Source organism: Anomaloglossus baeobatrachus, chromosome 3 (assembly GCF_048569485.1).
Source record: "Anomaloglossus baeobatrachus isolate aAnoBae1 chromosome 3, aAnoBae1.hap1, whole genome shotgun sequence".
Classification (NCBI taxonomy): Eukaryota; Metazoa; Chordata; class Amphibia; order Anura; family Aromobatidae; genus Anomaloglossus; species Anomaloglossus baeobatrachus.
This window is the reverse complement of record NC_134355.1, coordinates 571,041,669-571,113,757: the sequence shown is the minus strand read 5'-3', so window position 1 is coordinate 571,113,757 and position 72,089 is coordinate 571,041,669. Positions and strand designations below refer to the sequence as shown.

Genomic DNA, 72,089 nt, shown 5'->3' with positions numbered 1-72,089 from the left:
GCGCTCTGCAACAGAGCATAAAGCAGAGCCAATATACCAGATGTGGCACTGTAGAGGGGTATCAGAGTAGGAAGGAACCCCCCGCTTATGGCTGCCACACCTGGGGCTTCCCTCTACTCTTATACCCCTCTGCAGTGCCACATCTGGTATATTGGCTCTGCTTCATCCTCTGTTGCACAGTGCTGCACAGAGCATTTACATTTGTCTTGCTGATGGTTTCCTTTTTAGTACAGAGATATTACACTCAGGGATGACACAGCACAGGCCAGTTTCTGTAGTGTTACAGGCAGACATTTGTACATTATAATACTTACCTGCTCCTGTGAGAAATGTTAGTGGCTTCTGCCTCCACTTCCTGTGGGTCCTGCTGGCTGTGCTGTTCAGTTCCTGTTCTCTGCTTTTCCTTTCTGGTCCTTCTGCTCTCCATTCTTCTTGTTTGCTTAGCTCTCTCTTTCCTCTGCTTCTTCTGCTCTGTTGTCTCCTTTTCAGGTCTCTGCTTATTTTGCTCTGTTGTCTCCTTGTCAGGTCTTTGCTTATTCTGCTCTGTTGTCTCCTTGTCAATCTTTGCTTATTCTGCTCTGTTGTCTCCTTGTCAGATCTGTGCTCCTTCTCCTGCTCTGTTTTCTCCTTTCCATATTTTCAATCTGCCGCGGCTGTGCTGAATAAGCTCCACCCCTCTCCCGATTGGCTGTTCTCCCCCTGCCTGGCCACTCCCCCTTCTACAGCAGAGATCGCGCTGGGCAATGTGGGTGAGTCTGCACCTCTGTGTTGGCGCCTGCAGCTATTCACACAGTGCGGGCCCCCCCTTAATCAGCTGCTTTGGTGAGGGCCCTGGGCAGCCCGCCCGTGCTGGAAATAATGGAAAGTAAAATTGCACACTCCGTGGGCAGCCGCTCCGGGCCCCTTTAGGTCACGGGCCCCGTAGCAGCCGCGTGGTCTGCCTCTATTGACGGTACACCACTGGTCGGATCAATTACTTTTTGGGTCATGTTCTTACCTTGCAAGCCCACCACCAGGCACAACTTGATAATATTTCATTGTCAGACCATGTCCCTCTGTTAGTGACCCTTAATTTCTCTACCACTCCCCCTAAAAAATACCCATTGGAGACTCTGCTAAGTTCTAACTAAAATTTCCTCTGGGGAATCCAAATCACTGTGCAACTACTTTACAAAAAAACTCTCGTCCCCCTCACTGCCCATTTGGTGGAAAGCTCACAAGGCAGTTCTTAGGGGTGAATGCATTATGATCTCCTCTAGATTGAAAAAAAGACTCCCAACAGATTTACTTTCAGTGTGAAACAAAGCTAAGATCTGCTGAGGCATGCCTTTGGAAGGGCCACCGCCAGGGCAATACAACCAAGAATGGTGTATGAGGCCCGTTGAAGAGGGGGGCCCTCCTTTTTCCTTGGCCCCAGTCACAACTGTAGCAGAGGGGCCCAGTGGTGTTGCTTTGGCTACAACACATCGCTAAGTTGCAGGCGACGTGCTTCACGGACATCGCATGCAAAGTGCCATGTGTGCTGGAGGCAGGAGGGTCAGTGGAGCAGAGCAGGGAGGTGCACAACAGAGTGATCAGGTCATCACTCTGTGACCAAATCACACTGCTGCTGGCAACACAGAGCATTGAGGTGGCAAGGACGCGGTAGCCAGCTGGGAAAGCCGGTAAGCGCTCGGTGAGCTGAAGATTAGCAGGGGTGGTGGGACTGACCCAGGGGCAGGCTGGGCAAGGGGGCAAATGCACCCTGGGCCACTCTTCAACAGCTGTTGAGGGCCCCCCTGTAACTTGCTACATTAGCGGCCGCTGGGCATTGCTGTACCTTTAAAGCAGCCTAGACGGATCACACAGCACTCTGTGCATGGGCACGGCTGCTCAACACACATCACGCAGATTACCTGGGATTCACAGCCATCTATTCTTGCAGTTCAGGACTTATGCGGGTCCTGAATGCTGGCTCCGCCTACTTCTGGTCTTGCTGTGCTGTTCTCAGTCACTATGAGACAATCCCTAAACTCCTCTTATGCATTACACATTGTAACGCCCATCTAATGAAAATTCACAGCCACTTCAAGCATAAATTGCTGAATTGATACCAACGTCCTTCAAAGTATAACACACAAGTGCAACACACAGAACAGTACAACATTACTTCAGGGCCAGCACACAGTGTAAGGCTATGTGCGCACGTTGCGTAAATACATGCAGTTACGCTGCGCTTTGTAGCGCAGCGTAACTGCATGCGTCCTGCGTCCCCTGCACAGTCTATGGAGATTGTGCAGGGGCCATGCGCATGTGGCATTTTAGAGCGCAGCGCTTCGGCTTCTGCCGCAGCGCTTCGGCTTCTGCCGAAGCGCTGCGTTCTAAGAAGTGACATAAGAAGTCACTTCTTCCGTGCGCTTTGCCGGCAGCCCCTGCTCTGTCTATGGCAGGAGCTGCAGGCAGAGCGCATGGAATCGGCTTTTTTTTTTTTTTTCACTACGGTCATTTCTGCAGCGATTTTAAAGCGCACATGTGCTCTTCAGATTGCTGCAGAAATTTCTGCAGTGACTGTATGCAACGTGCGCACATAGCCTAACACCCCTCATCCTCATACAGGGTACAGCAAGGTGGGTGGTGTAGAGGGTCTATTATGGAGAGGGGCGGTGTAGGGGGTGTATTATCAATTTTCTGGCCATGATTGTGTGTCTGTCTGTGTGTGTGTGTGTGTGTGTGTGTGTGTGTGTGTGTGCTCATGAATATATATATGTCTGTGTGTACGTATATAGTGTGTGTGTGTGTGTGTGTGTGTGTGTGTGTGTGTGTATACATATATATATATATATATATATATATATATATAAATATTTTTTTTAATTTTTTTATCCAAGAGTGGCAGTGAGATTGTGGAAGATTTGGGGGGCAGATCTGGCGTGGAGCCTGGGCAGAGTCTCAAAGGGGCCCCAAAATATTGCCAGTATGTGGCCCTGAAATTCCTAGTGGCAGCCCTGGTCTTTGGACACAACCCACTAAAGGACGCCTGAAGGAATTGATTGATCTTAGAGTCCAACTGAAAGACATTTCACACCGAAAGGTGGAGAAACTTCTTTGACATTCTTGTCAGATATACACTACAATTCAAAACTTTAGCGTCACCCAGACAATTTTGTCTTTTCCATGAAAAATCATACTTTTATTTATCTAATGTGTTGCATAATAAATAGAAAATATAGTCCAGACATTGACTAGGTTAGAAATAATGATTTTTTACTTGAAATAATAATTTTCTTCTTCAAACTTTGCTTTCGCCACAGAATGGTCCTTTAGGGCAATTGCAGCTTTTCAGACCTTTGGCATTCTAGCTGTCAATTTGCGGAGGTAATCTTAAGAACTTTCATCCCATGCTTCCAGAAGCACCTCCCACAAGTTAGATTGGCTTGATGGGCACTTTTTGCTTACCATACGGTCAAGCTGCTCCCACAACACCTCAATAGGTTAAGATCTGGTGACTGGGCTGGCCACTCCATTACAGATAGAATACCAGCTGCCTGCTTCTTCCCCAAATAGTTCATGCATAATTTGGAGGTGTGCTTTGGCTCCAATTAAGTGCTGTCCACAGGGTATGGCATGGCATTGCAAAATGGAGTGATAGCCTTCCTTATTCAAAATCCCTTTTACCTTGTACAAATCTCCCACTTTACTAGCACCAAAGCAGCCCCAGACTATCACATTACCTCCACCATGCTTGACAGATGGCGTCAGGCACTCTTCCAGCATCTTTTCAGTTGTTCTGCGTCTCACAAATGTTCTTCTGTGTGTTCCAAACACCTCAAACTTCGATTTGTTTGTCCATAGCACTTTTTTCCAATCTTCCTCTGTCCAATGTCTGTGTTCTTTTGCCCATATTAATCTTTTCCTTTTATTAGCCAGTCTCAGATATGGATTTTTCTTTGCCACTCTGCCCTGAAGGCCAGCATCCCGGAGTAACCTCTTCACTGTAGACGTTGACAGTCACTGGTGTTTTGCGGGTACTATTTAATGAAGCTGCCAGTTCAGGACCTGTGAGGCGTCGATTTATCAACCTAGAGACTCTAATGTACTTGTCTTGTTGCTCAGTTGTCCAGCGGGGACTCCCACTTCTCTTTCTACTCTTGTTAGAGCCTGTTTGTGCTTTCCTCTGAAGGGAGTAGTACACCCCATTGTAAGAAATCTTCAGTTTCTTGGCAATTTCTCGCATGGAATATCCTTCATTTCTAAGTACAAGAATAGACTGTTGAGTTTCACATGAAAGTTCTCTTTTTCTGGCCATTTTGAGAGTTTAATGGAACCAACAAATGTAATGCTCCAGATTCTCAATTAGCTCAAAGGAGGGTCAGTTTTATAGCTTCTCTAATCAGCAAAACTGTTTTCAGCTGTGCTAATGTACCGCCCTGTGCTCGGCTGCAGCCGAGCCGCTCAGATCCGGGCTCGTGTGTCGGTGGCTCGGGCACCTCCGGACCGGGGGTCACGTCGCTCTGTAAAGGGGGCTGGCGTGTCGAGTGGGGTTTTTGGATTAGGTTTAAAGTTTGTGACGCCACCCACGAGTTGTGGTGAATGTAGCAACACCGCTGCCAGTTACTGGACACCCTGGGGGAGATGTTGGGGGCAACTTGTGATGTTAGCCCCTCCATGGGCAGGGGATGGTGGCCCCGGGACCCGGTTGATGTGGTGCAGTGTCGGTGCGCGGCCCACGGGCCCAGCAGTACCCACTCGGACAAACACACGTTAGTCTCTGGTAAACCAAACGGTGGATAGTCAGTGCCCGCAGCCGGTCGCTTCGGTCCCCAAACTGTTGGTGGTGTCCGTCTTCTCCTCCACCTTTTTGTCTGTTTTGGCCAGCCGTGCTTTAGCGACGGGAGTCCTGCTCCCGGCGTGTACGTCGGGAGAGCCCTTTGACTGCAGGCGCTGGCCCGTTGGATCTCTTGGCCTTTGGCGATTGGCCGTTATCCGGAATCGGTGGGCTGTTGCCTTCTTTCGGGACTTTGGGTGGGAAACGACCTAAAGTCCAGACCTCAATCAGTTAATTAACAGGGTCCGGTAGATTCGGGACCGCGTTTCAGGGTCTGAGTACCCCCACTTGTGATCCGGTTTCCAGTCGGTTCCCCGGTTCGGTACCGGCGGGCCACTACCCTGTCCCGGCTACCTACGGTTCCACCAGGACTGTCTTCCCGGCTCCTGTAGACGGCCACCACCATCTGCCTCCTGGTCACGGTGCCCGGGCGCCTACCCAGGGCACAGACAGCTTTTACTTCTCACTCCACTTCACTACTACTCCACTCCTCCTCCAAAACTAATCTGCTCCACTTCACTCCTCAAACTTATCTGAACTTGAACTTCCTGCCTCTGGGCATGTGAACTCCTGGGGGGGGCGTGGCCAACCACCAGGCTCTGCCCCCATGGTGTGGACATCAAACCCAGAGGGAGGTAACCAGGGTTTATTAGGTTGGCTGCTGACACCTTATTTGGGGATGGGTGTAGTGCTTGGGGCTATCTGTGACTACCTGGCTAGTCCAGAGCGTCACACTCATATACATGCACAAGGGTTTTCAAGGGATTTCTAAACATCTATTAGTCTTCTAACACAGTTAGCAAACACAATGTACCATTAGAACACTGGAGTGGTAGTTGTTGGAAATGGGCCTATTTATACCTATGTAGATATTGCATTAAAAACCAGATGTTTGAAGCTAGAATAGTCATTTACCACACTAACAATGTATAGAGTGTATTTCTGTTTAATTTAATTTAATGTTAGCTTCATTGAAAAAAATGTCCTTTTTCTTTCAAAAATAAGGAAATATATAATTGACCCTAAACTTTTGAACTTAGTGTACTATGAGTATGGTAATAAGGTACAAACGATGCTGGCTAGAAAACTCAGATCAAGCTACAGTATCCTCTCCATATGACATTAAAAATGTGTCTGGTACCCCTCACTATGATCCCATTAAAATAGCCCAAATGTTTCACAATTACTACTCGTCCCTGTACTCCCTTCCACCCAAGCTCCCGCCCTCCCTGTCAGAACAGGTTTTAGTTTTGGACAATTACCTGATCTCTTGCCACCTTATGAAATTATCTCAAGAGGCCTTAGACAACTTAAATCGGAAAGTTTTACCTGATGAGGTTGATCTGATCATTAAAACTTGCCAGATCATAAAACGCCTGGTCCAGATGGGATTTCTTACCTGTATTATAAAACATTCGGAGAAGAAGAACTATCGCCATATATGGTGTGGTTGTTCAACCTCTTTATGGATAGAGAGAATATCCCAAATTCATTTCTCCATTCATATAATACTGTAATCCCCAAACCAGATAAGAATCCCATGGACTGTGCGAGTTATCACCCCATAAGTCTACTTAATTCTTATTTCAATATATTTACTAAACTCTTGTCGAAGTGCTTAAACAATTGGCTCCCTCACTTGGTCCATAAAGACCATGTGGGCTTCGTCCGCTTCCGGCAGGCGGGGGACAATACCTGCCGCCTCTTGAATTTGGTAGATGTAGTTGATTGGGAGGGCGTAGAGGTGGTTCTCTTGGGGTTGGATACGGAGAAGGCTTTCAACAGGCTGGACTGGTGCTTGATGTTCTCGACGTTCGGCCACTTCGGTCTTTCAGGACCCTTCCTCTCAGCCATGAGAGGTCTGTATTCCCACCCTTGGGCAGTGATACATTTACCTCGCGCTCACTCGGTCTTTACCTATAGGGAATGAAACAAAATAGGGCTGTCCACTAGCAGCACAAATCCAATTCAACCCAAATATAATGGGAGTTAATCTTACTGCTAAATCATTTAACGTAGGTTGTTTGCGAATTATGTTTTGCTATCCTTGACTAATAATCTCTCTACCTAAACTGCATTTAACCCTTGACCACGATGCTAAACTCTCTGGTTATAAATGTAACTCGAGTAGAACAGAGGCGTTACCTATTAATATACAAGAGTCCAAATTGCAAGCCCTTAAACAGACTTTAAAGTAGACATGGTGCACCTCCTCCCTATGTTATTTGGAGATTAATATTACCCCTAAATATAAGAGAATTTTTCAAGCAAATTTTCCCCTTTTAATACGTGAAATAGAAACCCAACTGAAAAAGTGGTTTTCCCTGCAGATCTCGTTCCTGGGTAGAATTACCACCATTAAAATGTCTGTCCTTCGCTGGTTTTTGTATCTATTTGAAATAATCCCAGTAAGGGTCCCGATGACTGTGTTAAAAAAGGTTCAATCATAACTTATGCATTTTATCTCACATTTGGGGTGGTATCGTATCCCAATTCAGTAACGTGTACTCCCCAATCTTGGGGCTGCCTGGCGTGTTCTAACCTCATCCTTGACTACTATGCTTCTGGCCTATAATAAGTGGATGAAGATCAAGAAAGTATTGTTGTCCCCTCACCATCCGCATTCTTTGGTGTTGGGTCATCCATCTGACACTCCTTCTAAATGTATGTTGGGGCTGATAGCATTTATGAGGGACCTTTGATGGCACTATAGACTCAAGTTTCAGCTGGCAAAACACTCCTCCCTTTTGACTTCCTTCCTATTTACCCCATATCTTACAGATGGCATGAGTTCAGAGGTCAATGGGTGAGAGCGGGTAATTTCTGTTTCCGGGATATTGTAGACCCTATCACATTAAAACTAAAATTGTTTGCGGATTTATGTGCTCATTAAACTATCATTTCACCTATATTTCGCTTATCAACAGATAGCTCACTACTTTTTGATTGCTACAACGGAGCCGGGTCATCCTCGTCTTTCAGAGTTTGATGCCCTTTGTTCCAGTCGGGCATCCAACAGGGGCTTGACCGCCGATATTTATTCCCTTCTTCATAGCTACAACTTAGCAGTCCCAGTTAAACACTCTTATATGCAGAGGTGGGAGGAGTAGATTGGTAGAGTCCTGCCACCAGTGGTCTGGTCGGTCATTTTTCACGGGCATTAATAATAAATAATAATAATAATCTTTATTTCTATAGCGCCAACATATTCCGCAGCGCTTTACAATTCAGGAGGAACATATACATATCATATACATAAACATATACAAACAAGTAACAATTATAGAGGATACAATATTTAAAAGGAAAAATGGCAACCCTGCTCGTGAGAGCTTACAATCTACATTTCAGTCCTCTGTTAATACCTTTGACAAGGAAAACCAAATTAAGATTCTGATGACGTGATACCATACTCCTGAACTTCTTCATAAAATTAACGATAATTTGCCGAATGTCTGCAGGAGATGTGGGGGAGGGGGGTCTCATTATACCATATATTTTGGACATGCCCTGGGATCTCTGGCTTCTGGAGGGAGGTTGAGACCTTAATTAGTAGAATCTTGGATAAAACAATTCCTAGGGACCCTGCCGTTTACCTGTTGAATGTATTTTCGCTGTCCCTTGGCAGATTTGCCAAGCTGCTACTGCACCTAATGACAGCGGCTAAATGTCTGATCTCGGTGTATTGGAGGAGGGTGGCCCCTCCCTCTGTGATGGATCTATATGCTTGTTTAAAGGACATTAGAGTAATGGAACATCTGACTGCAATGATACATAATTCGGTGGATAACTTCATTTTGACTTGAACCCCATGGGATATTCTTATGGACACATATCAGTTGTAATAGGTTAGTCTCCCCTCTTCCACCTTGAAAAATGAGACAGATCTTGGATACTAGACTTGAACATTTGAGATCTGTGGGGGGATTCTTCTCCTATCAACATGGGCCTAATTTGATCTTCTTGTGAATTGTTCATGCTTCAATGAGATACATTTCTTGATGTGCTTACCTCTGTATGCCTGAGATAAGTTTCTTTTGTCATTGGTTATATGTTTAAAAAAAAACTTCACCAAATAAAAAGTTGAATTTTTTTTTTGCCAAGAACCACTTTTTAGATACATCCCTAGCAACTTTTTTTTATGCCAGACAGTAATAAGTAACAATACCTATAAATGCATTTGAAGAATTTTGAGAAGGCAATCTAAGAACCACTTTTTAGACACTCCCTTAGTAACTTTTTGAGGCCAGGTACTAATCAGTAACTATACCCTTAAATGTGTTTGAACAATTTTGAACTGGCAATTAAAATTGCCAAGAACAACTTTTTAGCTTGTTGCCTAAAAAATTAACAGCAGGTCAGGCACTACAGCCTAACAATACCTATGAATGTGTTGAACTGCGTAATTTAGAGCAAGCAGCAATACATAGGAATACCTGTTTAGAGGCTTCACTGGCAACTCTTTAGCAAGCACTACAAGTAGCAATCCCTATTCCTTTCTCGCCTTTTCATTGGGGGACACAGACAGTGGGTATTATGGTGTCTCCAGGGAGGCTTGACACTAGATATGCAAAAGTGTTAGCTCCTCCCCCCACAGCATATACCCCAGCTAGGCAGGAAACTAGCTCAGTTTTTCCTAGTGTCAGCAGGGTGGCTGACATGTCTGGACTGAGCTCCACCAGAGGTGCCTCAGGCCAGCTTATTTTTACTTTTTACTTTTTATTTTGTTTTTCTTTTCTTATTCATTCTATTTTTGATAGGGGCAATACCAGGGTGTCTTGCCACCCCCGTTCCCCCCCGTGTACGGGCAGAGGAAACCTGGCGTGCACAAGCCGTCAGTCTTCCCTCGCGCCCAAGTGGTCGGGTCTGCGTACCCCTCCAGGCTCCCTGGAAGCACCTCACACCAAGGTAGCTCCAGAGGGCTAGCAGAGCAGAGGACCTGCTTCAGCCTTGAGCCGAAGATGCGTCCCTGAGATCCCCGCATCCATCACCGACGCATCTTCAGACGGAGCCAGGAGCAGGTAGGGAGACGACGAGACATCTGTCCCCTGCATCAAAACCGCCGCCTGAAAAGGCGCCGGTGGGGCGATGCAGGCCGTGATCCCGGGGAAGCATCATTAATTTAGCTCCCGGCGTCGGCTTGCATTCTAGCTTCACTGCTCTAGAAGCTGCTCCCTCTAGTGGGCCGTCTCTCCCCTCCATGCTGCCAGAGAACACTGGACGCCATTACATGTGGGGAGCAGACACGGGTGAGATCGCCTCCTTGGCTCTGTGATTCTGCAGCACTATATACCGCCCTGCTCAGTGGTATATCGCTGTCTTTCTAGCGGTGTGTGTCTGCTGGCTGGCGGTGTATATTAGCTTTTAGCAGTTTATACTAACTGTGCCTGTAGGTATATACCGACTGTTTGACAGGGTGTGCTACTTTACTCGGTATCGACCGGCTCTGCATAGCAGTCATTTATAATACTGCTAGCAGCTCCTCACCCACAGCAGTCCCTTTATAATACTGCTAGAGGCTCACTGTACTTATTGTGGAACTGTTGCTGACATGCATAACCGCAAGGGTGATAAAGCTTCCCAGGCATCCTCTATGGACCTGTACTATGCTTGTACCACCTGTGGACGCTCGTTTTTGTAATGGCCGAAGCTATCCACTATGCCGGGGCTGCGATGCCCCTACTACCGTGTCACAACAGCCTCCGCTGCCGGACCAGGAGGTCGTGCAGTCTGTGGATTTGGCTGCGGCCACTATCCAGGCAGTACCCCTGTCTGATGACGTTATTCCTGCCTGGGCTCTTCTAATGTCTAAGAGGTTAGATGACCTGGCCGCTCAGATATCCCAGCCTTCCACAGGCTCACAGCCTCCTCCCGGCTCAGCTCCCCCAGGGGAGCCCACCTTCGTCTGGTGTCTCGTTCCCAGTACGTAAAAAGGCTGTCTCCAAAAGGCGCCATTGCGACCGTTACGTCTCGTCCAACTCGGACGATGATCAGTCTGACTCAGGCTCCGTGACCTTTAGTGGTCACGATTCCCAAGACTCTGACTCTGGTTCAGATGTCCCTTCTGAGTCTAGACATATGGAAGACACATTAATTTCGGCTGTCAATCACTCTGTCGATTTCTGATCAGCCTTCGGACCCGACTTCTCAGTCGGCAATCAAGCGGGCCAAGAAGCCTCCTAAGTCCTTTGCCCAGGATCCGATTTTTCATCAAATCATATCTAAACGGTGGGATCACCCTGATAGGAGGTTTAATAAAAAATCCTCCTTCATTCGCTGAACCCTTTCCATCGGAACTGGTTAAGCCCGGGTCGGTTCCCCCCGTTGTGGATCCGCCAGTATACACGCTGGCTAAACACACAGTTATGTCTGTCTCAGACACCACGTCTCTCAAGGACTCGTCCGACCGCGCAGTTGATGCTGTGGTCAAATCTATTTTCCAGGCTTCAGGCTCCTCTCTGCGCCCCCTGTTTGCCTTGACATGGGTGGCGAGAGCTATGAGTGTGTGGAGTAGGAACTTGCGCAAGTTGCTTCGCTCTTGCAATATTCCTTCAGAGGCTCTCGAGATCCTTAATTTGTTCTCTCTAGCCTCTAATTACTTGCTTCACGGCTCCTTTAGATGCAGCTAGTTTGTCAGCCTTAACGGCAGCCAACGCTGTTTTTGCCCACAGAGTCCTGTGGCTAAAGATATGGAACGCGGACAGGGCCTCCAAGAAATCCCTGTCCACACTCCCCTTACAGGGTCTTCGTCTGTTCGGAGAATCCCTGGACAAGCTTATATCTGAGATGACGGGTGGTAAAAGTACCATTCTACCACAAAAGCGGCCTGTATCCAAAAATTTTAAAAAGTCTTCTTGGCGCAGGCAGTCCTTTCGGCCCGCCCCCCAAAAACCATCACAGGGGTCGTCGCAACGCTCAGATCGGGGATCCGGTCCCTCAAGGGACTTTTCCTGGCGTTCCCACTCCAGGCAATCTAAACCCAAGGGACCTCGCCCCGCGAAGGCCCCTTCAGCATGACGCCGGGTACCCCTCAGAGCCGACTCCTGTTGGAGGGCGGCTTCTGCTTTTTCGGGATATCTAGCTAGACCACACTCACGATGCTTGGGTTCGAGAAATTGTCACCTTAGGTTACAAGATCGATTTCCATTCCCTACCGGCCAACAGGTTTCTGCGTTCTCGGCTTCCAAAGTCCACAACGCAAAGCCAGGCCTTATGTCAGGCCATAGCCTCTGTGCAAAAAGCAAACGTTATCATTCCAGTGCCCCTGGAACAGCGCGGCAAAGGTTTCTATTCAAACCTCTTTGTCTTCCCCAAAAAAGATGGCTCTGTCCGTCCTATCCTGGACCTCAAAAGGCTAAACAGGTCCGTACGGATTCGGACCTTCCGAATGGAATCATTGAGAGCAGTACTAGCGGCTATGGAACTGGGAGAATTCCTAGCTTCCATAGACATTCAAGATGCTTATTTACACATTCCCATATGTGTATCGCATCAACGGTTCCTTCGTTTTGCCGTAGGACACCGTCATTTCCAATTCAGGGCCCTTCCCTTTGGACTGGCTACTGCGCCTCGGGTCTTCACAAAGGTCATGGCAGCCGTCATGTCCATTTTACACTCCAGAGGCGTCCTGGTCATTTCCTATTTGGACGACCTACTTATCAAAGGGAGCTCTCTTCAAGTTTGCTCAGAAAGCGTGCAAATTTGCCCAGACACGCTCTCAAGGCTAGGGTAGCTTTTCAACTTCAACAAGTCATCCCTCATTCCTCATCAGCGCATCACCTTTTTAGGTATGCTGATAGACACGGTTCAGGCCCGGGGTTTTTCTTCCAGACGACAAGTGGTCTTCCCTGATCCGGGCCGCCCAATCCCTCCGCTCCCGCTGTTACACATCCCTCCAGAGTGGGATGAGAGTGTTAGGCAAGATGGTAGCAGTCATGGAAGCCGTGTCATTTGCCCAATTCCATTTGCGCCCTCTACAACTGGATCTTCTGTCCTCTTGGGACAAGAATCCAGCCTCTCTAGACCGGTCAGTCCGCTTATCTCGGACTGCCCTCCGCTCCCTCGTCTGGTGGACTCAGGTCTCATCCCTATCTCAGGGGAAGTCCTTCCGCCCTGTCCACTGGCACGTAGTCACGACAGATGCCAGCCTGTTAGGCTGGGGGGCGGTGTTTCTCCACCACACTGCTCACGGACGCTGGTCTCACCCAGAGCGATCCCTTCATATCAACGTTCTGGAGATCAGGGCCATATTTCTGGCCCTTCAGACCTTTCAACCCTTGCTTCTGGGCCTCCCGGTTCGGATCCAGTCAGACAATGCCACGGCTGTGGCTTATGTCAATTGTCAGAGAGGAACTCGCAGCAGGGCAGCGATGAAAGAAGTCTCCAGGATTCTTCTTTGGGCAGAGATGCATATTCCCATTATTTCAGCTGTCCATATTCCGGGGATAGACAACTGGGCCGCAGACTTTCTCAGCAGGCAAGGTCTAGCGGCAGGGGAATGGTCCCTCCACGACGAGGTATTCCATCAGATCACTCTTCGTTGGGGGCTCCCAGATGTGGACCTCATGGCGTCTCGGCTAAGCGCCAAAGTACATCCCTTCGTATCCCGGTCGAGAGACCTGCTAGCACTCGGCTCCGACGCTCTAGTCCTCCCATGGCCGCAGTTTCGCCTGCCATATGTTTTACTTCCGTTCCCTCTCATTCCGAGAGTAATCAAGAAAATCAAAGTGGAGGGAATCCCGGTGATCCTCGTGGCCCCGGACAGGCCCAGAAGAGCCTGGTTTCCAGAGCTCCTCCACCTTCTCAGCGACACTCCCTGGCGTCTTCCCGACCGCCCGGATCTTCTGTCGCAAGGTCCAATATTCCACCAGAATACAGCACAGCTGCATTTGACGGCGTGGCGCTTGAATCCTTGATTCTAGCCAAATCGCGTCTTTCTTCCAGGGTAGTTCATACCATGCTTAATGCTCGCAAGCCTTCTTCCGCCAGCATTTATCACAGGACCTGGAAGACCTATCTGTCCTGGTGTGACCGTCATAATCGGTCGCCCCTTACCTTTTCAATCCCTAATGTTCTTGCCTTTTTGCAAGATGGTATGGACTCGGGTCTTGCTCTCAATACCCTTAAAGGACAAGTTTCTGCCTTGTCAATTTTTTTTCTAGAAGCAGCTGGCTTCTCGCCCTCAGGTTCATACCTTTCTTCAAGGGGTGGCGCATTTGGTCCCCCCTTATCGTCACCCCTTAGATCCCTGGGATCTGAATTTGGTTCTCGGAGCTCTTCAGCTTCCTCCTTTCGAACCCTTGAGAGAAATCTCTCTTCAACGGCTGTCTTTGAAAGTTGCCTTTTTAGTCGCTATTACCTGTATCAGGCGAGTGTCCGAACTGGCAGCTCTGTCCTGTCACTCACCTTACCTGATATTCCATCATGATAAGGTGGTCCTTCGGCCTTCCCCTGCCTTTCTTCCGAAGGTCGTATCCTCTTTCCACCAGAACGAGGCCATTGTGTTGCCGTCATTCTGCCCGGCCCCGGTCCACTCCTTTGAGAAAGCCCTTCACACTCTCGATCTTGTCAGGGCTCTGCGGATCTACATCTCCAGAACAGCGCCGTTGCGCAAGTCCAATGCCCTTTTCGTCCTCTCAGAAGGACACAAAAAGGATGACCGGGCTTCCAAATCCACGATTTCTCGATGGATCAGGACTGCCATCTGTGAAACTTACAAAGCACGAGGTGTCGTTCCCCCTCAATCTGTGCAGGCCCACTCTACACGAGCAGTGGGTGCCTCCTGGGCTATACGCCATCAGGCTTCGGCGGCCCAACTTTGCAAGGCCGCTACCTGGTCCAGTGTGCACACGTTCACAAAATTCTACAGAGTGCATACGCATGCCTCCGCGGATGCTGCTCTTGGAAGACAAGTCCTTCAGGCGGCAGTGGCCACTGCTCGATTTGTTGACAGTGTTTGATATATGTTCACTGCAGTTGCAGTTGTTAGTCAGCTCTTAGTCTGATGTTATACACTGTTAATAGTTCAGTTCCCACCCAGGGACTGCTTTGGGATGTCCCACTGTCTGTGTCCCCCAATGAAAAGGCGAGAAAGGAAAGGACATTTTTGTGTACTCACCGTAAAATGTCTTCCTTGGAGCCTTTCATTGGATTGGGGGACACAGCTCCCGCCCTTGTGGTTTTGGTTGTCCTTCTCCTACTGCTTTTACACCAAACTGAGCTAGTTTCCTGCCTAGCTGGGGTATATGCTGTGGGGGGAGGAGCTAACACTTTTGCAAATCTAGTGTCAAGCCTCCCTGGAGACACCATAATACCCACTGTCTGTGTCCCCCAATGAAAGGCTCCAAGGAAGACATTTTACAGTGAGTACACAAAAATGTCCTTTTCTATCATGAAATGTGCCAATTTGTGGAGCACACACACGTTTCCCTACACTGCACATCCCTATTCTGAACTATCACTCTGCTATTTATCTCAACTACCTAGTATTAAACCCCTAGCTAATCTCACTGTCTAGGAGCATCGGCAGGAGTACCGGTGGCAGCACCTTCCCTGACATTAAACATTCACAAAATGGTGCAAATACAACATGTCCACAATTTATATGTACACGGACATGTGACTTAGGGTTTTGGCTAAACCGTGTGGATGTTTGCTGCTCCGTGATTGGCTGCAGCAACATCCACAAATAAAGTTAAGGAAAAAAATATTGCACCCAAATGGCTTCTTTCGGTCTAGAGTGCCTGCCTCGTCCAGTGATTTTACAAATCCCGACAATCCTATACAAAAGCAAAAAATGCTATTACAAAAGTGTTCCAGGGCAGAAAACGAACTAACACGAACATTACTGACTTTTGGGTAAAGTGCTCAGAGCCCAAACGAACAAGCTAAGGCTTGTACCAAATTTGAAATTAGCGAACCTTTACCAAACAGGTTCGCTCATCTCTACTTATCACTTTTACAGCACGGTGAATGACATAAAACCAAAACTATTCCTGAGCTGCAGTTTCTTCTTGATTCTGCCTCCCAAAAGGTGGGATAGAAAGCGATAAAAAATATTATGTCGTACTAATAAAAACTCCAACTCATCCCACAAAAAACAAGCCCTCACAGAAAATAAAATAAAACTATAACCCTCAAAATTCAGCAAAGCAAAAAATCTTTATATTGTCAGAAAACGTTTTTAATGTAATAGTCACCAAACTTAAAAAAAGAAATAAATCTCGTATTGCTGTATTCGTACTGACTTGAGAAATAAAGCTGTCTATTCACTTATACCGCAAGGTGAACAGCGTAACACATAGATAAATAAAGCTTATTCTTCAACCGCTATTGATTTGTTCATTCTGTCTCTAACATATAGCAGAGCGGTGTGGCTCATATTTATCCTGCGCTCTACGCTGAGTGCTTACCCCATGATTATGTGTAAGGGTACATGTCCACAATTCGGAATTATTAACTATTAACTATTCTAGGAAAATCTGTGCTCCAAAAATCAAATGGTGCTCCTTCCCTCCTGAGCCCTGCGGTGCAGCCAAACTGTACTGTACAGTCATATGTGAGGTATTGCTATGTTCAGCAGAAATTCTGTACCACATTACGGGGTCTTTTGTTTTACTTATTACCTTTGTGAAAATTGGAAATCTAAAACAAAATTTTACTGGTAAAAATGTAATTATTTTTTGTCCACCGCTCAATAGCATAACATTTTGTGGCACACCTGTAGTGTAAATATGCTCACTGCATCTCTGGATGAATTCATTGATGGGTACAATTTGTAAAATGGGGTCACTTGTGTGGTGTTTGTGCAGTTCTGTCATTTCAGGGGCTCTGCCAATGTGACATGGCACCCTCAAACCATTCCAACTAAATCTGATCTTAAATATGCGCTGCTTCCCTTCTTAATTTTATAGTGTGCCTCAAAAGTAGTTTTGATCACATATGGGGTACTGGTGTACTCAGGAGATATTGCACAAAAAATTGTATGTTCCAAATATGTCCTGTGATCCCTGTGAATATGAAAGCTTTGATGTTAAAAGAACATTTTTGAGGTAAAAAATTATTCTATTCATTTTCACGGCTCAACATTATAAAGTTCCGTGAAGCACCTAGTTGTTCAAGATGCTCACCAACCATCTAGTTAAATTCCTTGAGGGGTCTAGTCTAGAAAATGGGGTCACTTATGTTGGTACTCCACTGTTTAGACACATCAGGATGTCTCCAAACACAACATGGCATCCGCTTATGATTCAGCCAATTTTGCAGTCAAATGGCACACCTTCCCTTCCGAGCCCTGTCATGCGCCCAAACAGTTGATTCCACCACATATGAGGTATCGGTTTACTCAGGAGAAATTGCACAATAAATTGTACGGTGCATTTGTTTCCTGTTAACCTAGTCAAAAAAGCTATCTGGTTGAAGTAACAATTTTATGGTAAAAATGTATGTTTTCATTTTCTCGGCTCAACGTTATCAAATTCTGTGAAGTACCTGGTGATTCAAAGTGCTCACAAAACATCTAGATAAATTCCATGAGTGGTCTAGTTTCCAAAATGGGGTCACTTATAGGGGAACTCTACTGTTAACGCACATCAGGGCTTTCCAAACATGACATGGCATCCGTAAAAGATTCCAGACAATGTTACACTCTAAAATTCTATTGGCACTCCTTCCTTTCTGAGCCCTGCCATGCTCCCAAACAGTTGATTTCCACCACATAGGAGGTATCAGTGTACTCAGGATAAAATACACAACAAATTGTATGGTGTACTTTCTCATGTTACGCTTGTGAAAAAAGCTATTTATTTTTTTTTTTTTAAATTTAACATTTTTATTGGTTTTCAAAACAAAAGCAATTCCAATCATTTATATGCAAAAATGGAAAAATATCATTATGGTACCGTTAATAACAACACTCAATAGTCAGTTAATCACGTACTCTTGCAACTCTGGGGACCATATTTAATACATTTAACTTGCATCGAATATAGCCGAGTCCCACAATCTTTTCCCTCGATCTTTCACAACATCAGAAGCAGGAATCACTTAAAAAGAGAACAAAGGAAAGAAGGAAACAGTAAAGAAGGAAGGGAGAAAAATAGAAAGGGAGAGAGATATGCTACGGGCACCCCTACCCGCCCGGTCCAAGACCCAAAACCAAAAAGCACTCAGGAAGATGTCACTCTTTTCACATGAGTACGCGTCACATTCTACCTCCCAGTACAGAAACCAGGACTAGTCAAGAAAGATTCCCAATGGAACCATTTCGTAGCGGTGGTATCCACATCATTACGAGATTGGGCCGGTATCCTTTCCATCCGGTAAATCACGTCTACCTCGCTTTTCCATTCCTCTACAGAGGCGACTCCATGGTCTTCCAGTGGCGAGGTATGACAGTCTTGGCTGCCTGAAGGATATGCTTGAGTAACGATTGTTTTTATATATTTTTTTTGGCAGCGAAAACATATATAGGAGAACGGCCTCGGGTCGTCTGGGCACCGTCACCCCTGAAATCTCCTGAATCGCTCTTAAGACCCTGTCCCAAAAAGCAGCCAAGACCGTACATGACCACCATAAATGGGTCATAGTGCCCTCCTGCCGTCTGCAACGCCAACACACATCTGGGACCCCCCGACACCACCTGTGGAGCAAGGAGGGGACCCTATACCACCTTGAGACAACTTTATAACTTGTCTCCTGGGACCTGGTGGCGGTCGCTGACTTGTGGGATAGATGGAAACAACGGTCCAATTATTCTCTAGATAACACCTGTCCAAGCTCATTCTCCCAAGCTCTGCAAAAGCGAGGAAGATGGACCAAATCATTAATGGTCAGTAACTTATAAATGCTCTAAATGGCGTGTCTGGGGCTGGGACCCGAGGTACATAGAATTTCGAAGAGTGACATAGATTGTGTGGGCTCGTGTGACTGACTAGCAGATGAAAGGAAGTGCTGAAGCTGTGTGTACTCAAAGTGATAGCGTGGCCTCTGCAGGAGGTCCCCCAGGAGCAGAGGGAGTGGGAGAACCGTCCCCTGGGGTACCACGTGAAGCATGCGCAGAGGGGCCTGCCTGGTACCGCCCGGGAAAAGGGCATTAAACGCACCAGGGGGGAGCCTCGGGTTGTCGGTTATTGGCATCAGCGGGCCCAGTGGTTGGATCAGAGTATTTTCATCCCCCAGGAGCATGCAGGGTTCATAAGGTCTGCCTCACACTATAAGCCACCATGAGTTTGTACTTGTTCAGAAAGGGCCATGTCCAAGGCAGGGTTGGCACCGACAAGGTGCATGCATCATGAGCAATGCTCATCCATAGCTTGGAGCCTCTGCCATGCAGCAGGTCAAGAACCCTCGCATGGGCTGCAGCTAGATGGTATCTCCTACAGTCCGGTAGCCCCAGACCTCCCGCGTCCTTCGGGTGGGTCAGAGCCGCACTCCGAATTCTAGGACGGCCCTTGGACCATACAAATTGGATAAATAATTGCTGAACTTACGACGCGGGGACATGAACTGGCACCGTCTGCAGGAGATATAACAGTCTAGGAAGTACAGTCATCTAAAGGGCACCAACCCTGCCAAACCAGGACAAGACCCCCCGATACCACGCCACAAGATCCCTTTGCAGCCTAGTAAAAAATTGTTGGAAATTAAGGGAGAACAGCCTAGAGAGGTCAGACAGAATAGTAATACCCAGGTAACCAATACTGTTGCCACAGGGCCATCTGAAGGGGAAACCGGACTGCAACAAGGAAACCTGACTCCGGGGCAGGGTCACATTCAGAGCCTCCAATTTGTCAAGATTAATTTTGAAACCGCACCACCTCCTAAAGCGCTCCAGCTCGGACATCAACACAGGGAGCCCAACCAAAGGATTGGAAAGATAGATCAGAAGGTCATCGACAAATACCGAACATTTATATTCACTATTCGCTATTTTGATTCCCCGAATGTCCGAGTTGGTCCAAAGGGCCGTCATCAGATGTTCCATCACCAGAATGTAGAATAAGGGGGATCGGGGGCATCCCTGTCAGTTCCCATTGCGTATAGTAAAGGGGTGGACAGAGTACCATTAATTTTTAATTTTTATACGTGCTGACGGGGAACGATAGAGTGGCAATATTTTAGAATTGAGATTGGGGCCCAACTCCAAGTGGTGCAAGGTTTGCGAGAGAGATTCCCATGAGATTCTGTCAAAGGCCTTTTCGGCGTCCAGTGACAGTATCATGGTGGCATTTCCTCTTAATATGGGCATAATCGATGATGTCCAGGGTTTTCAGGGTGTTGTCCCTGGCTTCTCTTCCAGGGACAAAGCCCACCTGGTCCGGGTGTATCAGATCCGGCAGGAGGGGATTCAATCTGTTAGCAATAAGTTAAGCATAAAATTTGAGGTCCACATTAAAGGTAAGGTATCGCGGTTTTTTATTTTTGCATTAAAAATAGTGATTATAAAATCAAGTATTTTTAATGCAAAATGAATTGAAATACTATGTCCCAAGAATGACAAAAGTATTTTAGGAGTGATACCTTTATACCACAATATTACCCTGTATTGCACATTGTAAGAATGGAAGATGCCCCCCTATAAAGGTATCACTCCTAAAATACTTTTGTCATTCTTGGGACATAGCCAGAAAAATCAATTGAAATACTATGTCCCAAGAATGACAAAAGTATTTTAGGAGTGATACCTTTATACCACAATATTACCCTGTATTGCACATTGTAAGAATGGAAGATGCCCCCCTATAAAGGTATCACTCCTAAAATACTTTTGTCATTCTTGGGACATAGCCAGAAAAATCAATTGAAATACTAACACGGTACCACAATATTACTCTGTATTGCACATTGTAATGCAAAATGAAAGTCGCTGCTTATTTAGTTTTTATTTAATTCTAATTTTACTGGAGGCACTGGGGGCCATGCTGTATTTGATGTGTGTGTAACGACAGTTACTCACTCCTTTATGGCAGCCCCTGTGCATAGAGAACAATGGTCGTGATCCGACCCCATCAGTAATGTTACAGTAGGCGTCTGCTGTGACCTGGACGCGCCTCCTGGGCTGTCCAGATCACAGCAGAGGGAGGAGATCAGCGCCATCATTGTGGAGCTCACAGCATATGTATGTGTCAACCGCCAGGATGTATGAGTACGGGCCGTCTCCCCATTACCGTATCCGATGACACCCCCTCACTCTGCTCTCCCCAGCCCCCGTTCTGCCCCCACTACTGCTGCCACCGCTCCCCCCGCCGTTGCTGTCTCTAATGACACCTCCTCCCTCCGCTCTCCCCAGCCCCCGCTCTGCCCCTCTACTGTTGCCGCCCCTCCCTCCCGCCGTTACCGTCTCCGATGACACCCCCCTCCGCTCTCCCCAGCCCCCGCTACTGCTACCGCCGCCCCTCCCCCCGCCGTTACCGTCTCTAATGAGACCCCCTCCCTCCGCTCTACCCAGCCCCCGCTCTTCCTGCCGCTGCTGTGTGTGTGTGTGTGTGCCACTGCATGTGAGTGCCACCCCTGCTACCGTCTCCAAAAACACCCCCGCTCAACCCTCCCCCCCCTTCCGCCTGCCACCTGTCGGCCTGTGTGTGTACCAGTGATACTGTCTGCAGGGTTGTGTATCTAATCCTCCTGTGTGATACTGTCTGCTGAGCCGTGTATCTAATCCTAGCCTGTGTGATACTGTCTGCACAGCTGTGTATCTAATCCTATCCTGTGCGATACTGTCTGCTGAGCCATGTATCTAATCCTATCCTGTGTGATACTGTCTGCTGAGCTGTGTATCTAATCCTATCCTGTGTGATACTGTCTGCACAGCTGTGTATCTAATCCTATCATGTGCAATACTGACTGCTAAGCCGTGTATCTAATCCTATCCTGTGTGATACTGTCTGCTGAGCTGTGTAACTGTCTGCACAGCTGTGTATCTAATCCTATCCTGTGTGATACTGTCTGCTGAGCCGTGTATCTAATCCTATCCTGTGTGATACTGTCTGCTGAGCTGTGTATCTAATCCTATCCTGTGTGATACTCCTGCTGTCCTTGGCGACACTTTAGACATTTCTGGTTACCAACAAAATGGCTCTGCACTGTGTCCCTACATGTCATTCTCTGTTATCTGTTGTAAACACTCAGATTAGGAGGGGGGAGGCGTGCCATCACACACAGGAGTCTAAAGGTCCAGTCACACTAAGCAACTTACCAGCGATCCCAACAACGATAGGGATCGCTGGTAAGTTGCTAGGAGGTTGCTGGTGAGATGTCACACTGCAACGCTCCAGCGATCCCACCAGCAACCTGACCTGGCAGGGATCGCTGGAGCGTCGCTACACGAGTTGCTGGTGAGCTCACCAGCAACCAGTGACAAGCCCCCAGCGCCACGTGGAAGATGCTGCGCTTGGTAACTAAGGTAAATATCTGGTAACCAATCCGATATTTACCTTGGTTACCAGCGCACGGAGCTACACGTGCAGAGAGCAGGGAGCAGCGCACACTGAGCGCTGGCTCCCTGCTCTCCTAGTTACAGCACACATCGGGTTAATTACCCGATGTGTGCTGCAGCTACATGTGCACAGAGCAGGGAGCAGCGCACACCGCTTAGCGCTGGCTCCTTGCTCTCCTAGTTACAGCACACATCGGGTTAATTACCCGATGTGTGCTGCAGCTACATGTGCACAGAGCAGGGAGCAGCGCACAATGCCTAGCGCTGGCTCCCTGCTCTCCTAGCTACAGCACACATCGGGTTAATTAACCCGATGTGTCCTGCAGCTACATGTGCACAGAGCAGGAGCCGGCACTGACAGTGAGAGCGGCGGAGGCTGGTAACAAAGGTAAATATCGGGTAACCAAGGACAGGGCTTCTTGGTTACCCGATGTTTACTGTGGTTACCAGCCTCCGCAGAAGCCGGCTCCTGCTGCCTGCACATTTAGTTGTTGCTGTCTCGCTGTCACACACAGCGATCTGTGCTTCACAGCGGGACAGCAACAACTAAAAAATGGCCCAGGACATTCAGCAACAACCAACGACCTCACAGCAGGGGCCAGGTTGTTGCTGGATGTCACACACAGCAACATCGCTAGCAACGTCACAAAAGTTGTTCGTTAGCAGCGATGTTGCTAGCGATGTTGCTTAGTGTGACGGGGCCTTTAGAAGTAGTGGGAGAAAGACAGGCACATAGGGTTTTAACAGATAAACAACAGTAGGGGGATTGTAAGGTGCACTCACCTATGGATGTTGTGAGACAGTCACAACACCTGATGGTGCATTGAGGCTGGTGGAGACAGCTGCGGACACGTCAGATAGGAACAGGAAACCTCTAAAGAAAATCAGGGATCATCGCCGCGCTTATCACCATTGAATCCAATGAATAGTTTTCAGGTCATTTATTGAAGAAGTACAAGTCTACGCGTTTCAGGTCACACAGTAGAGCAGACTCCGCCCACTTTACTGCAGCTGTAATGTGAGCTTTTTCTACAGTAGGATTTCTGTTGGATTTCAGAAGCAGCTCCCCCTAGTGTTTAACATTGGAAAATATCAAACTTTTTAATTTTTTTTTTATATTTTGCTCAATTAAAAACAAATAATAATATTTAAACAAAACATTAAACATTATTACTTTACATTTTTTCAGTTATTGAATTTTTTTTTTTGACGATACCTTCCCTTTAAGTAAGGAAATCGGCCTGTAGTTCCCACATGTGTTCGGGTCCTTCCCTGTCTTGGGGATGACCGTAATGTGTGCTAACGTGGAATCAGCCAGAAAGGATGCGACCTCAGAAATAGAATTAAAGGATTCCAGCATTAGAGGGGCGAGAAGTTCCGGAAAGGCTTTATAAAATTTTGCTGTCAGGCCATCCAGGCCCGGGCTCTTATTTGCAGGTGCGTCCCGAATGACCTGCAAGAATTCCCCTAACCCAAATGGGGCCTCCAAGTCCTCGATTATGGTTCAAGGCATTTTTTTAAACGGGGAGGGGGGGGAATGACTTATATCACTAGGGACCACAGAAGGCGGGGTCAGGTTATAGAGCTTAGAATAATAGTCATGGAAGGCGCCCGCGATATCGGATATAGTATGCCCCAACTTATCCATAGAATTTTTAACACAAGATATAAGAGATGTCGCCTTTTTGGCCCGTATCGCATTGGCTAACATTCTATCTGGTTTGTCCCTGAATTCATAGAATCGACTTTTACCTATTTGGATCATATGGCTGTATGCTGAGTCCATCAATTTCTTATCCTCCAGTCGCGCCCCCAGAAGAGCCCTCAAAGTGGGAGCGCTCAGTGCAAGCTCTGCTTGTGAAGGAGCTCTAAGTTTGTGACCTTCTGTAGGGCTTCTTTTATAGCCTGGGCTCTCGCTCTTTTAATCCGCGCACCATGTTTAATTAATACTCCCCGTAGGACGCACTTGAGGGCCTCCCACTTGAGAGTGGATGCCGTGGTGTCCGACATGTGATCCGCCGTAAAATTGGAAATAGAAGCACGTATATCTGAGGCACAAGGCACGTCCAAAAGCAAGGATTCATTCAGCCACCACCCACGACCCCATCGTCCTCATCATGGAGGGAACACGGATGGAGCAAAACACCGGGGCGTGGTCCGACCATAGGATATTTCCAATCCCCGTGAATGAAAGCCAGGACAGCGCAACATGCTGAACCAAGATGTAGTCCAGGCGGCTGTAAGAATCCTGCGGGTGTGAATAAAAACTATAGTCCCTCTCTGAGGGGTGTTGTATTCGCCACGCATCGTATAATTGTAGATGTAATAATGATCTCCTAATCCGCTTGATAAATGTATAGGAGAGACTGGATTTACCCTTGGAATTATCTAGCGCCGGATCCAGTGTCACGTTCAAATCCCCACACAGAAGTACCGTACCTCTCACCAAAGAAAGAGCAGTATCTACCAGGCCGGCAACAAACAGGTCCTGATTTTGGTTAGGGGCATATGCATTAATAACCGTAAATATATGGTCACCCAGGGACAAAGACAGGATAATGTAATGGGCACCCCATCTATTTTGACATCCAGGATTTGATGGGGGAGAGATCTATGCACTGCAATCGCCACCCCCTTTGAACTTGACTCTGGGTTATTGGAGAAAAACCAAGTAGGGTAATATTTGCTTTTAATCTTAGGGGAATGATTGGTCTTAAAGTGGGTCTCCTGAAAACAAGCTAAATGTATCTTACGTTTGTGGAGGTGGTACAGGATCTGTGCCCTTTTCTCCGGCTTATTAAAACCTTTCAAGTTTGCCATTTCCATATAACCGGGGTTCTGCACTCGTACATAACCGGATCGTGGCCTCAGCAGAGGGTGCCCGTGGCTAGAGCGAGCAGAGGAAAGAAAAGGCAGAAAAGAAACAAAAGATGAAAAAACAAGGAAAACACAAACCAGCAGAGGGACAGTCTCTGCGCTTAACTCAAGGCGCTCGATTGCGCACCATGGGAGCATGCCCAACACAAACCAGCAGGGCAGAGCTTCCCGACCAATGTGAGGGAGAAAATGGTAAGGCATAGCAAGAGAACAGCTCCTGTAAAAGAAGAAACCAGTAAGCACTAGTAAACGGGTGATAATATATAAAACACCGGCACCTGAGTAAACAATTGATACTTGAACTTCTGGGCAAATAACCTAAAAAGAAGAAACAGCAATCACCCAGTCCAAGGGCCGCATAGGGGTCTCAGGCCCTCCTACCCCCTAGAATCCTCCTCTCAATTAGAGGGTGGGTGGGCTCGCTAGGAGGAAACCCAAGACACCAGTCACCCTTTTGTCGAACACGAACAGCTCTCTCAGGTCTGGTCTCGAGACCTCTGGGAACCTGAGTGCGGGTGCCTCCTCTCCCCAGGCCGGTCCACCCTCTGCGGCAGGCCCATCACCTGCCCACGGCCCGATGAATTCTTGGGTTTTCCGAGCTCCTCCCCAGGTGCTACTGACAAAGCAGAGTGTCGGGCCAGAGGGGGAGAGTCATAGTTGGCAAGTCCAGTCCGGACAAAAATGCTGGCAAGTCCTCCGGGGAATGCAGGACATGGTTTATAGAACCTCTGCGGACTGACAGGGAGAAGGGAATGCCCCACCGGAACTAGAGCCCCTTCTCTCTCAAGGAGTCCAGCAAAGGTTTAAGGGCCGCTCTCTGGGCCAGGGTATGTCTGGACAAGTCCCGTAAGATCCTTATCGGCTTCCCATTGTGAGTAAGGCTGGATTTCTTTCTAGCCACCTATAGGATGGCTTCTTTAAGTGCATAGAAGTGGACGCGGCATACAATGTCCCTTGGTCTGGGGTCCTACGGATCTATGGGACGGAGCGCTCAGTGAGCTCTGTCAAGCTCAATCCTGGTTCCCGGTGGATGTTTGAGAAGATTATTGAAGATGGAGATCAAAACTGAGGGAATGTCCGCTGGAGCGATGGATTCAGGCAAGCCCCTTACACGGAGATTATTTCTCCTGTTCCGATTTTCCAGGTCATCAATATTTTGTTGTAGAGAAAACAATTGCTTGGTTTGATCTTGTAGCTTGGTTTTCAACGCTTGTATGGAAGCACTATTAAAATCTTGGGCCAACGAGAGATCATCTACTCTGGAGGTAAGAGATGAGAGATCTGATCGGAATTGTGTGAATTCCTGTTTGCACTCCGCCACAACCTGGTTTGCAAAGGACATTATATCATTTTTGGTGGGTATTGCCTGCAGAAGTGTGCGGAGATCTGCCAAAGAGGCCGGGCTGTCATCTCCCACCGGGGCCACTGGAGGGAGCAGGAGGGGTCCCATCTGGTAAGGGCCATATGAATTTGTATGATAAGTCCATTGTGGTGCACTGGACACGTGGGGTCCCTCCCCCAAGGGAACAAGAGCCATCCGCTGGGAAGCAGGCTGATGTGGGTTGGAGCCCGCTGGAGCAAGGGGGTGCAGTGTTTCTGGCAATATATGTGGGCCCTGGGGGGGCTACCTGCCAAGGAAGAGCCCGACGACCACTGAGGTGAGTGGCTGAAGGTGGGGGTCCCCCTCGGTAATGCCCACGTTGGTGCCTCTGTGTCAACTATGGGCTGGGGGGAGGTTAAACGTTTGTCATCTTGTGCATCCTTTTGTGCAATTGTATAGGCTTCACTCAGCCCTCCAGTGCCTCCCCCACACTGGGGCCAGGCAGAGAGAGTCACACACAGGAGATGCCCGTGCAGGCAGCGCTTCACGTGAGTCCCCCTCCCCCTCGCGCCGGGTTGCCTGCACACAGCTGGACAGCGGTCCGGGCGAGCCGCCTTTTACTTCTCTCCCCGGGGATCCCTCTGGCGGCACGGCCTTCTGCTGGCACCGTCGGCCATCTTGTGATGGCGGCTCCCCTGTGTGGTGTTCCCCAGGGTCCAGGATCGGGGCTTCTCCCGTGGCATCTCGGCACTCACCCCTCTCTATGGTGATCTCGGCTGACTCCGATCGGCAGCGAGTCTTTTTCCGGATGCGGCTTAATTAATGAATGCGGTGGCCGCATGGAACGTTTCATGCAACGTTTTTTGTCTCATAAAAACCCCCGAATTCGGTGGCATGCATCAAATGCCGGAAGCATGTACCGGATTCAGTTTTTTCTTCTGAGCATGCCCAGAAATGATTCTCTGAGAAAATTGGTGCGAGTGGACTGCGATAAAACATCGCATTCCACTCAGACCAATTCTAGCCTGTGTGTCTGCACACATGAGCGATTATTTTCTCAGTCCTAATCGGACTGAGGAAAACAATCGCAGCATGATTCGACTGTAATGCGAGACTCTTTTCTCTCGCACCCATTCAAGTGAATGGGGCGAGAGAAAAATCGCACTGCACTCTCGGTACACCGGTGTACCGTGCGTGCACAGCGAGAGTCGCAATAGCCGGCTACGGAAGAGAGAGGCAGATAAATCCCACCTTCCCCTCCTCCGTTCCGGCCCACCCCTCCACTGTGTGACTGCCCCTCCTGAGAGCCGGGCCGCCCCCCGCAGCTGAGGTCTGCTCGCACTGTCAGACCGCAGTCGCGGGGATACTAGCATGACACTCGGCTCCTGCTGTGCTGCCAGTGCGAACCGAGTGTGATGCGAGCATCGCAGTAGTGCCCTCTGTGGCCCCAGCCTCTCTCTCACACTCACTGACTCACTCACTCATTCTCACCCACTCACCAATCATTGGCGCGGCGCTGCACGGCTGTCACACTGCTGGCGGCTTCTCCTGATTTGAAAAAGCCGGCCGCCCATTATTCAATCTCGTATTCCCTGCTTTCCCCGCCCACCGGCGCCTATGATTGGTTGCAGTCAGACACGCCCCCATGCTGAGTGACAGCTGTCTCACTGCAACCAATCACAGCCGCCGGTGGGCGGGTCTATATCTTGCAGTAAAATAAATAAATAAATAATTAAAAAAAAAAAACGACGTGCGGTCCCCCCCAATTTTGATACCAGCCAGGGTAAAGCCATATGGCTGAAGGCTGGTATTCTCAGGATGGGGAGCTCCACGTTATGGGGAGCCCCCCAACCTAACAATATCAGCCAGCAGCCGCCCGGAATTGCCGCATGCCTTAAATGCGACAGTCCCTGGACTCTGCCCAGCTCATCCCGAATTGCCCTGGTGCGGTGGCAATCGGGGTAATAAGAGGTTAATCATGGCAGGCGTCTATGAGACACCCCCAATGATTAACCTGTAAGTGAAAGTAAATAAACACATACACCCAAAAAAATACTTTATTTGAAATAAAGGACAAAAAAACACCCTCTTTCACCATTTTATTAAAATCCCCAAATACCCCTCCAGGTCCGACGTAATCCACAAGGTCCCGCAACGATTTCAGCTCTGCTACATGAAGCTGACAGGAGCGGCCGTGGAACACTGAGGGAGTCGTGCTGTCAGCGGGGACATCACTGAGGTAGTGTCAGGGTTTGCGGGGATGATGCGTGTGGGAGTGCCGGGGTGTGTGCGGGGATGGTGTGTGCGGGAGTGCCCAGGTGTGTGCGGGGATGGTGTGTGCGGGAGTGCCGGGGTGTGTGCGGTGATGGTGCGTGCGGGAGTGCCGGGGTGTGTGCGGGGATGATGCGTGCGGGAGTGCCGGGATGTGTGCGGTGATGGTGCGTGCGGGAGTGCCGGGGTGTGTGTGGTGATGGTGTGTGCGGGAGTGTCGGGATGTGTGCGGTGATGGTGCGTGCGGGAATGCCAGGAAGTGTGCGGTGATGGTGTGTGTGGGAGTGCCGGGGTGTGTGCGGGGATGGTGCGTACGGGAGTGCCGGGATGTGTGCGGTGATGGTGTGTGTGGGAGTGCCGGGATGTGTGCGGTGATGGTGCGTGCGGGAATGCCGGGATGTGTGCGGTGATGGTGTGTGTGGGAGTGCCGGGGTGTGTGCGGGGATGGTGCGTACGGGAGTGCCGGGATGTGTGCGGTGATGGTGTGTGTGGGAGTGCCGGGGTGTGTGCGGTGATGGTGCGTGCGGGAATGCCGGGATGTGTGCGGTGATGGTGTGTGTGGGAGTGCCGGGGTGTGTGCGGGGATGGTGCGTACGGGAGTGACGGGATGTGTGCGGTGATGGTGTGTGTGGGAGTGCCGGGGTGTGTGCGGGGATGGTGCGTGCGGGAGTGCCGGGATGTGTGCGGGGATGGTGCGTGCGGGAGTGCCGGGATGGTGTGTGCGGGAGTGCCGGGATGTGTGCGGTGATGGTGTGTGCGGGAGTGCCGGGGTGTGTGCGGGGATGGTGCGTGCAGGAGTGCCGGGATGGTGCGTGCGGGAGTGCCAGGATGTGTGCGGGGATGACGGGGTCTCTCCCTCTCTCTCAGCTTTAAAAAAAAAAAAACAAAAAAAAACGGATCCGTTTTTCACTGGATCCGTCACATCAGTTTTTACACACACACGGATCCGTTGCATCAGGCACAAACCGGATTGTGCCTGATTGCAAAAAACTGATGTGTGAAATTACCCTTACCGGATCCGACGCATCAGTTTTGCCACAATCTGCAACGCATCCGGCGCATCAGGCACAAACCAGATGTGTGAAAGCACCCTTAATGATCCAGAAGTATCCAGGCAAGTTGTTGCACAAAATAAAGGATTATAATCCACTTGTGCAGAAGCTCAGTAGAGTGCAGCCACTCAGCTTGAGCTCCAGGCCAGTTAGTAGTGTGGTTATTTATATAGATAACTAGAAGGTGGCCCGATTCTACGCATCGGGTATTCTAGAATTTACGTATTGTGTAGTTCATGTATGATTTTTGTTATATATATATAGATGTTGTTGTGTGTAGTTACCAAGTGTTTGTGTAGGCGCTGTACATGTTCTGGGTGTTGTCTGGGTGTGACGGGGGGTGAGAGCGGTGTTGTATGTGTGTTGCGTGTGTTGCGTTGTTTGTGGAGCGCTGTGTGTCTGTAGCGTTGTGTGTGTGTGTTGCGCGGTTTGTGTGTGTGTGGTGTGTTTTGGGGGGAGGTATGTTTTGTGCAATGTGTGTGTTGTGCGGTATGTGCGTATATTTGTGTGTGCCGCGGTGTTTGTGTGTTGGGTGTTGTGTGTGTGCAGCGTTGTCTGTGTGTGTGGGTGTCTGTGTAGGGCAGTTGTTTGTGGTTCCCAGTGTGTGTGTGTGTGTGTGTGGTGTGTGGTGTGTTGTGCAGTGCGCGCGTGTGTGTGTGTGTGTGTGTGTGTGTGTGTGCATCAGCCTCTCTTCTCTCAGCCTACCTCTCCCAGCCTCCCTCCTCCCAGCCTCCCTCAGCATCAGCCTCCCTCTCCCAGCCTCCCCAAGCATCAGCCTCCACCAGCATCAGCCTCTCTCCTTCCAGCCTCCCCAAGCATCAGCCTCCGCCAGCATCAGCCTCTCTCCTTCCAGCCTCCTCCAGCATCAGCCTCCCTCTCCCAGCCTTCCCCAGGATCAGCCTCTCTCCTCCCAGCCTCCATCCTCCCAGCCTTCCCCAGCATCAGCTTTCCCCTCCCAGCCTCCCTCAGCATCAGCCTTCCCCAGCATCAGCCTCTCTCCTCCCAGCCTCAGCCTCTCTCCTTCCAGCCTCCCCAAGCATCAGCCTCTCTCCTTCCAGCCTCCCTCAGCATCAGCCTCCCCTTCCCAGCCTTCCCCAGGATCAGCCTCTCTCCTCCCAGCCTCCTTCCTCCCAGCCTCCCCCTCCCAGCCTCCCTCAGCATCAACCTTCCGCTCCCAGTCTCCCCCAGCATCAGCCTCCCCAAGCATCAGCCTCCACCAGCATCAGCCTCTCTCCTTCCAGCCTCCCCCAGCATCAGCCTCTCTCCTTGCAGCCTCCCTCAGCATCAGCCTCCCGTTCCCAGCCTTCCCCAGGATCAGCCTCTCTCCTCCCAGCCTCCTTCCTCCCAGCCTCCCCCTCCCAGCCTCCCTCAGCATCAGCCTTCCCCTCCCAGTCTCCCCCAGCATCAGCCTCCCCAAGCATCAGCCTCCACCAGCATTAGCCTCTCTCCTTCCAGCCTCCCCCAGCATCAGCCTCCCCCAGCATCAGCCTCCCCAAGCATCAGCCTCCACCAGCATCAGCCTCCCTCGTCCCAGCCTCCCCCAGCATCAGCCTCCCCCTCCCAGCCTCCCCCAGCATCAGCCTCTCTTCTCCCAGCATCAGCCTCTCTTCTCCCAGCATCAGCCTCTCTCATCCCAGCATCAGCCTCTCTCCTCCCAGCATCAGCCTCTCCTCTCTGTCCCCAGCATCAGCCTCTCTCCTCCCAGCCTTCCCCAGCATCAGCCTCTCTCTTCCCAGCCTCCCCCAGCATCAGCCTCCCCCAGCATCAGCCTCTCTTCTTCCAGCCTCCCCCAGCATCAGCCTCTCTCCTTCCAGCCTCCCCCAGCATCAGCCTCCCTCTCCCAGCCTTCCCCAGGATCAGCCTCTCTCCTCCCAGCCTCCGTCCTCCCAGCCTTCCCCAGCATCAGCTTTCCCCTCCCAGCCTCCCTCAGCATCAGCCTTCCCCAGCATCAGCCTCTCTCCTCCCAGCCTCAGCCTCTCTCCTTCCAGCCTCCCCCAGCATCAGCCTCTCTCCTTCCAGCCTCCCTCAGCATCAGCCTCCCCTTCCCAGCCTTCCCCAGGATCAGCCTCTCTCCTCCCAGCCTCCTTCCTCCCAGCCTCCCCCTCCCAGCCTCCTTCAGCATCAGCCTTCCCCTCCCAGTCTCCCCCAGCATCAGCCTCCCCCTCCCAGCCTTCCCCATGATCAGCCTCTCTGCTCCCAGCCTCCTCCAGCACGCCGTGCTCCTCTGCCGACACTCACACACCCGATCGCATCCACTCACACACACCCGATCGCATCCACTCACACACACCCGATCGCATCCACTCACACACACCCGATCGCATCCACTCACACACCCCCGATCGCATCCACTCACACACCCCCGATCGCATCCACTCACACACCCCCGATCGCATCCACTCACACACACCCGATCGCATCCACTCACACACACCCGATCGCATCCACTCACACACACCCGATCGCATCCACTCACACACACCCGATCGCATCCACTCACACACACAGACACTGACGATATCGCACATACGCGCTCACACTCACAACATCCGGAGATACCACATGCCTCTGGCCATGTGATCCTCCGTCAGGTCCTGGAAGGTCACAACAGCACAGTATCGAGGCCGAGAAGCAAGCAATATCGCCGGCTGCTGTAAGTATGTGAATGCGATGTGAGGTGTGTGTGAGGTGTGTGTGAGGTGTGTGTGTGAGGTGTGTGTGTGAGGTGTGTGTGAGGTGTGTGTGAGAGTGAGTGTGATCTGATGTGTGTGTATGTTTTCTTCCGCCGCAGCAGCAGGACCTTGATGCGCTTGTAACCATGCGAGCATGGTTACCAACGTATCCACACCACTCCCGTGCGAGCGGAGGCCGGGGGGGGGGGTGAGGGTGGGGGTGGAGTACAGTACTCACCTCGGTGACAGCCGTGTCAGTTCGGGGAATGCGCGGGGGGAGGGAGGGGGCGGGGCCAGAGCTAGCGTGCATTGCGTGAGGGGGGCGGGGCGTGGCGTGGCCGAATTGCCAATGCCTGCAGGGTGCCGGGGCGAGAGGCCAATCTGTGGGGGGGGGCGGAGCCTGGGCGAGCGGCTGGCCAATCCGTGTGGGGGCGCAGCCTGGGCGAGCGGCCAATCGGTGTGGGGGGGCGGGACCATGGCGAGCCCAGCGGCCAATCAGCTTTGTGTCACCGTAAGGACACCATTTTGGAGCATGACAGACAGACAGACAGACAGACAGACAGAATAAGGCAATTATATATATAGATAGGCAGGGATGTGAATGTAAAAGGAAAAAGGAAGGAATGGAAGAAATTGGGCCATACACAGTCAAGAGTTATATGGCAACATACTCTACTGGTGTGAAATGCCCGGTATTTCAACACACATTCAAATAAATAGGTTTAAATGCCCACAAAATATTTGTCAGGAGTGGATCCTGTGCACATGATGAAGGAAAATCCAAGAACGATTTGTCCAGATATAGTGTAAGAAGGTGACCAGCACTCTACCGCCCCCACGTCCCCGCTGGTGACTAATGGTGCAAGATGCTTTGTATTAAAATGTGGTTTTTATTCCTCCCCCTGTGTAATCCGGCCGCCTGCCACTAGAGGTCATGGGTCCCGGGTCCCTCAGAGAGAAGGGATAGACTGGGAGATGACAGGGCAGAAGAGGATTAAGTGAGAAGATGGTTGATCAGCACAGCAGGTTATATAAGGAAGGAACTGTGTAGGCTAGCTCAGATAGGGAGACACTGAGTTAGTGAAAGGAACTAGCGAAAAGTCCAGGAGGGACAGAAGACCAGAGTGGAGTACAGAAAGGTGGAGGTGACAGGGACAGGGTTTAAGAGGTGAAGGAAGCCCAAACCTTCACCATCCCCTGGTCCCTGCTAAAGGAACAGCAAGAGAGAAGAGCAAAGCTGACAGAAGGGGCTCTATTGCAGCAGGACATAAGTCGAGGGGTGCTCCTTCCTGAGGCGTCATCTGCTGGTACCTGAGGGAAGGCAGTTGCGGCAGTAAGGCAAGTGATCTACCTGTCCGTTAGCCGAGTTGAGCGTCCCACCACCATGCTGGGAGAGTGGGTCCGAAGACGGAGGCTAAGTTGCCCCATCATGGCCGTCCCTGCAAGGCGGAGCCGGATGTTAGAATCAAAGAGTCTGAAGGACAAGGAGGATGATGATGTTAATGCACTGGAATGATGAAAAATGGCTGTAAGACTGTTATGCAGTAAAATCGTTCAAGTTGTACCCAGCATCCAACTCTTTACTGAGTGCATGGGGCCTAAAGCCCATGGAAGTGAACAGGACCCAGAAGTCGAATGTCAGTCAGCAGGTACCACCTCCACATAACACCTACTCCACTCCGTCCCCGTGGCTGTACTGTGCCGGGATGGGTTGAGGTCCACAATGACCCTCGCCCATAACTGCGCTCTCCAACACGTTACAATAGTACATATTGACTTGTTGTTCATTACCATGAGCCAATTCTTCTAAGGACTCTTGGTGATGTAGAAGAGCGCGCAATCTGAATGTGTACATATAAAAATGGCCTAAACTACAGAAGTCTGACTTCACATTGTAATACCGGTATAAAAATCTTCATTACTGGCATTAAAGGGGATGTCCAGGCAGGGTTATTAGCCTCAGTGATCAGAGGAATTTTGTCCACCTTTTTATTCCATACAATGGAACCAAACAACCCAAAAAAAAGGGGGAAGAAAGGCCGAAATCAACCGATAGCCTAAAATCTGAACCAGGGCAGTTATTACATTGTAGAAAATGTCCCCAAGGGAACATCCCCTTTATCACATTACCTGTACATCTGCTAAGGCAGCCAATATAATTCCCAAACAAATCAAAGATATTTAGCCATCAATTTATAGTATTAAAGGAAAATAGTGGACCATATTAAATGCTGATAGCGCAAACCTGAACTGTTAATTCTATACAAAAATGCACAATATGACTGAATAAAAATATAAATAATTTTATTAATGAATCAATAAAAAATAAATAACAATATCCCTATCAGTATGTCTTGGGAGTGTGGGAGGAAACCGGAGTACCCGGAGGAAACCCACGCAAACACGGGGAGAACATACAAACTCCTTGCAGATGTTGTCCTGGGTGGGATTTCAACCCAGGACCCCAGCGCTGCAAGACTGCAGTGCTAACCACTGAGCCACCGTGCCGCCCTTCTATGGCTCAAAGTCCAGCAAAACAAAATAAAAATAAATAAATAAAAAAATAAAAATCCTTGTCACAAAACTTGATGCAAACTTTCCATTGCCATATGGAAAAGTTTACAGATTTCCAAGCTCTTGCGTGATAAACTGTTCCAATCTCTCATAGTATTCTTCATAGACATACACATCGTTGTGTCCAGCTCCTTCCAACCATAGCGGCTCCACAGGCCTCTGGCAACGCTCAAACAGGGTCAGGCCATGTGAAAAGGGAGCGATTTTATCTTCCATGCCATGGATTATCAGGACTGGGGAAGTGATTTGGGAAATTTTGTCAATGCTGCAAGAAAGAAAACAGGTAGTTCTTTAGGAATACAAATGACAGGTGCAATACGACAACATGCTTGTACAAGAAAGAGGTAAAAAAGCAGTAAAATGGTGACAGCTGAACAATTTATAATACAACATGGAGAACCCTTCATCAAAAACCCAACAACATCATCATAAACTTGTTACAAATAGACCAACAATAGCAAACGGCAAATATATCATAAGACGGTAAGAAATGCAGCATCTGGGACTTGTCTGTCTGTATATATAGTTTGAACTCTATATAACAATGTAATGGGGACAGACTGACTATCTGGACAGATTTACTATGGTTATCACACCTGTCTTCTGTAGTTAGTTGGATTAGGGTGGTGTCACACACAGCGACGAGGACAACGACGTCGCTGCTACGTCACCATTTTCTGTCACGTGGCAGCGACGTCCCGTCGCTGTCTCTGTGTGGCATCCAGAAACGAGCTGGCCCCTGCTGTGAGGTCGCCGGTCATTGCTGAATGTCCAGCTTCATTTTTTGGTCGTCGCTCTCCCGGTGTGACGCACACATCGCTGTGTGTGACAGTGAGAGAGCGACGAAATGAAAGCGAGCAGGGAGCAGGAGCCGGCTTCTGGCAGCTGCGGTAAGCTGTAACCAGGGAAAACATCGGGTAACCAAGGGAAGACCTTTCCCTGGTTACCCGATATTTACCTTCGTTACCAGCGTCCGCCGCTCTCACGCTGCCTGTGCTGCCGGCTCCCTGCCCTCTGCACATGTAGCTGCAGTACACATCGGGTAATTAACCCGATGTGTACTGTAGCTAGGAGTGCAGGGAGCCAGCGCTAAGCAGTGTGCGTGGCTCCCTGCTCTCTGCACATGTAGCACAGCGACACGTGTCGTTATGATCGCTGCTGCTTCTGCTGTGTTTGACAGCTAAGCAGCAATCATAACAGCGACTTACCAGGTCACTGTTAGATCACAGAAAATGGTGACGTAACAGCGACGTCGCTGTCGCTATGTGTGAACCCAGCTTTAGAATTTAGCTGCACTTTTTGTAACCAAATTAGGCTATGTGTGCACAGTGCGTTTTTGCGCGTTTTTCGGGTGCGTTTTTGGCCTCAAAACTGCATGACTTTGCTTCCCCAGCAAAGTCTATGAGTTTTCATTTTTGTTGTCCGCACACAACTGTTTTTTTAAGCTGCGTTTTTGAGCTTGAAAAAAAAAAAAAAATGGACATGTCAATTCTTTCCTGCATTTTTCTGCGTTTTCCGCCCATGCACTGTATTGGAAAACCGCAGAAAAACGCAGAGATCAAATACGCAGCAAAACGCAGCCAAAAACGCACCAAATCGCGGTAAAAACGCATGTGTTTTTTGATGCGTTTTTTCAACGCAGGTGTTGTTTTTGTGCGTTTTTAGCGGCCAAAAACGCACAAAAACGCAGCGTCAAAAAAAAACGCAGCGTGCGCACATAGCCTTAGGCTGTGGAAACCAGACTGATAACACTTGGAGTCCGATAACATGGACTAGCCAGCGGCACAATACAACCACTGATCAGTAAACTAACCAATTGGTGGTGGTTTACATGCTGGTATAAACAGGCAAACCTAAATAAATGATCTATACTAAAATAAGCTGCCATTGTTCTCAGCAGTGTCCTATTTACACAGAACCACGCACCATTGTGAACAATCATTTTTGTGCTGCACAATGTATCATCTCACCCGATGAATGAGGAGGTTTGCTCGGGCATTGGGTGATCAGCAGCCAATTTAGGCCTCATTTATGCGTCAGTATTTTGGATTCCAAAACCATGAGCGTCTCTGAAAACAGGTGAATGGGTCAGTTATAGTTTATCTGCAAGTTCTCCTCCTGGCTTTGGCATACAAACATTGATGGAAAATCCTGACATGTGAGTGAGGCCTTAGGGGTACTTTACACGTTGCGACATCGTTACTGATATATTGTTGGGGTCACGTCGTTAGTGACGCACATCCGGCGCCGGTAACGACATCGCAACGAGTAAATCCTAGTTGCGACGATGAACGAGCGCATCAGCGTCAAAAATCGCTGATTTGTGTAACTTCGTTCATTTTCATAATGTCGTTACGATGTTGTTTGTCGTCCCTGCAGCACCACACATTGCTGTGTGTGAAGCCGCAGGAACGACAAACATCTCCTTACCTGTGTCCACCGGCTATGTGGAAGGAGGTGGGCGGGATGTTATGTCCTGCTCATCTCCGCCGCTCCGCTTCTATTGGCCGGCCACTTAGTGAAGTCGCGGTGACGCCGAAGGCACCTCACCCTTGAAGGAGGGATTGTTCGGCAGTTACCGCGACATCGCCGACAAGGTATGTGCGTGTGAAGCTGCCGTAGCGATATTGTTGGCTACGGCAGCTATCACCAGATATTGCATGTGCAATTGGGGCGGGTGCTATCACGCTCGACATCGCTAGCCGATGCTAGCGATGTCGCAACATGTAAAGTACCCCTAAGGCCATGTGCGCACGTTGCGTAATTACATGCTTTTACGCTGCGTTCTGCACCTGCAAATTCCATCGACACGTTGCTTTTTAGAATGTAGCGTTTTGCATGCTGTCAATGCGCTGCGTTCTAAAAAGTAACATGTCATTTGTTTTGTGCGTTCTGGATGCTTTCTCCACTCTGTCTATGGGAGAGGCAGCATCCAGAGCGCACAAATTCTGCAGGAATTCTGCAGACACCAAACTTTCAGAACGCAGCTTTTTAGCTGCGTTCTGAATCGCACAAGCAGTGACTTTACGCTGCGGTGCAGAACACACTTACATGCGCACATAGCCTTACACAGCAAGATAATTGTGAAATGGACTGTAACACCGTTCCTTCACCATTATCTTGCCCGGAAAATGTAGCTTTAGTTGGAATTTACAAAGGGCGCACAAAAGTGATGAGCAAGCGTCCTCACCACTCGATCGAGCATCGGGTGTTTTCAGGCGTGAATCAAGTACAATGGAAGTTGATGGGAAACTTGAGCATTGTTAAACTCCGATGCTTAATGGAGTAATGAGTATACTCGCTCATCATTACTAGACAACAATTGACTTATAGACACTGTTCCAAAAAATGGAGGCAAAAACAATTTGCACTATAATCAACAAAGTCAGCTCTTATAATTGGTTTAGTATTGAGAACACAATGGTGGAACAGCTTGTCACATTTACCAAATTTAGAGGTCACCATCTGCGTCAATCAAGTAACAGAGATAGGCAAGTCCTATAATACGGAAAGGGTAAAGTAATAGAACATCTTCCCATTGCCTTGCATTATAAGCCCATCGGTCCTATTTAGCCTTATCCTGCTACACCTATTGTCCCACCTGGCACCACAAAAACATTCAAGCCTTAAACCAGGATATGTCCATGTATTCAGGCTTTAAGGTGGATTCAAGCACTGCAGGTATTTCCACAAAAGCCCCATAGAAAAGCATGTGCTCGCTGCCAAAACCACCCAAGTCCGATAAATGGAGTGGCTTTTCAGTTGCAGGATCCACCTTATGAGACATCTGCAGCAGAAATCTCCTCAGTGAATGGTGCATGTTCCTTTGTGGAAATGCTGAATATATTCTGCAGTTTTCACCCTCTGTATGGCCTCTTTCACACGTACGTGCCTCCGGTACATGTTTGGCAGTTTTCTCACCTACCGGAGACACGTACACACGTTGACATATTTTTTCATATGGTTTAGGACACACGTAAGTTTTTTTGAACGGAACGTGTGTACGTTCCGTACTTACGTGTGTCTGTGTGTTTCTCACTCCGACATGTCCGTTTTTCTCCGGCATCACGGGTGTCACACGGAACGCAAACGTGTCACACGTAAAGCAAACGGACCACACGGATGTGTTCCGTGTGACACGCGGAGAAAAGATATGTCTGTGAGAAAAAAGGGGAGTCTGCAGGACCGGAGACCATAGATCAGCACCACGGACAGCGAAACCAGGGACAGGTGAGTAGAAAGTTCCCGTTCTCCATGTATTATCACGGAGAACACACGTGTGCCATACACACAGCTCACCGGGGGCAATACGCATCTTTGACAACTCCGTGAAACATGTGCGTGATTTTTACGGGTGTGTGAAAGAGGCCTATAAGGTAGGATCAGGGTAATTCTACATTTCTTCTAGATCCCGTGAAAAGACTAGCAACCTTAGAGCCGCTCAGTGTCAGACATTACTGGGTGCTCACCAATGGTTGTCCACAAACCAACCACTTTTTGATCCCAGTAGCTCATACAGAAATCATGGAGAGCAAGTGCAGATAACATCTAACACAACCGAATAAAAACTTACCTAGGGAAAGCATCAAGGCAACAGGTTTTCTTTTTGTTTGGGAAGGCAATTCTGATCCCAGAGGTGAATGGAGAGTGAAGAATCACAGCAGCACTTTTGTATCGAGCAGCAAGATCCACAGAGGCGACAGTTCCTATGCTCTGGCCGTATATAATGATATCTTCAGGAGGTATGCCATACCTTAAGATAAAAAGGAAGAAGTCAACAGTCTAGATACAGAGCAGCAACTGGAGATCAACGTTCATTCATTATGCAAATTAGAAGGGTGAAAAAAACATTCTGTACCTAGAGGAACATTATTATAAAGGCAAATGTTTAACAATGGGGGGAGGAAGCCACAAAAAAAACCCCCAAACATATGCACCGGAAAAAATGGTAAAAACAAAACTGGTGGTCAAAAATGTGCTTTAGTAAAAGGCAGCGTGTAGTGTGTCCAGAATCTTCTTTTGGAAAAACTTGGCGGATTTGCCCACCTGAACAAGACACATATGTATCCCAATGGTTCTCATTTGATGGTTGTTAGCTTGTCATTATTTCTGCATGAGAGGTGGCTCATAGAAGAACAAAGGAGAATAGACATCTACTGTCTTATGAACAAGTCTCATGCATGAACCCCACAAGTGCTCTGCATGAACACCACAAGTTCCCTGCATTATCCCCACAAGCCCCCTGCATGAACCCCACAAGCCCCCTGCATGAACCCCACAAGCCCCCTGCATGAACCCCACAAGTCGTCATGTACTGGAGGAGTGGATCCTGTACTGTAGTTATGATTTTCAGGATTTAATAGTGTAAAGTAAGTATGAGGTTTCTGTAGGGTAACAATAAAATGTTCATCTGAAGTCCTGCATCAGTGTTCACAGGAGCAGACATTTGCCTTGTACTGTCACACTACATAATGAGGTAGTGAACCTTTTGTCACCAGGGTTTGTATAGGGCAAATGTACAGTTGTAAGTTTTTAGATTTAGTCAATCAGTGGATACAGAACAGTCCTGTGTGTAATGTAATGGCCTCCTGCTTAACCATCTGTGCACTTACCTCGTTCTGAGAGCAGTCCAAGCGGCGTCAATGTCAGCATACATATTTGTCTCTGTTGGTTTTCCAGAACTTGCCCCATACCCAGAATAATCATAAGAAAATATGTTACAATTGAGCAGGGAGGCTAGTGCTATGTAAATGCTGCTCATCTGACCAAGATCACAACCATTTCCATGAGAAAACAGCTGGGTGTACTTGGCATTGGGTGAGCAGCGTACAAACATGCAGGCAATGCGGTTCCCCCGACTGGTTTTAGTCATGAAGCACTCTATATCACGCATTTCCCTGGCAGAATATTGCCATTCTGCGCGTTCTGATAACTGCAGAGTCCAGCGACTTCTGCTCTTGTCAGGTATAAGAGTGTACGTTGGATCAGGGGGGCAGAAGGCAATCATTGAGGCAATACTCCTTGTACACGGAGGGCAGCAGAAGAGCCAGCACAGCCTACGAAATGACATACTCATCTTGATTGCTGTGAAGAAAATAAAAAGGTTTGTAGTTTAATCTATAGCATGGATGATTTAAACTCTAATTTCCAAGCTACATACCCTTAAAGGGAGTGTTGCCTAAAAAATACAAATTAGACTACTTAAAAAAAGTTGTCCACTACTAGGACAACCCCATCTCATTCTCCATGTTTGCCCCCATTAAAATAATAAAAAAATCTAATTCCTCTGCTAACAGCGGTATCAGCACTCCCTCTCCTGGGGCTCACATGAGGATGTTGTGTCACTAGAGCCCCATGCCTATTCAACGCCGGTTTACCTCTCCCCGCCTTCAGAGTTATAACAAGAAGTGAGCGGCCGGCCACAGATCTCACGTCCTGTTAATTACTTGTATGTCCAAAGGCGCGGAGAGGTAAACAGTCATTGAATGGACATGGGCCTCTAGTGACGCAACAATCTCATGTGATCCCCAGGAGAGCGAGTGCTGATACCGCTGGAACAGGGCTAGCGGTGCGTATAAGAGGTTTTATTTTAATGGGGACAAACACAGGTAATGAGAAGGTGTTGTCCTATTAGTGGTCAACCGCTTTAAGCAGAGCAAGAGTTAACTTATTCTTAAATATTACATAAAAGTCTACTTACCCTTTTCCTACTCTTCTAGTTTATACAAGTACTTTGTTCTCAGTAGTAATACTGGAGTATTTATCTCTTATCTCAGTAACAAAGGATCTTCTTGTCACGATTTCAGCACTGTAATAGTGTAACAATGTTATAACGAGCGATGGATCAGTCAGATTTTATTCTTGTATTTGTAAACAGGACATGTTAGTTATATTGCACGCAGAATACTTACATTAATAGCTGGTGAATTCCACAATACAAACAGAACTTTAATAACTTTCACACAGAGGAGTGTTATTCCAACCTATAATGTAATATGATATTGATAGTCGTTAGAGGCCGCAAGTTGCCAGATAAAAAGCTGACCTAACTCAGGTGGTCGGTGCCAGGACCCGTGGTCTGGCCTCCTCCACTTATGTAATTAATCTAAGGAAGAAGGACCCCGGAGCCCCGCGCCTCCGCCATTATACTCACTGGAAAGATGTCTGGCGTTCTGCGCTGATCCCGTAAACGCTGACGTTCTCTTCTCCGCTTATGCAGGGAGTCCTCTGACTTTCCCTCTGGGAGGTGATCCTCGACCAGGAAAATCAGGAATAAGATCTGAAAGAGATGAAAAATAATTTGATGCCATAATACATCATGTTATAATACATCGTGCCATAATTCATTGCGCCTCTTTAATTCCAGAGTGTGGTACATGTGCAAAGCGCCATGGAATTGATGGCGCTATAATAATAAATAATAATAATAATAACAACAATGTGTAGAGGATTCACATACATATATACAATCAGGGCTGCCACTAGGAATTTCGGGGCCCCTTGAGGCTCCTCCCCAGCTCCGCCTCCACCCCAGCTCCGCCTCCACCCCAGCTCCGCCTCCACCTCACGAATCTTCCACAGTCTCACTGCCACTCTTAGGGTGGAAACACATCTATGCGAGTAAAATCGGTCCGACTGGGCTGAAAAAAACTCGGCTGATTTTAGTTCACGTTAGGTGCGAGTGCAACGCAAGTGCGATGCTATTTCTGAGATTTTACTAGCGTGTGTAATGCGTGTGTAATGCGTATTTTTTACTATGTCATCTGCCATTCAGCGCTACTACATGGCCGCTGACAGCAGACACAGACAGCCATGTAGCAGAGCTGAATGGCAGATGACAGCAGACACAGACAGAGCCGCACTGTCAGAATGAACTCAGGTGAACCTCACCCGACTTCATTGTCATGCTGCGGCTCTGTCTGTGTCGCGCCCTGATTAGCGGTCACCAGTGAAGACTCACCGGTGACCGCTAATCTCCTGAGTAACTGAAGTTAGCAGCCCTCTCTCATACTCACCAATCCCCGATCCCCGGCGCTGCACGGCTTTCTCACTGCTCCGGCGGCTTTTACTGTTTTGAAAAAGCCGGCCGCCCATTAAACAATTTCGTATTCCCTGCTTTCCCCGCCCACAGGCGCCTATGATTGGTTACAGTGAGACACGCCCCCACTCTGAGTGACAGGTGTCACACTGCACCCAATCACAGCAGCCGGTGGGCGGGTCTATACTGTGCAGTGAAATAAATAAATAAATAATTTAAAAAAATGGCGTGCGGTCCCCCCCAATTTTAATACCAGCCAGATAAAGCCATACGGCTGAAGGCTGGTATTCTCAGGATGGGGAGCTCCACGTTATGGGGAGCCCCCCACCCTAACAATATCAGCCAACAGCCGCCCAGAATTGCCGCATACATTATATGCGACAGTTCTGGGACTGTACCCGGCTCTTCCCGATTTACCCTGGTGTGTTGGCAAATCGGGGTAATAAGGAGTTATTGGCAGCCCATAGCTGCCAATAAGTCCTAGATTAATCATGTCAGGCGTCTATGAGACACCTTCCATGATTAATCTGTAAGTTACAGTAAATAAACACACACACATGAAAAAATCCTTTATTGGAAATAAAAAACACAAACACATTCCCTCATTACCAATTTATTAATCCCGACAAACCCTCCATGTCCGGCGTAATCCACGGACTCCAGCGTCGCTTCCAGCATGAAGGTGACAGGAGCTGCAGAAGACACCGCCGCTCCGGTCACCTCCAAGCAGCAACTAAGGTGAGTAGCGCGATCTGCTGAGCTGTCACTGAGGTTACCCGCTGTCACCGCTGGATCCAGTGACAGCGGGTAACCTCAGTGACAGCTCAGCAGATCGCGCTACTCACCTTAGTTGCTGCTTGGAGGTGACCGGAGCGGCGGTGTCTTCTGCAGCTCCTGTCACCTTCATGCTGGAAGCGACGCTGGAGTCCGTGGATTACGCCGGACATGGAGGGTTTGTCGGGATTAATAAATTGGTAATGAGGGAATGTGTTTGTGTTTTTTATTTCCAATAAAGGATTTTTTCATGTGTGTGTGTTTATTTACTGTAACTTACAGATTAATCATGGAGGGTGTCTCATAGACGCCTGACATGATTAATCTAGGACTTATTGGCAGCTATGGGCTGCCAATAACTCCTTATTACCCCGATTTGCCAACGCACCAGGGTAAATCGGGAAGAGCCGGGTACAGTCCCAGAACTGTCGCATATAATGTATGCGGCAATTCTGGGCGGCTGTTGGCTGATATTGTTAGGGTGGGGGGCTCCCCATAACGTGGCGCTCCCCATCCTGAGAATACCAGCCTTCAGCCGTATGGCTTTATCTGGCTGGTATTAAAATTGGGGGGGACCGCACGCCATTTTTTTTAATTTATTTATTTATTTCACTGCACAGTATAGACACGCCCACCGGCTGCTGTGATTGGGTGCAGTGAGACACCTGTCACTCAGAGTGGGGGCGTGTCTCACTGTAACCAATCATAGGCGCTGGTGGGCGGGGAAAGCAGGGAATACGAAATTGTTTAATGGGCGGCCGGCTTTTTCAAAACAGTAAAAGCCGCCGGAGCAGTGAGAATGCCGTGCAGCGCCGGGGATCGGGGATTGGTGAGTATATGAGAGAGGGCTGCTAACTTCAGTTACTCAGGAGATTAGCGGTCACCGGTGAGTCTTCACTGGTGACCGCTAATCAGGGCGCGACACAGACAGAGCCGCAGCATGACAATGAAGTCGGGTGAAGTTCACCCGAGTTCATTCTGACAGTGCGGCTCTGTCTGTGTCTGCTGTCATCTGCCATTCAGCTCTGCTACATGGCTGTCTGTGTCTGCTGTCAGCGGCCATGTAGCAGCGCTGAATGGCAGATGACATAGTAAAAAATACGCATTACACACGCATTACACACGCTAGTAAAATCTCAGAAATAGCATCGCACTTGCGTTGCACTCGCACCTAACGTGAACTAAAATCAGCCGAGTTTTTTTCAGCCCAGTCGGACCGATTTTACTCGCATAGATGTGTTTCCACCCTTAGAAAAACTTCACTTCTGCACTACAGCCTGACCAATCACACATTAACCCTTCACACTGAACACCGTGTCACACACGCAGCCATCAGATTTTGTTTTGACCATCAGATTTTTGTAATCCTGTCCCCATGACAAAGTAGACTCTTTTGGCCGGGCCCTACTCTATTCTAACTTTTTTTTTTCTTTTAATATCTAACTTCTTTGGTATATATTTATTTTTGGTAAATCTATTTTTTTTCTTTAAGGAAATGTGTCACATACAGTTTTTAAACTAATTGAAACCAAATTGTGATAACGCTGACTTGTGGATTTAGACCTGACAACCCCTCCAAAGGGAATCTGTCACCAGGTTTTTAACACCTAATCTGAGCGCAGCATAACATAGGGGAAGAGATCCTGATTCCAGCGATTGTCACTTATTGGGCTGCTTAGAGTAGTTTTGATAACATCACTGGTTAATCAGCAGGAGATTATCATTACAGGACTACTTGGTGTGCTGCAGGTAGTCCAGCATATTCATGAGCTCTGTATAACTGCTAGATCTGCAGCAGAGAAAACATTGATTTTCTCACAATGACAGCAAACTGCCCAGTAAGTGACACATCGCTGGAATCAGGGTATCTGTCTATACATTATGCTGCTCTCAGATGGGGGAGAAAAAAACCTGCTGACAGATTCACTTTAAGGCCCCTTTCACACGTCAGTGATTCTGGTACGTTTGTGCTTTTTTTTTTAAACGTACCAGAATTACTGACATACGCAGACCCATTATAATGAATGGGTCTGCTCACACGTCAGTGATTTTTCACTGCACGTGTCTCCGTGCGGCGTACCCGCGTGTGCGTCATTGCCGCACGGAGACATGTCCATTTTTTCTGGCATCACTGATGTCCCACGGACCACGCAATAGTGTGGTCCGTGAAACACGTGCCAGAAAAAAACGTGCATTTAAAATAATAAACATTTTTACTCACCCGGCGTCCAGCGATGTCCTCTGCAGCCCGCTCTGCTTGCTGCTTCTGAGCCGGCTGATTACTGTCGCGCATATTCATTATGCGCGACACAGCCGACCCGGAAGCAGCTCCTGCAGGGGTCACCGCCGGCCGGATGCTGCACCGCGGGAGCGATCAGCACCATGGAGAGTGGGAGCGGGCACAGGTGAGTTGATTTCTAAGTGCAATCACGGGCCACGGAGAACGGAGCCCGGATTGCACTTAGACAACCCACGTGTGCCGTGATTTTCGGCACACGCAGGGACATGTGCGTGTTTTACACGCCAGTGAAAAACGTCTGTGTTTTTCACTGACGTGTAAAACGGGCCTAAGGCTCATTCAACAGGCGGTGAAAACCAATCTGCACTTGGGCCGCAGTGCATGGACTGGCCATGGGTCTCCTGACCTGACCTCAGCAGTCTCATAGCATATATGAGGAGCAGGTCAGGAGATCGGTGCCAGCCATGCATGGCATTTTAAGCTGAGATTTAAACTGATGGTTGTTCTTTATGAGAGCTGAGGAGGGTTGTGAACAAGAAATGCCACATAAGGCAGAATTAGTCCACATGCCCTGTAATCACCCGTTGGGAAAAATTATTTCTGCAGGATCAGTTTTCTTTACCATGGGAGTCTATGGAGGACAGATCCGCTAACAGATTTCTATTTATCTTCCAATCTGTAACGGATGGGCATCCTGACCTGCGGGGCCACAAGTCTCCTCCGCAGGAGAACGCAGCTGCCCATGCCCACGATCAGGGTTCGGTGCGCTGCGGTCTCCTGCTTGTGTTCTCCCTATGCAACTCCACAGCAAATAATTGACATTCTGTGGCCTCGGAAAGCCGCACCACAGGTCAGTTATTGCTGAGGGCCGTACACGTACAGTGGCCACAGGATTTATACAAATCCTATCCACTGTGCTCGTACTGTACATTGCAGCGTTTTGGACGTAGCTGAAGCATGCTACATCCAAAACACTAACACTGATGGTGGGCACGCAGCCTAAGGAGAGTCTTTATTACAGCTTGGATATTAGGACAGGGGGCACCAAACACTCAGATACAAAGGCCTTACTGCTGCTGTATTCTCCTAAGGAGAGTCTTTATCACAGGCAAATAGCAAAGAATTTACTTAGGAAAATACAGCACCAGTGAGGCCTTTGTATTAGAGAATGTTGTGTTGCCCCCTGCCCTAACACACACCTGCTCTAAACCCCGAGGAGCCGCCCGCCAAACACACCACACGGCCTCCGGGCCTTAACTTACTGTGTAGCCGCCAGGCCAGGTCACTTGCCGCCTGCTGCCTTCCACCTTGAATCCTCCGCCGCGCCATGCTGATGCCTGCCTTCTGCGCCTGCGGACGGAGGATTATATTCCTGACTAGCTGTTAGGGCTGTTAGGGCTCATGCACCACAGGAGGCAGAAGGCTCACAGCACTACGGGAGGCAGGAGGCTCACAGCACTACGGGAGGCAGGAGGCTCACAGCACCACGGGAGGCAGGAGGCTCACAGCACCACGGGAGGCAGGAGGCTCACAGCACCACGGGAGGCAGGAGGCTCACAGCACCACGGGAGGCAGGAGGCTCACAGCACCACGGGAGGCAGGAGGCTCACAGCACCACGGGAGGCAGGAGGCTCACAGCACCACGGGAGGCAGGAGGCTCACAGCACCACGGGAGGCAGGAGGCTCACAGCACCACGGGAGGCGGAGGCGAGGCAGGAGGCTCACAGGAGAGAGGCAGGAGGCCCACAGGAGAGAGGCAGGAGGCCCACAGGAGAGAGGCAGGAGGCCCACAGGAGAGAGGCAGGAGGCCCACAGGAGAGAGGCAGGAGGCCCACAGGAGAGAGGCAGGAGGCCCACAGAAGAGAGGAAGGAGGCCCACAGCAGAGGGAGGCTCACAGTAGAGAGGCCAGGAGGCTCACAGCAGAGGGAGGCTCACAACAGAGAGGCCAGGAGACCACAGGCCAGAGGTTCCCCACCCCTGATTTAGCTGAAGCAAGACAGGGGCTGGGGTCGGCGGGCAGCTACGGGCAGAGATGAGCGCCCCCCCACCCCCAGCAGAGATCAGCGCGCCCTCCCCCCCAGGCAGTGATCAGTGCGGGCCCCGGGCAGAGATCAGCGCGTCCCCCCCCCCCCTCCCCGGCAGAGATCAGCGCGGGCTCCGAGCAGAGATCAGCGCGGGCCCCGGGCAGAGAGCAGCGCCCCCCCAGCAGAGATCAGTGGGCCCCCCCGGCGATAGTCTTCAGCTCACAGCGCTTACCTGTCCCCGCTGGCTGCCACGTCCTCGCCACCTCAGCCGCTGTAGCAGGAGTGTAATGAGGTCTCAGAGTGATGACCTTGTGGGGCCCCGAGGCTCGGTGTCGGTGCAGCGGTGCATTACCTTCAGGGACTCCACGCGGCTGGATCTTGTCACAGGTAGGAAATCCTCTATTTTGATTGTCGTGACGCCACTCTCAGAATTGCGGTCAGTGGAGACCGCCACTGCAGGTTAGGGGTGCCTGGGGCTGATAGTAGGTGCAGTCAGTTGTAATAGCCTCCTGAGAGTGAGGCATGCCCCAGGGTCCTGTGTAGGTGTGTGGAACTACAAGTCGCAGAATGACTCACACGCACAAGCAGGATGTCTTTCAGGGGTTTTTACTCACTGATGGTGGCAGGGTGAATAACCCGGGCGTAGCTGGGATGAACCAGGCTGGAACCAGGTGTCCTTCAGGCTGACTGGTGAGGGTGGCTACCAACTCGCCTTCCTTAGCCCGTTCTGTTTTGGGGTAACCCCTGCTTGAAGCCCTGCTGGGGTCGCCCAGGGAAGTTGCTGGTGCCTCTCTCCCCTTCTTTTTGGCCCGTTTGCTTGTAGCCTGGACCAGGTCACTCCGGCTGCTTGCCTCCTGTGAGCTATGGGCCCTCACTTTGGCTACGTGGCTGCGGACTCTGTGGTGTTGTCTTGGGGGTGTAAAGTGCCCCCTCATGCAGGTTTGGCAAAGGACAGGTGGATCTATCCCTGCACCGGGACCTGTTACCCGTTTGGGCCTGGTATCTCCCTGACAGTCTCCTTACTCTCCACTCCGTTGCTCTCTCTTTAGTCGTGGGTGGATTTCGGGCAGCACTACCAGGTGACCGATCTCCCCCGTCGGTAGTCACTGCGCGTACGTTGTCAGAATTGTGTAGAGCTACAGGGTCTGCTTCTGCCCTCCCTGAACTTCACCACTCAACTGTCTTCGGCTCACTCTTCCCTCCTCTCCTGTTCTTGCCTACGTCACCTAGCAACCAGGCTCTCTACCACACCCCTCGAGTGGAGATGGAGGCTTCGCCCCCTCCTGGGATCCCCAGGGGTCCTCTCAAAGGTAAATGTGTGAGACCTGATCACTATGCGCCTGTGTAGTCACACCTCGGTCAGCCTTCTGGATTACCTGTTTTGTACTGTCCCCAGCATGGGTGCAGTACTCAGTGGTGCCTGACCAGGTCAGGGGCGCCACATTCCCCCTTAGTTATCACCAGCACGTCCTCGGGCTGCAAGACAACATTTTAAAATGCGTAAAACAGTAAAACATGGTGAAACGTTTTAAAACCATCAGGTACCATACATCACCACCCTCCACCCACAAGTCCGTTAACCCACCCTAAACCCTCTCAGGCGGCAGGTCACCGGTTTCTTTTGGTAACCAGGTCTGGGCCATCAGCTTCCCCAGACCTTTCTTCCCATCTGCCTCTCCCGTTGGCCGCGCCTTCAGCCACTTCTGGCAGGATGTAGAGGCGGCTTTCATGGTCTGGTGGTTTCAGGGTATACCTGGCCTGGTGGAGCCGCGCCTTCAGCCACTTCTGGCAGGATGTAGAGGTGGCCTCCACAGTTGGTGCTGACCAGGTACCCTATTTGTGGTGGAGAGCCAGGCCCCATAAACAGGCGTGCTCCCTGGTAGTGGTTGTACCTCTGGGGTAACTATAAACACTGCGAGAGTTTGTGGCTATAGACAGTTCATAGCCTATGGTCCATACACGAGGTGCAAAAGGATTTTCTCACATCAGTTCATGTGGGCACATTTCTTAAACTTTTCTATAACGTTGCAAACTTCAAACTTTAACTTGCTGTACTTTCGTATTTAACTTTACTTTTGTTTACCAGGGCTCTTGCCTATTGGGCTTTGGCACCTGTCGTCATCATCTGTTGTAGAGATAGCAGGATCTCTGTAGGGGTTCCTGGTACATGGTATGACATCCAGTGCGTACCACCCTCTTTCTCCTTGATGTTTTGTGAACTCGACCAAATCTCCCTTCCGTAGGTCTCTTCCTGGGTGTCCTCTGGGCAAATGGGCTCTAACGTCTCTCCTGCTTACAAATATGCCCTCCTTTACACCAGATGCTACTATAAAGCCATATCCAGACCTTAGACTGAAGTCTTCTACAACTCCTCGACAAAGTGGGCCTCTGACCTGCGATTTGGCCCTTCTCAAGGACCGCTTTTCCTCTAAGTCTCTGGCCGTGACCTCGTCCTTCTCCTCGGGAGACTGCTGTGCAGGTGGATCCCTTGTCCTGCTGCGGCGCCGTGTCCTGCGGGCTGGGTCCTGCCTGGCTGCCACCTCACCGCTTGCAGGCTCCCAGGTGAGGTATCTGGACAAATCTTCCTCAGCGGAGGATGTCGGGCCCTCTTCATCCCAGCGGGAGTACGGCAGCATCTCGGGCTCTTGGACTGGTGCTGCATCCACTGCTGATGGCTCTGGGGTCAGCTTCTCAGCTTCCTGGCCTCCCCTCCCCCTTAGTTCTTCTGGGCACTCCTCTTGTGGCAGCGCTAGGGATGGATTTTCATCAGCAGGCCAGGGCGGGGGACCCTTTGGCATGAATGTTGCAGGAGTCTTCCTGTGAGTATGCGGAGGGAGCAGATACCGGTCCACCATCTCCTTTGGGAAGTGGGCCTCTAGATCAGCCTTCAGCTTCCAGTATTCGGGGTCCTCCCCCAGCAGGGACTTCCTAGCAGGGACTTCCTTGGGCTGGGGAGCGGTGTCTGCTCTGACCTGGCAGGCCGGGGTAAATAATTGTACAGTCTTGTCTTGGCGGGCCGAGCCTGGCGTGGCAGCGACCTGGTCTTGGCGGGCCGAGCAGGGCATCGCTGCGGCGGCCTGGATTAGCGTCGCAGCTGCGATGGGATCTGTGCGGGCCGGGCTGGGCGCTTCTGCGGCCTGGATTGGCGTCGCAGCTGCGATGGGATCTGTGCGGGCCGGGCTGGGCGCTTCTGCGGCCTGGATTGGCGTCGCAGCTGCGATGGGATCTGTGCGGGCCGGGCTGGGCGCTTCTGCGGCCTGATTCAGCGTTGCCGCGCCGGGCGCCTCTTCAGGGACCGCGGGCGTGGCAGCAGGAGTTGGGGCACTCGCGCTGGCAGGGGCAATATAGGACTCACCCATCAGTGCCACCATCGGGACCTGAGCCGTCCTGTGGGGCACTCGTAGCGCGGCTCTCTCCTCATAGGCCTCAACTGCCTCAGCGATTTCCTGCAGCTCCGCACGTCCTTCCCGGATCTGCTGCACGATCCTCGCTTCCAGTCGGTTACTGAACTGGGCAAGCTCCCAGGACCACCAGGCAGCGGAACCTGGCTCTGGGCTCCTATCTTCAGACGCCATCTTCACCGTGTCGTCGCTGCTCTGCAGATCTTTTCTCAGCAGCAGGCTTCCGGCTCCCTTTCTTTCCCGACGTCTCTGAACGCCTCCGCTCTCATCACTTGCGAGGCCAGGACCCTTCAGGGGATCTCTGGGTAGCCACACCTCTTCGTGGGCGGTAACTTCTCCCAGCGCGGGCTGGTGTTGTTTTTCAGCGCGCTTTCCATGGTGGCAATATGGCGGCGCTTCCAATTTTCCAAGCGGACCGCCCAGGCACATGGTCACCTGTCTGAACAGGTCTAGTCCTTATCCTGTTCGTGACGCCAGATGTGTGGGGCCCAGAGGCTCGGTGTCGGTGCAGCGGTGCATTACCTTCAGGGACTCCACGCGGCTGGATCTTGTCACAGGTAGGAAATCCTCTATTTTGATTGTCGTGACGCCACTCTCAGAATTGCGGTCAGTGGAGACCGCCACTGCAGGTTAGGGGTGCCTGGGGCTGATAGTAGGTGCAGTCAGTTGTAATAGCCTCCTGAGAGTGAGGCATGCCCCAGGGTCCTGTGTAGGTGTGTGGAACTACAAGTCGCAGAATGACTCACACGCACAAGCAGGATGTCTTTCAGGGGTTTTTACTCACTGATGGTGGCAGGGTGAGTAACCCGGGCGTAGCTGGGATGAACCAGGCTGGAACCAGGTGTCCTTCAGGCTGACTGGTGAGGGTGGCTACCAACTCGCCTTCCTTAGCCCGTTCTGTTTTGGGGTAACCCCTGCTTGAAGCCCTGCTGGGGTCGCCCAGGTAAGTTGCTGGTGCCTCTCTCCCCTTCTTTTTGGCCCGTTTGCTTGTAGCCTGGACCAGGTCACTCCGGCTGCTTGCCTCCTGTGAGCTATGGGCCCTCACTTTGGCTACGTGGCTGCGGACTCTGTGGTGTTGTCTTGGGGGTGTAAAGTGCCCCCTCATTCAGGTTTGGCAAAGGACAGGTGGATCTATCCCTGCACCGGGACTTGTTACCCGTTTGGGCCTGGTATCTCCCTGACAGTCTCCTTACTCTCCACTCCGTTGCTCTCTCTTTAGTCGTGGGTGGATTTCGGGCAGCACTACCAGGTGACCGATCTCCCCCGTCGGTAGTCACTGCGCGTACGTTGTCAGAATTGTGTAGAGCTACAGGGTCTGCTTCTGCCCTCCCTGAACTTCACCACTCAACTGTCTTCGGCTCACTCTTCCCTCCTCTCCTGTTCTTGCCTACATCACCTAGCAACCAGGCTCTCTACCACACCCCTCGAGTGGAGATGGAGGCTTCGCCCCCTCCTGGGATCCCCAGGGGTCCTCTCAAAGGTAAATGTGTGAGACCTGATCACTATGCGCCTGTGTAGTCACACCTCGGTCAGCCTTCTGGATTACCTGTTTTGTACTGTCCCCAGCATGGGTGCAGTACTCAGTGGTGCCTGACCAGGTCAGGGGCGCCACAACCTCACCTCCTGCTGCACGGCCCAGCGATGACGCACCCTACTCTGCTCCACTGACCCTGCCTCCTTTACAGCACATGGCTAATTTGCATGCTCCGCCCCTTCGCATGCAACTTAGTCATGTCTGGCAATGAAGCGACACCGCCGGGCCTCTCTGCTGCTGCTGTGACTGGGGCCTTGTGAAGAGACTGGGCCCGTCCTGCCTGAGGCTAAAGATAAGTATTTACCCCGGACCTGGCCGGGCCCCCTCTCTTCACCGGGCCCCCTACACCAGGCACAGTAGTAATGCCCTGATGGCGGCCCTGTATACAATACACCAATAGCTGGATGTACCTCTGCTTATTATGCCCCATATAAGTAGCTGGATGCACTTTTTGCAGATTCTCCACCTCCCCCATAAGCTGAATGCACATTAAGGCTATGTGCGCACTGGAAAATGGAATTTTCTCAAGAAAATTCCGCAGGCACTGAAAGATTACTGCACCCGCGGTAAATAACCGCGGCAAACCGCACCCGAAAACCGCATGCGGTTTGCCGCGGTTTTACCGCGGTATTGTTCGCGGTATTGCCGCGGTTTTGCCGCGTGCGGGTTGGTACATGTGCTTTATTGCATTCAATGCAATAAAGCACATTGAAAAAAAAAAAATCATTTCCTTCGGAGATAGATAGTAGATAGAAAGATAAAGAGACAGATAGAAGAATAGATAGAGCGACAGATACCGTAGATAGAGGAAAGATCGCTGCATTTCTCACGGTCGGCAGTGAGTTCACATTACCGGCTGTCGGAAATGACCGGTAATTACCTCTGCTGTCTTGCTGCGAGGCCGCATTCATTCAGCGCTGTGACAGTGTCAGTCGCGGCTGGATGTAAGCAGCGCAGGAACTGTGGATTACGTCGGAGCGGTGGATTACGTCGGAGCTTTGTTTCGGGAGGGGTTAATAAAAGGGTGAACGAGGCTTATTTGTGTTTTATTTAAAATAAAGGATTTTTCAGTGTCTGTGTTTTTTCACTTTACTTATGGGTTGATCATGTCAGCTGTCACATAGACGCTGCCATGATCAAGCCTGGAGTTAATGGCGGTGATCCGCCACCATTAACCCCTTGTATTACCTTGACTGCCACTGCTACACGGCAGCAGGAAGAGCCGGGGACACTCCGGTACTGCCGCATAATGCATGCGACAGTCCCGGGGCAGCTGCGGCTGATATTCTCGGCTGCGGGAGGTGGGAGTGAGGCGGGGAACATTAACCCTGCCCCTCGCCCTCCCCAGCCTGAGAACACCGGGCCGCCGCTGTGTGCTTACCTCGGCTGGACGGTAAATATACAGCGGAGCACACGTGCTTTGTTTTCTATATTTCCGTTTGCTTTTTATGTGTGTTCTATGTGTCTGTGTTCTATGTCTGTGATGTGTCTGTGATGGGTGTGTTTACTCTCTGCTTTGCTTCCTCTTCCTGTAATGACATCACTTCCCTGCAAAACCGCAGGCAGCGATGTACATTACCGGAGGTAAACTGCGAAATACCGCAGGGAATAACGCAGGAAAACGCAGTGAACTGCACAGAATTTGCTGCCTGCGTTATTCCCTGCGGGATTTCACGATTGCATGGCAGTCAATGGAGTGAAATCCCGCAGCGACGTGCGTAAAAGAATTGACATGCAATTGTTTTTGCTGCGGGAATCCCGCAGCAAAACATGCAGCTGTCAAATGCCGCCTAGTGCGCACAGGATTTTTTTTTCCCATAGGTTTTGCTGGTGATTCACTGCAGAGATGTTATGAACATTTTCTGCAGTGAAACATGCAGCAAATCCGCAGAAAATCCGCGGCACAATCCGGTAAGTGCGCACAGGGCCTAAAGGCCACTTTACACACAGAGATAAATCTGTGACAGATCTGTGGTTGCAGTGAAATTGTGGACAATCAGTGCCAGGTTTGTGGCTGTGTACAAATGGAACAATATGTCCATGATTTCACTGCAACCACAGATCTGCCAAAGATTTATTTCTGTGTGTAAAGTGGCCTTAAGGCTTCTCACTTGTGAGTTTCTCGTAGTGGAGCAATGTGAGAAAATCTCGCATTGGAATCGGACACATGTTAGTGAATGATTCATCTCACATTTGCGATTTTTTTTTTTTTCTCAGTCCAAATCGGACTGAGAAAAAAATCGCAGCATGCTGCTTTTTTGCGAGTTTCTCACACCATTTTTCTCAATGATTCCCTATGGAAACGTTTTTAAAGAAGGATCACACACGCGCACCAGTGTTCACATTTGCGAGTGTGGCAGTAACTTCGCTCATTCAATATTCAACAGATGAATGTGACATCACATTTCCAAGGGTTAATTATTTGACACATGCGTAATCGAATTAATTTAGTTAAGATGTTGCAGGAAACATGCATCTCAATCGCATCACACACGCGAGTCAAATCACTGAATTATTCAAAACAAGCATCGCACTTGCGTTGCACTCGGACCTAACGTGAACTAAAATCAGCAGACTTTTTTTCAGCCTAGTCGGACCGATTTTACACGCATAGATGTGTTTCCAGCCTAAGGCCGGCTTCACACTTGCGATTAAGTTGCACGAGTGCAATGCGAGAAATTCTTGCATTGCACTCGGACCCATGTTAATCAATGAGGCAGCTCCAATCTGCTATTTTTTTCTCAGTCCAAATCAGACTGAGAAAAAAAATCGCAGCATGCTGCGTTTTGGTGAGTTTCTCACGCGAGTCTCTTCAATGCAAGTCTATGGGTGCGTGAAAAAAAACGCATGTCCCACGGACGGCACACGGACCATGCTAGCGACATCTGTTTTTCTCAATAGATTTCTAGCAAGTAGCAGAGAATAATGTAAATGCTCCTGTACATAACAGTACATGAGTAGCAGCTGCTGAGGGTAAAAACTGATTGCACACTGACAGCATACTGACAGCACACTGATGAAAAGTAAACTAAAATTGTCCGACTTTCTGGCATGAGAAGTGTGATTCCAGCCTAAAATGCAGTTTATCCTCAAAGGGCGACACACCCACGCCTGTGAATCCATGCACATTTCCCCCTCTCTCCACTTTTAAATAGCGGATGTTCTCCATACAGCTCTGTCCATGGAAAAGCATGTCCCTTTAATAAAGGGGAGGAAAAAACAAAACCAGAAAAATAAAATTTGGCTTAAGAGGTTAATCAACCAGAAGGGAATCCAGCTGATCAGTTTTGATGCATAGCGATGTGTGAGGCCGGTGTGTGGTCGCCTCGTCTCTGATTACATAATGTCTATATGTCCAATATAATGAGCAGGACATTATATGGTGAAGCTGCTGTATGACTATCTCTCGGTGTCCCCTCCCGCAGCCATTAGTGATGGAAGTCATCTGGTCATCACTACTACACATATGATATTACTCAGATAAATACAGTAACTCATATTTTTTTTTTATTCTTACTGATGGTTGGCAGAAAAACACAAAGACGTGTCTTATTTTGGTCTGTTTCATGGACAGAGCTCACCCATTCAATGAATGGCTCAGTGACCACATATGGTCATCCTCGTCATATCTGTGTGCTGTCAGTGTTTCGCTGACTGGTCACCTGAAGAAGCTTGGGAAACCTCCTTCAATTTTTTATGTATATGAGGAAAATTCATGATGCATAAAGCGGTGGAACAATTGTGGTCGCAGGGGTTGCCATTGCAACTGGGCCCGGAGGTTCAGGGGGCACGAGGACCTCAGCCAGTGCTGAGTCGGCAATGGCTGCAGGCCACGCGACCACTGTGGGGCCTGTGACTCAGGCCCCCCTGTGGGCCCTCCTGCCGAGGATTGCACTTTTAATTCTATCGGTATTGCAGATGCCGATACAATTAAAAGCAATGATGAGAGACGGAGCAGAGAGCTTCCCTCTCATTATTCTCCAGCTGTGTCTGTCTGCGCTCTTCCTCTGACAACTCAGGATAGCGGAGTCATCACTGTGCCCTGCGTTGAGATGAGCAGAGCGGCAAAACGGTGGATGTGCTAAGGACACCAGAGCAGCAGCAGAATAAGAAGTGAGTATGTATTTAATCACAGTGGCCGGCGGGCTATGGGGTCCATTAAATGATATGGGATCTGTATACTACTACATGAGGGTACATAATACTATATAGGGGTGTATTACAATACCTGGGGGGTTTGGGGAGTGTATTATAATGTATGGAGGACTATGAGCAGTATATTATAATGTATGGAGGACTAAAAGCAGTATATTATAATATATGGAGAACTATGATCAGTATATTATAATGTATGGAGTACTAAGAGCAGTATATTATAATGTATGGAGAACTAGGAGCAATATATTATAATGTATGGAGAACTATGAGCAGTGTATTATAATGTATGGAGTACTAAAAGCAGTATATTATAATGTATAGAGAACTATTAGCAGTATATTATAATGTAATGAGAACTATTAACAGTATATTATAATGTGTGGAGGACTACAGAGAGTGAATTATAATGTATGGAGGACTATGAGCAGTATATTATAATGTATGGGAGACTATGAGCAATATATTATTATATATGGAGGACTATGAGCAGTATATTATAATGTATGGAAGACTATGAGCAGTGTATTATAATCTACGGAGGAGTATGAGTAGTGTATTATAATGTATGGAGAACTATGAGCAGTATATTATAATATATGGAGGACTATGAGCAGAATATTATAATGTATGGAGGACTATGAGACGTCTATTATAATATATGGAAGACTATGAGCAGTGTATTATAATCTATGGAGGAGTATGAGTAGTGTATTATAATGTATGGAGAACTATGAGCAGTATATTATAATATATGGAGGACTATGAGCAGAATATTATAATGTATGGAGGACTAAGAGCAGTATATTATAATATATGGAAGACTAGGAGCAGTATAATATAATCTATGGAAAACTATGAGCAGTATATTATAATGTATGGAAGACTAGGAGCAGTATAATATAATCTATGGAAAACTATGAGCAGTATATTATAATATATGGAAGACTAGGAGCAGTATAATATAATCTATGGAAAACTATGAGCAGTATATTATAATGTATGGAGAACTTTGAGCAGTATAATATAATATATGGAGAACTATGAGTAGTGTATTATAATGTATGGAGAATTATGAGCAGTATATTATAATGTATGGCGGACTAAGAGCAGTATATTATAATGTATACAGGACTATGAGCAGTATATTATAATGTATACAGGACTATGAGCAGTATATTATAATGTATGGAGAACTATGAGCAGTATATTATAATGTATGGAGGACTATGAGCAGTGTATTATATTCTATGGAGAACCATGAGCAGTATATTATAACATATAGAGGACTATGAGCAGTATACTATAATACAGTGCCTACAAGTAGAATAAAACAAAAAAGGGCCACTTAAACAGAAAATAATTGGCAACAACTCAAAATAACAATGAAACCAGAGTAACGGAGTCTTTAAATTTTCCAAGTGACAAATATACCCAAACAAGCCATAATTATGAATGTACAAAACATTTTATTTTTAGAATGCTGCAGGGATATCAAAGTAAATAAACAGTACAAAAACATAGGACCAAGGGAAATTAGTGCTAGAGGGGAAAACCCCACGTGTCCCAGACACTTATTCAAGGAGAACAAGTCTGCACTGAGTTAAGGCAGACTTCTCAGGGTTAAGGTAACCCGCAGGTAGGAAAAGGCTCAAATGTATAAACATGGCCAAAGAGGCCAGAGTAATAGAAAGTATAGCCCCAAGGGGCAGAGCACCTACCAGGAAGATGAGTCGCCGAGGACCAGGATAGCACATGGGGACCAACGTCCCAACACGTGTTTCGCTCAGTGTGCTTCGTCGGGGGACAGAGAAAAATAGTGAAGTGTGTGAGTCTTATAAAGGGGGGGTCCAACCCCATTGAAAACGCTCCCTCATCAATATGTCCAGGTGGATAGCGCACAGGACCGCGCCGCAGTGAAGCCTCAGCAGCGGAAGCCGGGTGGAAGAAAACTTCCTGTGACGTCACAACACTTCCGGTATTCCGCTGCTAAGGACGCCACCGCGATCGCGCCAAGGAGGCAGAAGCCTCCCACTATCGCGTCACAGAGCCAACCCGCCCAGGTAAGGGAAAGGAATCACGTCCATTAGTAAACTGGGCGGCAGTGCCCTACACTTGTAACAAGAGCGGAAGGCTGTAATTCAGAGTCGTGCCGCAGATACCCATGGACAAAAGATAAAGATGTTTAGAAGCGGGACATGAGAAAACGAAGGAAGGAGATATAAAGAGGAAAAAAGAGAAAGTATCGGCAGATTTAAAGCCACATATTCATAATAAAAACATGCATGTAATATATAACGTACACATCTATATATATAATTGCCTTATTCTGTCTGTCTGTCTGTCTGTCTGTCTTGCTCCAAAATTGTGTCCTTACGGTGACACAAAGCTGATTGGCCGCTGGGCTCGCCATGGCCCCGCCCCCCCGCACGGATTGGCCGCTTGCCCAGGCTGCGCCCCCACACGGATTGGCCGGCCGCTCGCCCAGGCTCCGCCCCCCCCCCCCACAGATTGGCCTCTCGCCCCGGCACCCTGCAGGCATTGGCAACTCGGCCACGCCCCGCCCCCCTCATGCAATGCACGCTAGCTCTGGCCTCGCCTCCCCCACGCATTCCCCGAACAGACACGGTCACGGAGCCACGACTCCTAGGTGAGTACTGTACCCCCGGGAGCCCACATCAGCGTACGCCGCCAACCCAGCCGACACATACCCTCGCATTGCTGGGGCTGGCCGGCGTATGCTGGTGTGGGCTCCCGTGCGAGCGGGGGACGAGATACGCTGGTAACCATGGTAGCATAGTTACCAGCGCATCAAGGTCCTGCAGCGGCGGAACATACACACACGCACACACACACACACACACACACACATCAGATCACACTCACTCTCACACACACCTCACACACACATCACATCGCATCCACACACTCACAACATCCTGGGATATCGCTTGCTTCTCGGCGGCGATACTGTGCTGTGAGCTTCCAGGACCTGCCGGAGGATCACATGGCCAGAAGCATGTGGTATCTCCGGATGTTGTGAGTGTGAGCGTATATGTGTAATATCGTCAATGTGTGTGTGCGTGAGTGTATGCGATCGGGTGTGTGTGAGTGTATGCGATCGTGTGTGTGTGAGTGTATGTGATCGGGTGTGTGTGTGTGTGTGAGTGTATGCGATCGGGTGTGTGTGTGTGTGTGAGTGTATGCGATCGGGTCTGTGAGTGTCGGCAGAGGAGCACGGCGTGCTGGAGGAGGCTGGGAGGAGAGAGGCTGATCCTGGGGAAGGCTGGGATGGGGAAGCTGGGATGGGGAGGCTGAGAGAAGAGAGGCTGATGCTGGGGGAGGCTGAGGCTGGGTAAGGCTGGGAGGAGAGAGGCTGATGCTGGGGACCGAAAAGGCTGATGCTGGGAAGAGAGAGGCTGATGCTGGGGGAGGCTGAGGCTGGGGTAGGCTGGGATGAGAGAGGCCGATGCTGGGAGGGAGAGGCTGATGCTGGGAGGAGAGAGGCTGATGCTGGGATGAGAGAGGCTGATGCTGGGGGAGGCTGAGGCTGGGGTAGGCTGGGAGGAGAGAGGCTGATGCTGGGAAGAGAGAGGCTGATGCTGGGAGGAGAGAGGCTGATGCTGGGGGAGGCTGAGGCTGGGGTAGGCTGGGAGGAGAGAGGCTGATGCTGGGGACAGAAAAGGCTGATGCTGGGAGGAGAGAGGCTGATGCTGGGAGGAGAGAGGCTGATGCTGGGGGAGGCTGAGGCTGGGGTAGGCTGGGAGGAGAGAGGCTGATGCTGGGAGGAGAGAGGCTGATGCTGGGAGGAGAGAGGCTGATGCTGGGGAAGGCTGAAGCTGGGGTAGGCTGGGAGGAGAGAGGCTGATGCTGGGAAGAGAGAGGCTGATGCTGGGAGGAGAGAGGCTGATGCTGGGGGAGGCTGAGGCTGGGGTAGGCTGGGAGGAGAGAGGCTGATGCTGGGGACAGAAAAGGCTGATGCTGGGAGGAGAGAGGCTGATGCTGGGAGGAGAGAGGCTCATGCTGGGAGGAGAGAGGCTGATGCTGGGGGAGGCTGAGGCTGGGAGGAGAGAGGCTGATGCTGGGAGGAGAGAGGCTGATGCTGGGAGGAGAGAGGCTGATGCTGGGGGAGGCTGAGGCTGGGGTAGGCTGGGAGGAGAGAGGCTGATGCTAGGGACAGAAAAGGCTGATGCTGGGAGGAGGGAGGCTGATGCTGGGGACAGAAAAGGCTGATGCTGGGAGGAGAGAGGCTGATGCTGGGAGGAGAGAGGCTGATGCTGGGAGGAGAGAGGCTGATGCTGGGGGAGGCTGAGGCTGGGGTAGGCTGGGAGGAGAGAGGCTGATGCTGGGAGGAGAGAGGCTGATGCTGGGGGAGGCTGAGGCTGGGGTAGGCTGGGAGGAGAGAGGCTGATGCTAGGGACAGAAAAGGCTGATGCTGGGAGGAGAGAGGCTGATGCTGGGGACAGAAAAGGCTGATGCTGGGAGGAGAGAGGCTGATGCTGGGGACAGAGAGGCTGATGCTGGGAGGAGAGAGGCTGATGCTGCGGGTAGAGAGGCTGATGCTGGGAGGAGAGAGGCTGATGCTGCGGGTAGAGAGGCTGATGCTGGGAGGAGAGAGGCTGATGCTGCGGGCAGAGAGGCTGATGCTGCGGGTAGAGAGGCTGATGCTGGTGCAGCATGGGGGATGGAGCACGATGGGGGGTGCGCAGCATGGGGGATGGAGCACGTTTGGGAGTGCGCAGCATGGCGGATGGAGCACGTTTGGGAGTGCGCAGCATGGCGGATGGAGCACGTTTGGGAGTGCGCAGCATGGCGGATGGAGCATGTTTGGGAGTGCGCAGCATGGCGGATGGACCACGTTTGGGAGTGCGCAGCATGGCGGATGGAGCACTTTTGGGAGTGCGCAGCATGGCGGACGGAGTACGTTTGGGAGTGCGCAGCATGGCGGATGGAGCACGTTTGGGAGTGCGCAGCATGGCGGATGGAGCACGTTTGGGAGTGCGCAGCATGGTGGATGGCGCACGTTTGGGAGTGCGCAGCATGGCGGATGGCGCACGTTTGGGAGTGCGCAGCATTGCGGATGGAGCACGTTTGGGAGTGCGCAGCATGGCGGATGGAGCACGTTTGGGAGTGTGCAGCATGGCGGATGGAGCACGTTTGGGAGTGCGCAGCATGGGGGATGCAGCACGATGGGGAGTGCGCAGCATGGCGGATGGAGCACGTTTGGTAGTGCACAGCATGGCGGATGGACCACGTTTGGGAGTGCGCAGCATGGCGGATGGAGCACGTTTGGGAGTGCGCAGCATGGGAGATGGAGCACGATGGGGGGTGCGCAGCATAGGGGATGGAGCACGATGGGGAGTGCGCTGCATGGGGGATGGAGCACGATGGGGAGTGCACACCTCCCCCCAACACACACACACACGCGCGCGCACTGCACATCACACCACACACACACTGGGAACCACAAACAACTGCCCTACACAGACACCCACACACACAGACAACGCTACACACACACAACACCCAACACACAAACACCGCGGCACACACAAATATACGCACATACCGCACAACACACACATTGCACAAAACATACCTCCCCCCAAAACACACCACACAAACTGCGCAACACACACACACACACACAACGCTACAGACACACAGCGCTCCACAAACAACGCAACACACGCAACACACATACAACACCGCTCTCACCCCCCGTCACACCCAGAGAACACACAGAACATGTACAGCCCCTACACAAACACTTGGTAACTACACACAACAACATCTATATATATATATATATATATATATATATATAACAAAAATCATACATGAACTACACAATACGTAAATTCTAGAATACCCGATGCGTAGAATCGGGCCACCTTCTAGTATATACATAAATACATGTCCATCAAATGCATAATTAGAACCAAACTGCAATGCATGTCATTCATAGATCCAACATCAAGGGCTCCATATCCCAAGTTGCTTGTAAGGGAAAAAGTAGCCACCTTCTATATAGTATATGTCCCGATAGGAATCAAAAGGATGAGGGCTAAAACATGGTAGGGGTAGGACCCAAGAATAAGCTAAAAAGAACAAAAAAGAACACTGTTAAAATTGAGAACCAGAAACCACTATATAGAAGACCGAAACAGCCTACTGAAATATAAATAACTAAAAATAATGAACCAACTCCCAGATGGACAGTGGCACTTCATGTTAAAAAATAGGAGTAACTCTTTTTGGCCCGAAAAAACCCCGGGCGGCCAAAGGACAAAAAATTGTCATGGTTACGGATAGCCTAAGTGACCACAAGGACTACAAAAATGGAGCAAAAGTAAGTTGTTCATTAAGTCCCTGAGGGGACATGGTTCCGAGGGTGAAAATCCACCGGCACTCCACTTGTGCCAGGCGTTTTTTCAGATCCCCCCTACGGATACCAAGATGTACTCGGTCGATCCCACGGACCTTCAGGGAGGTTGGGTCACAATTATGGACCTCCCAGAAGTGACGGGGGATCGTCTTAAGAGCATCATGTTCTTTTTAGCTTATTCTTGGGTCTTACCCCTACCATGTTTTAGCCCTCATCCTTTTGATTCCTATCGGGACATATACTGTGGAAGGTGGCTACTTTTTCCCTTACAAGCAACTTGGGATATGGAGCCCTTAACGTTGGATCTATGAATGACATGCATTGCAGTTTGGTTCTAATTATGCATTTGATGGACATGTATTTATGTATATACTAGAAGGTGGCCCGATTCTACGCATCGGGTATTCTAGAATTTACGTATTGTGTAGTTCATGTATGATTTTTGTTATATATATATATATATATATATATATATATATATATATATATATATATATATATATATATATATATATATATATATATATATATATATATATATATATATATATATATATATATATATATATATATTAGATGTTGTTGTGTGTAGTTACCAAGTGTTTGTGTAGGGCGCTGTACATGTTCTGGGTGTTGTCTGGGTGTGGCGGGGGGTGAGAGCGGTGTTGTTTGTGTGTTGCGTTGTTTGTGGAGCGCTGTGTGTCTGTAGCGTTGTGTGTGTGTTGCGCGGTTTGTGTGTGTGTGGTGTGTTTTGGGGGGAGGTATGTTTTGTGCAATGTGTGTGTTGTGCGGTATGTGCGTATATTTGTGTGTGCAGCGTTGTGTGTGTGTGGGTGTCTGTGTAGGGCAGTTGTTTGTGGTTCCCAGTGTGTGTGTGTGGTGTGTTGTGCAGTGCGCGCGCGTGTGTGTGTTGGGGGGAGGTGTGCACTTCCCATCGTGCTCCATCCCCCATGCAACGCACTCACCATCGTGCTCCATCCCCTATGCTGCGCACCCCCCATCGTGCTCCATCTCCCATCCTGCGCACTCGTAAACGTGCTCCATCCGCCATGCAGCGCATTCCCCATCGTGCTCCATCCCCCATGCTGCGCACTCCCAAACGTGCTCCATCCGCCATGCTGCGCACTCCCCATCGTGCTCCATCCCCCATGCTGCGCACTCCCAAACGTGCTCCATCCGCCATGCTGCGCACTCCCAAACGTGCTCCATCCGCCATGCTGCGCACTCCCAAACGTGCTCCATCCGCCATACTCCGCACTGCCATGCAGCACACTCCCCATCGTGCTCCATCCCCCATGCTGCGCACTCCCAAACGTGCTCCATCCGCCATGCTGCGCACTCCCCATCGTGCTCCATCTCCCATGCTGCGCACTCTCAAACGTGCTCCATCCGCCATGCTGCGCACTCTCAAACGTGCTCCATCCGCCATGCTGCGCACTCCCAAACGTGCTCCATCCGCCATACTCCGCATTCCCTATCGTGCTCCATCCCCCATGCAGCGCACTCCCCATCGTGCTCCATCCCCCATGCTGCGCACTCCCAAACGTGCTCCATCCGCCATGCTGCGCACTCCACATCGTGCTCCATCCGCCATGCTGCGCACTCCCAAACGTGCTCCATCCGCCATGCTGCGCACTCTCAAACGTGCTCCATCCGCCATGCTGCGCACTCCCAAACGTGCTCCATCCGCCATACTCCGCACTCCCTATCGTGCTCCATCCCCCATGCAGCGCACTCCCCATCGTGCTCCATCTCCCATGCTGCGCACTCCCAAACGTGCTGCATCCGCCATGCTGCGCACTCCCAAACGTGGTCCATCCGCCATGCTGCGCACTCCCAAACGTGCTACATCCGCCATACTCTGCACTCCCCATCGTGCTGCATTCCCCATGCTGCGCACTCCCAAACGTGCTCCATCCGCCATGCTGCGCACTCCCAAACGTGCTCCATCCCCTATGCTGCGCACCCCCATCGTGCTCCATCTCCCATCCTGCGCACTCCCAAACGTGGTCCATCCGCCATGCTGCGCACTCCCAAACGTGGTCCATCCGCCATGCTGCGCACTCCCAAACGTGGTCCATCCGCCATGCTGCGCATTCCCAAACGTGCTCCATCCGCCATGCTGCGCACTCCCAAACGTGCTCCATCCGCCATGCTGCGCACTCCCAAACGTGCTCCATCCGCCATGCTGCGCACTCCCAAACGTGCTCCATCCGCCATGCTGCGCACTCCCAAACGTGCTCCATCCGCCATGCTGCGCACTCCCAAACGTGCTCCATCCGCCATGCTGCGCACTCCCAAACGTGCTCCATCCGCCATGCATCAGCCTCTCTACCCGCAGCATCAGCCTCTCTCCTCCCAGCATCAGCCTCTCTGTCCCCAGCATCAGCCTCTCTGTCCCAAGCATCAGCATCTCTGTCCCCAGCATCAGCCTCTGTGTCCCCAGCATCAGCCTCTCTGTCCCTAGCATCAGCCTCTCTGTCCCCAGCATCAGCCTCTCTGTCCCCAGCATCAGCCTCTCTGTCCCCAGCATCAGCCTCTCTGTCCCCAGCATCAGCCTCTCTGTCCCCAGCATCAGCCTCTCTGTCCCTAGCATCAGCCTCTCTGTCCCTAGCATCAGCCTCTCTGTCCCTAGCATCAGCCTCTCTGTCCCTAGCATCAGCCTCTCTGTCCCCAGCATCAGCCTCTCTGTCCCCAGCATCAGCCTCTCTGTCCCCAGCATCAGCCTCTTTGTCCCCAGCATCAGCCTCTCTGTCCCCAGCATCAGCCTCTCTGTCCCCAGCATCAGCCTCTCCATCCCAGCCTTCCCCTGGATCAGCCTCTCTCATCCCAGCATCAGCCTCTCTCATCCCAGCATCAGCCTCTCTGTCCCCAGCATCAGCCTCTCTGTCCCCATCATCAGCCTCTCTGTCCCCAGCATCAGCCTCTCTGTCCCCAGCATCAGCCTCTCCATCCCAGCCTTCCCCAGGATCAGCCTCTCTCATCCCAGCATCAGCCTCTCTGTCCCCAGCATCAGCCTCTCTGTCCCCAGCATCAGCCTCTCTGTCCCCAGCATCAGCCTCTCTGTCCCCAGCATCAGCCTCTCTGTCCCCAGCATCAGCCTCTCTCATCCCAGCATCAGCCTCTCTCATCCCAGCATCAGCCTCTCTCATCCCAGCATCAGCCTCTCTGTCCCCAGCATCAGCCTCCCCATCCCAGCCTTCCCCAGGATCAGCCTCTCTCCTCCCAGCCTCCTCCAGCACGCCATGCTCCTTTGCCGACACTCACAGATCCGATCGCATACACTCACACACACCGACACACACCCGATCGCATACACTCACACACACACACATTGACTATATTGCACATACGCGCTCATACTCACAACATCCGGAGATACCACATGCTTCTGGCCATGTGATCCTCCGGCAGGTCCTGGAAGGTCAGAACAGCACAGTATCGAGGCCGAGAAGCAAGCGATATCGCCGGATGCTGTGAGTGTGTGGATGCGATGTGTGTGTGTGAGGTGTTTGTGAGAGTGAGTGTGATCTGATGTGTGTGTATGTATGTGTGTGTGCTGTTATGTGTGTGCGTGTGGATTTTCCGCCGCTGCAGGACCTTGATGTGCTGGTAACTATGCTACCATGGTTACCAGCGCATCACGTCCTCCGCTCGCACGGGAGCCCACAGCAGCATACGGCAGCAAGGCCAGCAATGCGAGGGTAAGTGTCGGCTGGGTTGGCGGCGTACGCTGATGTGGGCTCCCGTTGGGGGGGGGTTGTACAGTACTCACCTGGGAGCCGTGACCGTGTCAGTTCGGGGAATGCGCGGGGGGGGGGCAGAGCTAACGTCCATTGCGTGAGGGGGGCGGGGCGTGGCGTTGCCGAGTTGCCAATGCCTGCAGGGTGCCGGGGCGAGAGGCCAATCTGTGGGGGGGCGGAGCCTGGGCGAGCGGCTGGCCAATCCGTGTGGGGGCGCAGCCTGGGCGAGCGGCCAATCGGTGTGGGGGGGCGGGGCCATTGCGAGCCCAGCAGCCAATCAGCTTTGCATCACCATAAGGACACAATGTCACCGGAAGGACACAATTTTGAAGCATGACAGACAGACAGACAGACAGAATAAGGCAATTATATATATAGATGTGTACGTTATATATTACATGCATGTTTTTATTATGAATATGTGGCTTTAAATCTGCCGATACTTTCTCTTTTTTCCTCTTTATATCTCCTTCCTTCGTTTTCTCATGTCCCGCTTCTAAACATCTTTATCTTTTGTCCATGGGTATCTGCGGCACGACTCTGAATTACAGCCTTCCGCTCTTGTTACAAGTGTAGGGCACTGCCGCCCAGTTTACTAATGGACGTGATTCCTTTCCCTTACCTGGGCGGGCTGGCTCTGTGACGCGATAGTGGGAGGTTTCTGCCTCCTTGGCGCGATCGCGGTGGCGTCCTTAGCAGCGGAATACCGGAAGTGTTGTGACGTCACAGGAAGTTTTCTTCCACCCGGCTTCCGCTGCTGAGGCTTCACTGCGGCGCGGTCCTGCGCGCTATCCACCTGGACATATTGATGAGGGGGAGTTTTCATTGGGGTTGGACCCCCCCTTTATAAGACTCACACACTTCACTATTTTTCTCTGTCCCCCGACGAAGCACACTGAGCGAAACACGTGTTGGGACGTTGGTTCCCACGTGCTATCCTGGTCCTCGGCGACTCATCTTCCTGGTAGGTGCTCTGCCCCTTGGGGCTATACTTTCTATTACTCTGGCCTCTTTGGCCATGTTTATACATTTGAGCCTTTTCCTACCTGCGGGTTACCTTAACCCTGAGAAGTCTGCCTTAACTCAGTGGAGACTTGTTCTCCTTGAATAAGTGTCTGGGACATGTGGGGTTTTCCCCTCTAGCACTAATTTCCCTTAGTCCTATGTTTTTGTACTGTTTATTTACTTTGATATCTCTGCAGCATTATAAAAATAAAATGTTTTGTACATTCATAATTATGGCTTGTTTGGGTATATTTGTCACTTGGCAAATTTAAAGACTCCGTTACTCTGGTTTCAGTGCCTACAAGTAGTATTCAACCCCTTGCAGATTTAGCAGGTTTACACATTCGGAATTAATTTGGCATTGTGACATTTGGACTGTAGATCAGCTTGGAAGTGTGAAATGCACTGCAGCAAAAAAGAATGTTATTTCTTTTTTTAATTATTTTTTAAATTTTATTCAGAGGGTCATTTATTATTCAACCCCTCAAACCACAAGAATTCTGTTTGGTTCCCCTAAAGTATTAAGAAGTATTTCAGGCACAAAGAACAATGAGCTTCACATGTTTGGATTAATTATCTCTTTTTCCAGCCTTTTCTGACTAATTAAGACCCTCCCCAAACTTGTGAACAGCACTCATACTTGGTCAACATGGGAAAGACAAAGGAGCATTCCAAGGCCATCAGAGACAAGATCGTGGAGGGTCACAAGGCTGGCAAGGGGTACAAAACCCTTTCTAAGGAGTTGGGCCTACCTGTCTCCACTGTTGGGAGCATCATCCAGAAGTGGAAGGCTTATGGAACTACTGTTAGCCTTCCACGGCCTGGACAGCCTTTGAAAGTTTCCACCCGTGCCGAGGCCAGGCTTGTCCGAAGAGTCAAGGCTAACCCAAGGACAACAAGGAAGGAGCTCTGGGAAGATCTCATGGCAGTGGGGACATTGGTTTCAGTCAATACCATAAGTAACGTACTCCACTGCAATGGTCTCCGTTCCAGACGAGCCCGTAAGGTACCTTTACTTTCAAAGCGTCATGTCAAGGCTCATCTACAGTTTGCTCATGATCACTTGGAGGACTCTGAGACAGACTGGTTCAAGGTTCTCTGGTCTGATGAGACCAAGATCGAGATCTTTGGTGCCAACCACACACGTGACGTTTGGAGACTGGATGGCACTGCATACGACCCCAAGAATACCATCCCTACAGTCAAGCATGGTGGTGGCAGCATCATGCTGTGGGGCTGTTTCTCAGCCAAGGGGCCTGGCCATCTGGTCCGCATCCATGGGAAGATGGATTGCTTGGCCTACCTGGAGATTTTGGCCAAGAACCTCCGCTCCTCCATCAAGGATCTTAAGATGGGTCGTCATTTCATCTTCCAACAAAACAACGACCCAAAGCACACAGCCAAGAAAACCAAGGCCTAGTTCAAGAGGGAATAAATCAAGGTGTTGCAGTGGCCTATTCAGTCTCCTGACCTTAACCCAATTGAAAACTTGTGGAAGGAGCTCAAGATTAAAGTCCACATGAGACACCCAAAGAACCTAGATAACTTGGAGAAGATCTGCATGGAGGAGTGGGCCAAGATAACTCCAGAGACCTGTGCCGGCCTGATCAGGTCTTATAAAAGACGATTATTAGCTGTAATTGCAAACAAGGGTTATTCCACAAAATATTAAACCTAAGGGTTGAATAATAATTGACCCACACTTTTATGTTGAAAATTTATTAAAATTTAACTGAGCAACATAACTTGTTGGTTTGTAAGATTTATGCATCTGTTAATAAATCCTGCTCTTGTTTGAAGTTTGCAGGCTCTAACTTATTTGCATCTTATCAAACCTGCTAAATCTGCAGGGGGTTGAATACTACTTGTAGGCACTGTATATGGAGGACTATGGGGAGTGTATTATAATGTATGGAGGACTATGAGCAGTATATTATAATGTATCGAGAACTAAGAGAAGTATATTATAATGTATAGAGGACTATGAGCAGTATATTATAATATATGAAGCACTATGAGCAGTGTATTATAATATCTATTATATCTATTTCCCTGTCTCTTTGTCTGTCTGTCTCTGTCTGTCTCTTTCCCTGGCTGCATTGTGACACGCCATCATTCCATTTAAGGGTGTGGCTGCGTATTTTCTGAAGTTCTGGCAGTACTGTGGCTACCAGCTTACTTGACTTTAATGGAGGCAGGTTTTTTGGCGAATAACAGTAAAGCACAGGGTAAAATTTCCCCTCAAAACATAGTCTATGGTGTTCCCTGAGTCAAATGGAGTGTCTGTGCAAAATTTCAGGATTGTACATGTGACGGTGCAAATTCCTTTAGCGGACATACATACATACACTCAATTTATATAATAGATGGAGAATTAAGAGCAGTATATCATAATATATGGAGCAGTATATTATAATGTATAGAGGACTATGAGCAGTATATTATAACATATAGAGGACTATGAGCAGTATACTATAATATATAGAGGACTATGGGGAGTGTATTATAATGTATGGAGAACTATGAGCAGTATATTATAATATATGGAGCACTATGAGCAGTGTATTATAATGTATGGAGGACTATGAGCACTTTATTATAATGTATGGAGGACTATAAGCAGTATATTATAATGTATGGAGGACTATGAGCAGTATATTATAATGTATGGAGGACTATGAGCAGTATAATATAATGTATAGAGGACTATGAGCAGTGTATTATAATGTATGGAGGACTATGAGCAGTATAATATATTGTATGGAGAACTATGACCAGTATATTATAATGTATGGAGGACTATGAGCAGTGTATTATAACATATGGAGGACTAGGAGCATTATAATATTTGGAGGACTATGTGCAGTATATTATAACATATGGAAGACTATGGGGAGTTTGTTATAATATATGGAGGACTATGAGATGCATTATAATATTGGATATTATATCATCGGGATATCGGAGTATGGGACAGATGGGTGCTGAGGGAAAAATCCAAGTGTCAGAGTAATTATCCTGAACCCCAAGGGGGGGGGGGCATGTCCAAACTTTGCACCGGGGCCATTGATCTCTACTTATGCCACTGGATACATGGATAGTAAAACTGAACATTCTGACCAAAAAGGAATAAAAAACAGAACGAGGGGGACGGCTCTTCCAGACAAGAACAAAAAATGTCTAATGCTCCCCTAATCCTGACACTGATATTTGCACCCCTGGTTTTCTATGAGGACTGGATTTGTTTCATGAATTTCAAATAAGAAGTAAAATTCATGAAAACGGTTTATGTGTTGTATTACGCCAAAATTTGTGCAGAACGAGTTACTTATCTCTAGGGGCAATGGCGGCTTCCCATACATTAGAATACATGATAAAATAATGAGAGGATAAAATCTTCTAGTTTTATACATAACAACACACAATAGACTTACCTTCAAATTTAGAAGATTCAACAGTCAATGATCTTTAGAAAATGCAGAAGTAATCCGCTAATTCACAAATAATCCGCAAGTAAACAGCTAATTCACAAGTAATACACAGGTAAACCGCTAATCCACAAGAGAAAGACCAGGTACGTGCTATCAGAAAGACAGACAAATACCAAATCAGATCCAGTGAGAAAGGACGGAATGTTTGTAGGCTCCACTCCATTGTGACATCACTCACCTGTGTGACATCACTGTCTGCTTCCATATATGGTACGTAATGATGTCACTATACAGCGTAATAACCAATACTTTTTCTCTTTCTGTCTCTTATGTGTCAGCTGAAGATGATGA

The 72,089-nt window shown here is 49.6% G+C and overlaps 1 protein-coding gene across 2 annotated transcripts; it reads right to left on the bottom strand.

Annotated features, from left to right (window-relative positions):
* Positions 1-34,774: 34,774 nt before the first annotated feature.
* Positions 34,775-71,883, bottom strand: LOC142295574 (alpha/beta hydrolase domain-containing protein 17B-like). Of its 2 annotated transcripts, XM_075338682.1 has the most exons (7): positions 71,742-71,883; positions 42,159-42,284; positions 41,917-41,988; positions 41,706-41,813; positions 40,618-41,089; positions 39,579-39,758; positions 34,775-35,270 (listed from the first exon to the last, which is right to left on the bottom strand). In XM_075338682.1, the coding sequence occupies exons 5-7, from the start codon at positions 41,079-41,081 to the stop codon at positions 35,051-35,053; spliced, it is 864 nt and encodes a 287-aa protein (XP_075194797.1). In that variant the 5' UTR covers positions 41,082-41,089; positions 41,706-41,813; positions 41,917-41,988; positions 42,159-42,284; positions 71,742-71,883; the 3' UTR covers positions 34,775-35,050. The 2 variants fall into 2 exon arrangements, with proteins under 2 accessions (XP_075194797.1, XP_075194798.1); XM_075338683.1 differs by lacking the exon at positions 41,917-41,988.
* Positions 71,884-72,089: the final 206 nt, after the last annotated feature.

Bases quoted from the DNA above. Each gene is read 5' to 3' on its own strand.
- LOC142295574 (XM_075338682.1), bottom strand. From the start codon at position 41,081: ATGAGTATGTCATTTCGTAGGCTGTGCTGGCTCTTCTGCTGCCCTCCG. The intron at 39,759-40,617 runs GTAAGTGCACAG...TTTTATCTTAAG, and splicing joins TGGACTGCTCTCAGAACGAG to GTATGGCATACCTCCTGAAG. The intron at 35,271-39,578 runs GTAAGTTTTTAT...TCTTTCTTGCAG, and splicing joins TGCCTTGATGCTTTCCCTAG to CATTGACAAAATTTCCCAAA.